The sequence below is a fragment of the Atractosteus spatula genome, chromosome 14 (assembly GCF_055471065.1).
Source record: "Atractosteus spatula isolate fAtrSpa1 chromosome 14, fAtrSpa1.hap1, whole genome shotgun sequence".
Taxonomy (NCBI): Eukaryota; Metazoa; Chordata; class Actinopteri; order Semionotiformes; family Lepisosteidae; genus Atractosteus; species Atractosteus spatula.
The window spans coordinates 10,765,395-10,837,483 of NC_142719.1; the positions used below are offsets into that span (position 1 = coordinate 10,765,395).

At 43.7% G+C, this 72,089-nt stretch overlaps 1 protein-coding gene across 3 annotated transcripts; it reads left to right on the forward strand.

Moving 5' to 3' along the window:
* The first annotated feature begins 6,935 nt into the window (after window positions 1–6,935).
* On the forward strand, window positions 6,936–58,403 carry msrab (methionine sulfoxide reductase Ab). Of its 3 annotated transcripts, XM_088932140.1 has the most exons (7): window positions 20,106–20,802; window positions 24,214–24,282; window positions 24,648–24,701; window positions 25,222–25,341; window positions 30,486–30,590; window positions 47,130–47,236; window positions 57,786–58,403. In XM_088932140.1, the coding sequence occupies exons 3-7, from the start codon at window positions 24,695–24,697 to the stop codon at window positions 57,960–57,962; spliced, it is 516 nt and encodes a 171-aa protein (XP_088788266.1). In that variant the 5' UTR covers window positions 20,106–20,802; window positions 24,214–24,282; window positions 24,648–24,694; the 3' UTR covers window positions 57,963–58,403. The 3 variants fall into 3 exon arrangements, with proteins under 3 accessions (XP_088788267.1, XP_088788266.1, XP_088788265.1); XM_088932141.1 differs by lacking the exons at window positions 20,106–20,802; window positions 24,648–24,701 and adding an exon at window positions 6,936–7,140; XM_088932139.1 differs by lacking the exon at window positions 24,648–24,701 and having other exon boundaries at window positions 20,302–20,802.
* Window positions 58,404–72,089: the final 13,686 nt, after the last annotated feature.

Below are 72,089 nucleotides of genomic sequence, written 5' to 3' on the forward strand. Positions count from 1 at the left end.
GTGAAACCCCATTTCCACCTTTGCTAACATCTCCGACAAACAGATCATTTTGTAGCTATGAAAAGGAAAATCGTGCTTGAAAAGCCCTGTAGCTGCAGACAGCTGGAGCACAAGCCCACCACAGTTGTGGTTCTCATTTCAAGTCCTGCAAGATGGCCTCTGTAGAACTCGGTCCCTCTTTGGCTAAACTGGTTCCTTTGATTCCCGATCTTAAAATTAAAGAAGTTGAGGTGGTGGCATTCTAAATATATATTAACAGGAAGTCCACACTTACAGAAATGCACCGACAGGTTCCGGTACCTGAGAAAACTTCTCTGACACCATCTGACCATCATTTGACATCTTTTTAAGGAGTGTCATGTCGCACGAAGCTGCACGAATGGGTTCTGGCTCTGGAATGCAGATTTATCGCATGTCTTTGTTTTTGTGAGGATGGCATTTTATGTGCATCACAGCTGCTCTTTGAAAGCTTGTTCGCTGAATTCTGAGCCATATTGCTCGCATTTAGAAAAATCCAAACTAAAACGATTGCTTTAGTGATGCCGTCCAGATTTTTTAATACTATGATGCTTGATTTAGATTGGCTTGGCTCCCAAAGTCCTAAATAATACAAATCTTCCACAGAGCCTGTGGAACCTGTGTTACTGTACATTCCAGTGGACACACAAGACCATTGAGTGTAAAGGTATTGTGATTCCCAGAAATCTTGAAATACTGTTACCAACAACTCCATCTGGGCTTATTTGAGATCCTGCATTCTTGTGTGCTTATTTACATTTTGAGCCTTGGTATCTAAGGATGTATAAATATCAAATTTTGCCAGTCTCTGCAGGAGCCTTTGCTAAATGGTCTGCAGCACATACCCGATTACATCAGTGGTCCTATTTCCCATATTTCTCCCTCCTACAGGCTATGGAAAGAGAAAGGAGTTTCATGTCACAAATAAGCAGTTCCTGCAAGAACCACAAGACTGGTGACAATGAAGCTGATGATGTATTCTTGCTTGTGTCTGAACAAGGTGCTACAGACAAAACATCTAGCTAAGGAATGTAAAATAGTTTATGAGAAAATACAGGGTTATTCATTTGCAGTGATGTTTACAGGCAAATTTCCTTGACAATGTATGGATGAAACTTTTAAAAAGGAGCTTCTACAGGTCTGTCCCAAGCCTAGAATTCCTGCTTTCCTGCAGTCTCTTGCATAGAAGGCTATATTAAGAATCTACTCAATACTTTAAATGCACCCTTCCGCCATATTAATTTATTTCTTGTTTTTAATAGGGAACGTGATGCAGATCAGTCAAATTTAAAGGACTACTGTTGCATCTTTGTCAGTCTAGTGCTGCAGAAGCACCTCCAGATTAAACAGGCCCAGATGTAATGTGAGCGATTTGCAATGGATTATTTCACAACAATCAGGTCTTTTGTCTATGGACAACCCTTGTGAGTACATCTGTTGCACAGAAAGGAGATGATTCTGGAGCAGGTGACAGTGAGGCATGTAATTCTAATCAGGAAATGCTGATAGCAGTACTAGGTAGTACTTTGGAAGCAGACTACCACTCAAATTAAAGCAGAGACAGTTTATTATTTTTGTTTTTCTAACACTATCAAAGTTAACAGACAACACTTTGCTTTTTCATTGCATTTTTCCTCACTTTATAAATAAAAGATGTCTACTATCAACACACAATCTCAGACACCTCTGGACACATCAACAAAACTGTAACGCACAGACTTGACTCTGCCCATTCACGCATGGGCATCTGGAGGTCACTTGCAGGACAAAATCCTTGCATAGTCCTCCTAGGACACTCCAGTCAAACACAGAGCTACTGATAACTATGAGGAAAAGCTATGGAAAAAATCATAAAGCTTTTAGTTTTTGCACGTGTCTTCTTTTGTGTTTCAGAAAAATACCCCTTCCTGGTTCTTCATCTGACACACAGTTGTGCCCAAAATACTCATCTAAGGGTATTTGTGCCTTAAGGCCTCTGAAAACTAAATGGCAGCTTAATGCCCCTCGATCAGAATTTACTATGGGAAGCACTTAAGCATTGCTAAGCTAGCCCTTTGCATCGCTACAAGCATTTCATTTCTAAAATATTTCTTTACCAAGAATGACAAAATCCAGGCTGCGGTCCGAGTCCACATCAACGAGGAAACAATGAAACTAATGATGGCCAGCAAATGCTACATTAATTAATTGATCTTTTTTCAAGAAGCCAAGCATTTCTGCGAGGACCTCCGAGACTTGTGCAGAAACAGAAAAAAAAAACCCTGCATCCTCCAGCCCAAACCTGGTCTTTTCTCCCACCCGAGTGAACAATTACACTCCACAATGCAGCGTTACGTTAACACATTATTCTCCCCCAGAACATCACAGCCTCTTTTGTATCCGAACTGCAGGAGCTGAACAATATCCCGAACAAGTTGTTTGGGGGGAGAAAAAGCAATCGTCTTATCAAATTAAATGCATTAAAAAAGCAGAAAGAAAACAAACCCGCACATAAAAAGAAAATCGGGTATTAGCCGCTCGGTAACACACTTCACATCACTTAAGGTGTTGTCAACATCAACAGACACCCTAATTGAGGTTCCTAGAAGAAAATGCTGCTCTGTTTCTCCCTACTTACACTCTTGTGGCTTTGTAATTACCTTGCATTTGCATTGCAAAGTCCCTCGAGCAGCCTTTGAGCTTCATTGTAGGTGATGAGGCTTCATTTTCCAGTGCAGACAAAGAAACAGGCAGAGGGAGAGGGAGGCAGGGAAGGAGACAGAGGAGAAGCAGCTCTGTAAGGTAACCTATTCACCCCCAGCCTTTAGCAGTCTGCTGTAAATACCTGCTTCTTCCCAGCATGCACGGACAGGGCGCTTAGCTCACACAGCCCCCGGTGCTCACAGGGACCCGGCGTCGGCCATCTATCAAAGCATCCTTTCCGTGTAGCGTGTCTGTCAGCCCTCCGATGGATCTGGCAGCGCAGTGTTTACAGGTCTGAGGATGGATGGTGACACTGAGGCATCGTCTCTGTAGGGGGACTGGGTGACAGTGCTTCAGAACCGAGAGGGGAGGAACTGAGGACGGCACAGGGGGCTCAGAACTCCTGAAGGCAGGGAACTCTTATCTAGGAACTGTGAAAGGGAACGATTTTTACACATATATATGGAACGAAGGTGGAGAGCTTGATGGGGGTTTCATTCCCACAAAGGTGCGTAACAAGGGTCAGGGTATACTGCTGATAGCACAGAAGCATATTCTGTGCCTTCTGTTTCCGTGACATTTACTTATATGCCATCTTATTAATTGCGACTTGTTAAATGATCTTTAGTACCGGCTTCTGGGGCCTTTATAGTACGTAGGTTTCCTTTGAGTGAACATGAGGTCACATTCCAAAATCATTGGCGACAACCTAGAGGAGCCAACATAATGATCTCCGATAAGAATGGTGTCTCACTCTGACTAGGGGAACAGGTTTTCTAAGTTGTAAGGCCAGTCATGAGCGAGCAGCTTCATTCCTGCAGTTTTCTTTTTGAAACAGTCATTTTTTTGGAGTATATGCTTCCATTAATAAATTCGCTTTGTCGTTTTAGAGTTTGCTTTCATTTTCTGATAACCGTAATAGCCGTCCCAAGTCTTCAGTAATCTTTTTAAAAATGGCAGTAGTTCCTTGAGGACGGACAGGAGTCAGGCGATCTGTTCCTTCTGTTATGGAATTGCTGCTCCGAGTCGGCTTGTGTTGGCCGGAGTGGAAAACGGCGGCCATCTTGGAACAGCCTGTCTTCACGATTGACCTTGCTGCTGAGACAAGGCCGCCTCAGGCCTGTGCTGGCTGGCACCCTTTTCTTGCAAGCGTAAAGCCCTCACGGTCGCAAAATCCTGCATATGTCACAACAGAAGACCAGCAAACAGTGCAGGCTGGGCTCGTAGAGGAAGCAAAGAGCATAACGGTACATTAACCAACAGTTTTTTGGACGCGTTTAGAAAGAAAACCTGTGTATTTGGGTGGGGATCACGGGTGGGGAGGAAGGCCCTTCTAAAAGTCCCAGATTTCCAGTGCAGCTGATGAATCAGATTTTGTACCTCCAAGGGACGTCCATGGGTCTCATTTAGTTGAGTGCTCTTGGCTCCCATTGTCTTTCTTGGTCACATTTAAAATTCTCTTTGCGGTCGTTTGACCTGAATCAGTGGTCCTTGCGCTGGCAATCCAGTCCCTGATCCAGTGATTAATTTCATTCAAGATTCGGGCCTGCCACAGTGGAATTCGCTGCCTTAATGACACCGCCTCTGCCCCACTCTTGAGCCCCCTGTGGAGAGGCATGATGCTTTTTTAATGGCCTGTGATTATTATGACTTGAAAATCAACCAAATTTACGGAAGGAATTTCTTGAGGATAACTAACCATGCAAACAATGAGTTTGGATGTCTTCTCTTCTGTGACACACTTACTATGAACAGATCGAGGTATTTTGTTGTTGTTTTTTTCATTTAAGATGGTTTGCATTAAGGCCTGAAATATAATCAAAAGTCATTCCTTTAAAAATAGAAGACGAACAGGCCAACCTGAGAATGTTTATGCGATCTGGGGTTAGAATGGAATATCGATTTTTATTTTCTTGAGGCTGATGTTGATTGTATCACAGAAGGAAATACACTTGGAAGAAAATAGGCCTATTTTTTGGACAAATTGTGTGCCAAAAAGGTCTAAAAACTGAATTAACTATAGCTCTATTAACAATGCCTCCAGCATGGTGCGTGTTGATAAGTGTATCTTTTATCGTAAACAGGAGAGAACATTTTCAGGTTCATTACATCATATGGGTAGAATAATGCCGTGATGAGGAGAACAGAAGGACAGCTTTTAAACAGAATAAATATAAATTAGTCAGGACATGAACTCACTTAGTATTTATGCTTGTTGTTGTCATCTGGGCAGTGTCAAACCCTGTAGAGCTTTGTTACCTGCATGTACACCCTACGCTAGCCCCTGCAATAACTGGATTTTGCTCTACTGATTAAAAATAGAGGATTTTAAGGTAGTATCACTATTACTATTCTATGTTTTGTTTGGAGAAGAAACAAAATGAGTGCAGAACATGAACCTGGGGAATGTACCATTTATTTCAGCTTCCCTGCTTTCTGTCACTGCTGCAAGGTCTCAGAAGACAGGTTAGGAGGGGCTCTTTCCTCACTGCACTGGAGTTCTTTCAGGACGGCCAGGGAAAACATCATATAAAACACCAGCACACACAGACACGGGATTTCGTATTCCTGATTGGTCATCAAACCCTCCATAAAGGACCTCCCGTCTGGTACCTGAACCTGTTAAAGTCTGAACCTGTTACAGGACTGTTAGGAGCTATTGTGCTGTGAGACTTAGTGGCAAGCCCCTTCCTTAATTCTAGAGCTGCACTGAGCTTTTCTGTTTTTTTTTTTCTGTGTGTACACTATGTGAGGTAGGAGATCTGTCTTCTGCATCTATTACACCACAACTGGAGGGGGCACACACACACTCGCGAGCACACATCTGATAACTGAAAGTACCTGACTGTACAGTAGAAATATAGATGTGATATAAACTTGTGTGTTCACCTGATGATTTGAATACCGCTGTATTCCCTCTAATTTCTTGCTTTACATGCCTCAACATTTCACTCATCTCGTACATAGCCTCCTTTGCACTTTAATTGTACGTCATTTTCTTCTAAATGAACAGTGAAACACAAACCAGAGGGCATGAGTAGAAGCTGTGTTGGAATGCATTTAAAACTGAGAACAGAAGGCACATCTTTATGCAAAGAGTTGTGGGAGCGTGGAACAAGCTACCCAGACATGCTGTTGAAAGAAGCCGATGCCCTGGCTTCTTTCTTGAAATTGCCAGATGCGATCCTCAAATCTATTCGTTTCTAACTGCCAAACACGTTAGCTGGGCTGCATGGCCTCTTGTTTGGAACATTTTAGATCCTTGCTCAACTTCAATGATGTTTTTCTTTCCACAATACTTGATCTTTCCTTTTTGCCTGTGCGCTCCTCCTCCCAATTTCACTTCCATTCCGCACAGCTGGAGCACAGTGAGCTGCGTCAGGCCAAGAGGACATTATGTGTGTTTTCTTTTTCTTTACTCCTAAGGATATAAGAAACGTTACAGATGAGAGGAGGGCCACACAGCCCGTCTTACTCATTTGTTTGCTAGTAGCTTATTGATCCCAGGAACATATCCAAACATTAGACCAGCAGTCTGGCTGGGCTGTTTGTTCAATACTCCTTCGGCTTTGTTGTGTATTTGTGTATTTAGATGTTTGTCTTCCCACTTCCAGAAGAGACAAAGAAAAGGAACTTTGACCTTGAGCTGTTAAAAAAAACACTTTTGAAGTGAAACTGTTTGGAAAGCAAACATGAAAAACATTATTGGACGCACACTGGTAATTTGTATGGAAATCCCAGCTATTACCACTCAATGTCAACTTGTCATATGTAGGCAAATGTGCTCACAGAACGACTTCTATAAAGAACAACCTATTGTATGCTGTATCTCCATCACTAGGGTTCCCACTGAAACTTGCAGTTCAGTCGCTTCTTTTGGTGGAACTATCGAGTTCTGTCAGAATGTGGGCAACACAAGTCCTTTCTAATACGCTGTAATGCACTGAATATAATTTCAGAGCGGAATTTCCTCTATTTCCATTTTCAGCGTATACAGAATGTTAAAGGACATTGCAAATACCCGTGGAAGACTTCGCTTTTCTCAAAATCGCTTTTAAGCGAACCATGTAACCGGACACCACACCAGTGCATTTTCACACACCCCACAACATGTCTTTAATGTTGCTATTTATTCTTCTCTTTTCTACAGCGAAGGGTGTCAAAGCAGAATGTAATACCAGCTAATTAACATTCAGATGCCGAACTTCCGGTAAAGTATGAATATTCATGTCGTCGGGGGTCCGCTGCTGCTCTTCCTCTCCGTTGCTGTAACTGGAGTGACGCTTCCGCCCGAGTCTCGCTGCCATGTTGCTGTGGTTCGGAGTCATCCCGCTATTAGCAGCGCCCCTCGCCCGCTGCCAGCTCGCAGACATGGCAGCGAAGACTCAGTTGCCCAGCAAAGAGCCCTAAAAGGCAGGCCAGACAAAATGGTTGTTTCAGGTAAACACGCTTTCGTAATACACACATCGGCTTTGATTTCCGTGCTACGCTGAGTTCCTGCCATCACGAAGTTCCCTTTCCCGGTTATAGCGACCAAGAGCCACATGCTGACACTGGATCAACGGTGCTAAGTTGCAAATGTTGTGGCTACAAAATGTTTTTTTTTTCTTTATCACAGTCACAATGAGAGCCCGCTACCCTGCGGTCGGCTGCTTCTTTTAGACCTATGCCACTTTTATTTAAACCGGTAATGTCCCCGTGTTGTTTGCTTGTTCGATTTGGGCACAATCGGCGATGATTTCCTTAGTACAAGACACACAAAGTGTTATTTTCTGCAACTGTTTCATCACAGTCCAAAATCTGTAATTAATACTATCACTCAGAACTGTTTGCACGCAAGAGTCTTGGGACGCCTCTGTGTTTGCTAGTTATGTAGCATATGCTTCCTGTGAGTCCTGGGTTCTGTGCCCGATGAGACTACAAGCCCTTGTTCTCTTGCCCAGGGTCTGCTCACGGTAGGTTGCCAATACCATGCAGCCCCGTAGCTCCGCAGCGTGGACAGCTGCCATAAACCGAGCGCTTGAAGTTACAAGTGCAGACAGAACTTGGAGACCACGCAACAGAAACAAAGTTATGCACTAACCCATTATGTGTAATAAATAAATCCTTTAGGAGAAGCACTGTACGTGTGCATTCTGATGGATTTTGGCACAACCCTAGATCTGACTAAATCCCATCAATGTTTTAAGCTCCTTCTTTTGAATCACATTAAATATAATTGAATCCAACACGAGTGCTGAGATAACACATGGAGTATACGAAGAATAGAATATGTCACAAGTGCTTGGAAGACACTACCTAGTTCTTCATATAAAGAATTCAAGTAATTTTTTAAATAGTTATTAGTAAACATTCTAGTGAGTTATACTTAAAATGTTCCAGTAAATTAACAAGCTAGAGGCTGGATACCCAATGTGCAACTTTCTAGACATCTCTTAACATGCGTTACTGGGTCCTATACTATACTGGACAGCGTTTCACAGCTAGTTCTTAAGCCCTTTAATACATTAGCAAATGAGCTTTTCAGCTGTGTATATTCACATTTTATTGTACTCAGTTTTAACAGGTTCCTCACCATAGATCAAAACAGACTCAGGGTTAAGACAAGACCACCGTTGTGTATTCTTTATGCTTCATGTGTTAAAAGCACGGCGTGCTCCATCCTTCCCGTGGAGGGTGAACAGTGTTTTCTTCCGCAGTCTGACTTGCATGCTAGGCCGTGTTAAGTTGCAGCTCACCTTGTGCTTTCCTGGAGCTGGCTAGCCCATATTTTAGTCACACACGAATGCCGTCAAGTAAGCGAAGAGAACTACCCTGAGCAGGGGGGCGTTTCATTCTTGTGCTCATAGTGCTGGGTCTCTTGACATGCTGTCCCCGTGTTAGTGAATTCATCATAGGGTAGGCTCCTTTGAGCATAAGCCATCATGGCCTTGGCAGTGCCACCTAGTGCCAGGGCCGTTTGCCAGTCATCTTGCCTGAAACACATAGGCAGAGAGACAGGATGCCCACAGGAAGGAAGCCCAAGGCCAGACAATGACACCCAGGGTGTCTGTTGTGGCTTCTCGGTGAGGAGTTTTGCAGTACCCTTAGGGTGGTCCAAAATGGCCGGGATTGCTCCAGCCTCTGACCGCCCAAACGCTACCAGTCCCCCCTTGTGGGCATTTTTTCTGCGGGGACGACTTTACTTCTCTGCCGAACTTCTCTGGGGGGCTGTGCTTTTCAGAGGCTCCAAAATGTTACAGGGGAAGAGCTGCTTCTGCCTCCATGCTTTGGCCTCGTTAAAAGGTCTCAGAGCTAATAAAACAATTATTGAGCTCTGCAACGCTCCGCTGTCCAAAAGCCCATCTGTGCGTTCCGCGCGTGATGATTCTGCCCTGTAATAAATTCCTAACAGTCTGTCAGAGCAGCCCTGGGAGTGCGTGGTGGACATCTGTCTCTGTCTTTGACTGGGAGGGAGGGAAGAGGGGTGGGGGAGGGGGGGAGGGAGAGGCTGTGGTCGTTTTGGCCATTGCTGTCATGAGCATGTCTTTTAATATGATTCTAAATAATAGATTACATTTGCGTCTTCCTAGTGTTGTGTTAAACTTGGCCTGAGTCTCTGTCGTGCTTCTTGCTGAGAGATGTGTGGTGGCATGCTGTGATCTGAGATCTGCAGTCGGAAGGCTTTAGCTTCAGTTGCGTCTTACCAAGAATTTGTTATGTGCTACAAAGTGCTCCCCATTGGTCACTCAGTGGAGCAGCAGTGACTCCATTTACTCCTCAGTAAATGTTCGCAGTGAATCCATTTTGCACTTTATGGTTGTTCTCTGGTGGATTTTATCGTATGTATGTGCAAAACTCACTTATGTAAAAGGAATTGACCCAGTGTTCCTAAATATACAGTGTCTGTCCATACGTACAGTCCCCTACAAAAGTATTGGCACCCTTGATAAAAATGAGCTAGAACTTCTGTATAAAATAAACAACACAGGTAACGAGCTGTGTTTTATGCACAGAAAACATTCTTGTATTCTAATGCTAAGAGAAAACAAAATTGTTAACAAGTAATAATTTTATTTTTCAAAAAACTGGTGTCATTGGCAACCCTTAAGATTCTTATAAATAAAATCCAACAAAGTTAAAGCTACATTGACATTAATTAACATTTATGTTCATCTCAGTCTTAAAGAACTATGTTCTCTCCATGGTTTCCTGTTCCCCTGGAGTGTAAAATTGAGGTAACACGCATGTGAGATCCCTTTGTCACCCATCACCATGGGGAAAGGCAAAGATCTCGTCAATGAAAAAAAAAAACGGTTGTTGACCTTCATAAATCAGGTAACAGTTACAAAAATAATAAAAACAAAAACGAAATATATCTCTTACCACATTTAGGCCAATAATTAAGAAGATTAAACCACTGCAACAGTGGTCAAGTTCCCTGGTAGAGGATACAAGTGTATTTTGCCCCCACGCACAAGGAGGAGGATGGTTCAGGAGGCAAAGGGAAACCTAGGGCCCACAGTTGGAAAATACACAGCTTAGTTGTATTTTAGGGTCACCGGTCTGCAGTTAGACACCACCTCCATGACAGTAGACTATGTGAATGGGGAGTCCGAAAAAAAAAACGTCATCGAGAGCAACCAACAAACATCAGTGTCTGGAGTTTGCTAAATGCCATTGGTGCTTGGATTGAAACTGGGTGCCGAAAGAAGGATTTACATCACGCAGAAAAGAACATCACACCTACGTGGAAAGTATGGTGCTGAATCTTTGATATTTTGGGGGTGTTCTGCTTCCACTGGTCCTGAGGCCTTTGTCAAGGTCACAGGCTTCATGGGCTCTTCCAAATACCAGGACATTTTAGTCAAAAACCTGGTTGCTTCTGCCAATAGGCTTAAACGTGGCTGCAGGTGGATCTTCCAGCAAGACAGTGACCCTAAAAACACATTACAACCCATAGAGAAATGATTAATTGACAGTAAAATCAAGATTTTGCAATGGCCACAGCAGTCTCCGGACTTGAACCCCATTGAAAACCTGTGGCTTGAATTCAAATTGAAGAGGGCAGTCCATCAGCTCAGCCCAAAGGATATCAAGGATTTGGAAAGAGTCTGTAGGGAGGAATGGCATAGGATCCCTCCCAATGTGTTCTCTAACCTCATAAACCATTATAGAAAAAGGCTCAATGCTGTTGTCCATACAAGAGGAGGCTGCACAAAGTGCTGAAAACAGGGGTACCAATAACTGAAACACTTTATTTTGAGAAATAAATTTGTAATTTGAGAAATGTGTGATTTTGGCTGCTTTCATTGAATCATTATCAAAGTCAAATTTATTCCACATGTTGGAAGATTACAACATAGCTCATTTCCTGTGTTCTTTATTTCATACAGGCTTTTTTGCTCATCTTTATCCAGGGTGCCAATAGTTTTTTGGGGGGTAAGGTAGACTTGTGATTCCATGACTCTTTCAAGAAAAGCACGGTTTAAGTGCTGAAATGAGTGTTAACTGAGGTGTAGACTGTACGTAATAATTAGCACGCGTTCTCTGCTTAATGAAAATTTGCTTCCACCTGACTGATCCGCAGACTGCCCTTTGAGTTTGAGAGGATCTGTCACTTTTTATTAATATGAAATTATGGTTCCAACAGGCTGCATTTCCTTAAACATGGATTTGCTTTATGTTCTCTTTCATTTTTCAAGCTGTGTACATTTGAATGGTGGAAGACGGCCTTTATTTCAAAGCAGTACAGATACAGGGTCCATTCATTAGTGTACATGACTCTTTTCTGTGCGTAACGAATCATGGAACTGCAAATCACCAAATCAAATGGTTAAGTTTCTGTAAACAAAGCTGTTACCAACTCCTTTGCTCTTCCATTTGAACTTTTAAGAATGAGGAGTCTTCACAGCAGAAGTGATCTGACTTCATTATAAGCTTTTGGGCACAACCCACGCTAAATATTGTAGTTAAAGCTACTCTTGATTAAATACCTGCACATTTTCAAAGTTAAAAGTGATGGAAAGAGTTATCCCGATTTTAGTGGAATTTAAATAAAGATATTTGGATTACGCCACAGGACTGGTGCCTTCAGGATAACAAAATAAGCAAATGACATCAGCAACTTCCTGCTTCTGGTAGTATTAGAACTTGTGCAGTCCATATATGTGCAATTAAAACCTGTCACCTGAAGGTGAGTAGTAAGCCTTATTAAATTCTGCCATTTGGAGGGACTCGGGGCAGGTGTGGTCTGGAAGGCTTGTCTCTGTCCTAAAGAACAGAACGCTATGATAGAGAAGGTATAACGATTTGTTCACTGCTCACTGTTCTCTGTCAGTGTAATCTATAAACGTGGAGCAGGAGATGGAGAAAACAGCAAGCTCATGGTTTGTATATCTAACATAGGTTTCACTGTTGGCCATAATCTCTATACAGCGATCCATTACATAGGGCTGTCATCTCTGTATACAGTCATCCATTACATAGCACTCTTATCTGTAAACTGTCATTCATTGCACAGGGCTGTCATTTCTGTATATACTGGTCCTTCTCTCATAGGACTGTCATCAGTGCATATAGTGGTCCATCTCATAGACATCTTTGTACTGTATACAGTGATCCATCTCATAGGACTGTCATGTCTGTATACGGTATATCTCATAGGTCTGTCATCCATATATGAAATGGTACAGTGAATAGGGTCATTATCTCTGTATACAGTGGTCTCTTCCCATTTCCCATAGTCTCTCTATACAATGGTGCATTGCACATCTAGCCCCAGTGGGACTAGAGTACAGGCTGAACTTTTAATAGAACCTACTTTTAGAAAAAAAATATCTGCTTGTTTTTTTCCAGCACTGCTCAGTCATTGTAGTAGAGCACACAATCTTAAAACCAGCACTGTGTGTTAAAAATAGAAAAAAAGTAGAATGGAAAATATTTCTGAGACCATTTCTTCAACATAATTAAAGAACTTAAACTAAAATAAGAAATGAAAGCTTTGCATTGCACAAATGAAAACTTTCTGTATCTGCTGAAGTAAAATAGGTCACCGGCTCACACTGATTTTTTTGCTGCAATTGTTGCCTTCAAATCAGCTTTCCAGAATTAACATGTGACTGTGTCTCTCCCTGATCAGGATAGAAAGTTGATCAGGGTGCGTTTAAATGGTGGATCACTGTAATGTTAAAATATGTCTTTGAGTCAGTCAGTCAAGTCACAGCATGAAGATAGGGTCATAGTGTACTACTAATGTTAAGAATTACTGTTTATAGAGTACATTACCAATTATAGAGTTTCATTTGTTTTTATTTTAGAATTTGTGTTTGTTATCTGACCTATCTCAGGAGACCTGCTGTGTCACTCTTCCTAAAGAGAAAGCTAAAATATTTCTGTTAAAAAGTCTTCAAATGCACATACACGTCACTGGAAAGGGGTGACCCCAAGGGGCTTTTCTTGTGCACCAGGGCAGCGGAACAGATTAGTTGAACCAGACCAGAGGGTCATGGGTTCAAATTAAGATAAGATCACTTCATTGGCCATATACAATTTCTTCTATTAGGAATTTGTCCTTTCACAGACCCCAACTTGCTCTCCATGAGACACACAGACAGGGAGAGAAGCTGGGGGTCAGAGCGCAGGGTCAGCCATTTATACAGCGCCCCTGGAGCAGCTGGGGGTTAAGGGCCTTGCTCAGGGGCCCAATGGAGTAGGATTCCTCTGCCAGCCATGGGGTATGAACCGGTAAGTTTCCAGCACCGGGCGCAGATCCTTAGCCACAGTGCCACCACACCAATTTCCAAGAAGGGTGCTGTTGGTGAAAGGCGCTTCACTCAGATTGCTTTAGTAAATGTCCCACTGTATAAAACGTACTCTCCTGGTAATGAGGGTCAATGAGAATTTGTTCTCAATTGACTTATCTAGTCTGTCGATGCACTGGAGTCCCATCCAGAGCAGGCCCTGCCTTGCACCTGTTGCTAGTGGGGATAGGCTCTGGGTCCCCTGCAGCCCTGGACTGGATAAAGCGATTAGGAAATGGATGGATGACTTATCTGGTGAAGTAAAGGATTAAATGAGAACTGTAAGCTTTTCTCATTTCACCTGCAGCGAGCATCTTTCAGGCCCAGCTACACTGAATTGAAGATAACCCTGATTCCCAGCTCAGGGGGCTCTGCATTAAAACACCCTAAAGGAAACATAGCTTAAAAACACTCTTGAGAAGACCGGGAGTGGAAGGACAGCAGAAAGGAAAAGCTGAGAGTGACAAATGCGTGTGAGAGTTTTTAAAAAGGGGGGGCGGTTTATTTGTGAATGCCTGAATGCTGGGACAGTGCAGCGCTCAATTGCAGATTGTGTGTCGGAATGCGATAAGGCACTCAGGTAAGGGACACCTGGAGGCTTGCTGAGGGTGGTGGTGGAGGGTTGGAGGAGACAGCGTCCACCAAGGCCGCATGCCTCCTGTGTGTGGTGTGTGAGCTGCACTATCTCATTGTCAGGCGCTTTGTTTCTGAGGGCGGCTGCTTGTTCAGAGAAGCAGGCGCAGTGCTGGGCCAGTGCTGCATTGGAATGAGGCTGCACTGTTTTAGGAGGAGCCAGCTCAGAGGACTCCATCTTGCTGACTGCAGCAGTTAAAATGGCAAGTGGGATGGAGGACGTGGGGGGGGGGGATCTCACCATGGCAACGGAGAAAGGTTGCTAGGATACTGTTTCTGATTCAGAGAATGGGAAAGATGCCCAGCAGTCTCTTTCCTTCCTAGCTCCTGCATAAACCAGCATTTGATCACATTGCATCTTGCAGTAAGAGCTTACTGCAGGGTTCAGCATTTAAAAGGGATTGGTAACTTATATAATATGCTTAAATATTTTAGAAAAACAACCCCCCAAGCAAGCAAACACCAGAAGGGATAAAGGGATAAAGCTTGGTTTGATGTGGAAGTTTCATCTGCTTGTTGGCACCCCTGCAGAAATGATCAGTACTTGTACTTGAAGTGTCCACCATTAACTAACATCCGTCAGTCAGATAGGGTGTGAGTAGGTGTTTGTTCTGTCTTTGTACAGAAGATAAAGAGTTAAAAGAGCATCTGTCAGTTTTGGAGGACCTTGTAATCTTGAATTGTTTGAATTTGCAATGTCAGTCGCTAAGGAGACATCCACAAAGAAGCTGCTCTCCTGGTAATGCTGACTCCTGGGTTCAAAATCGTAGGATATGTAGTTAAAAGAGTAGAATGTGTCTCAAAGAAAATTGTAATAAAAATGTAGGACGTATTGGTAAAACCTCATTTAAAATGTAGTGCTCAATTTTGGTAACCGCCTTACAGAGAGGGTATGGCAGCGCTGGAATCAACCCAGAAAAGTGTGACAAGATACAGGAATGTCCTACTTTGAGGACATTGAGGGGCATAAAGAAGTGAATCTAAAACAGAGGAGGTGACAAAGGGACTTGATTTCAGTAGTCGGATTCTTCAAAGGTGCTGACATCTCCAAACAACAACTGACTTCTTCACAACAGAAATCTGTGAACACGAGTAGAAATGATGTGGAATTGCATTTAAAACAGGAGAACAGGAGGCTCTTCTTTTCACAAAGTGTTGTGGTAGGGTGGAACATGCTAAACCCTGGACCATTTTGAACAATGTCTGGATGAGATCTTTGGATCAAATGACTACTAACCACCTCACGGACTATATGGGCCAAATGGCCTCCTCTTGTTTGTAAGTGTTCTGATGGACATAAGATTTCACCAAAGCTGATACTCAGAGGTCACGCCTTTGTAATGTCGCCTACATTTTCCTTTGTGCAAACAGTCTGTAAGTGGTTGTTCCCTACTGAGAGAAAGACATCTGTCTGTAAGTCTGGGGTGTGTAAATGTTTTTACAAGGATTGATTGAAGTAATTCAATTTAATTAAGACCACTGCTTAATTTAAACATTGGTCTTACTGTAGTCTCATACAAAAGCAACCATTGCTCCTGTCCATTTGGTCACTCTTAGAGCACGTGATCATTCATACCGTGCTCGACTGCAGTCCACTGAAGTGACATCACAGGCCGGCAGAGTTTGCCGGCAGCGGGTTGTAAAGTATCTTCTTATCTTGAGTATGTTAGGCTCGGCAGATGATGGTTCTGCCCCATTGTGATATTGATTCTTGTGATTGATTGTTTGAGGCTTGTGGAGCAGTGATGGAAATGCCACCGGCACAATCAGTGATGACATTCTGTCCTTCCCTTGTTCAGCAGCAAGTCGTCAGGAGCTTTGTGCTAAGGTGAGATGAATCAGTGTGTCACAGCAGCTGAAGAAGCAGCACTGCACCTGTCCATCTCACACTTACATCTCACTGTACACTTACTGTAACTCAAACAAGAAACATCACTATTCCCATTTTGTAACTATTAACATATTTGTGTGTGAGGTTTTGTTTTGCTGGTTTGGCAGAGATTTAATGACTTGAGATACTGATGATAAGCTCATAGCAGAAGGGGATATTTTGCCCTGTCAAGTTTCGTAGTGGATTTGTTTGTACATTTTGGGGGATCATCAGTGAGTATTTTTAGGGGTGCCCTCTGAGCTTTTTTGACATGAAGTGAAACTGAAACAATAACATGTTCCTGTTGAGGCAACCTCCATACTTGAAAATTCTGGTTCCATAGTTGGCTTGTATAAGGTGCACTAGTAATGAAGAAAGAACGTGCATCCTGGGTGCTACACAGCTTATTTGAACCACAAGATCCAGCAGCAGAATTAAGGCTTCTGATGGAGTCTCATGAAAACACTGTAAGCCTGCAGGTGCCCGGGAGAGCACAGGCAATGCTGATGCACAACAAGGAGAGGAAATGTTGACAAATTCAAATCCTTTATCAATGATCAGAGATTTGGGTCAGTTACCCCTGCACTATAAGGCTCATCCTGCTAGCTGACGGAAGACTTGTAGTGACTTAACCATATGAGAGCACTTTCTCAGTTTTAATACAGGTCTCATAGACTGTGGTGGAAACATTCCTCTCCAAGATTCCCAATACCTCTCCCTCTTTGAAATCTAGTCCTAGGATTTGTCCATTGCTTGCCTTGTGCATCAAGTACTGTAAGATGCGTCAGAGATGTCTGTTCCAGGTCCTGACTAGACGCTCTTGACACCAGATGATGTAATAGTAAGGCTGCAGCCTTGGAAGTCTGGCACCAAATGATGAAAAGACACAAGCAACAGCAAAAACAACCGCATCAAAAACGTCATTAAAACAGGGCTGGGCAATTTTAACTGCCTATTAACATTGGCTTCCATGCCAAAAACCGCTCATCTGAAAGATGGGTTGTGGCAAGTGCACTATATAATTTTTTGTTTTTATGATGCACCTCCATAAAATAGGTTGCAAATTAATAATCTGTCAATTTTCACAAATACGTAGGACTAAGAGGCTTCTTATGATACTGCTTGTTAACCCACAGTTCAGCTTAACTTTAAAGCTTGATGGTGCATATTATTATAGCAAGTACACTTAATGTAACTCAAACAAGAAACATCAGTACTCCCATGTTGTAACTAGTCATGTATTTGTATGTGAGGTTTTGTTTTGCAGGTTTGGCAGAGATTTGATTGAGTTACTGATTATAATCTCATAGCAAAAGGGGATATTTTGCCCTGTCAAGTGTCATAGTGGATTTGGTGCGTCTTTGAGTGGGATGTCTGCAATTCCCTGTATGTTGTTAATGCAGAAATGCAGCTTTGTATCTGGGCCCCATCTGTTTCACTTTTATACAAAAGGGTGACCCATAAAAGACTAAACAGTGGGGCGTTTTTCCCAGTTTCTGTAACATTTACTAAACTAAGGGTGGTCATGATAGTCCATTGCAGGGTTACAGGTGAGTGAGAGGGGGCCATTGAACTGATCAACAGAGCTCATCTGTGTCTTGTAAGAAGCCAGGGTATCAGTTTCAACAATATGGCTGGTAGCTTGTAGCTTGTTCCATACTCCCACAACCTTTTGTATAAAAAAGTACCTTCTGTTCAAGGTCTTAGAGTGCCTTTCAAAAGTATTTAGTCCCTTACACACTTTTTACATTTTGTTGCTTTAAAACCTGTAATCACGACACTTTGAAGTAGGAATTAATAATACATGACCTACTCCACACAATCAATGCAACACTAACAGAAGTCAACAGATGATTTGAAAGAAAAATGGAAAAGTCATGAAGTGTCCAAACCCTTTGCTGTGCTACCTCAGTCAGGAAGTGAATTGCAAAGAGAGATTCAACCATAAAGAGGAAGGAGCTTTCAAAACAACTCAAAGCTATAGAAAGGCACAGCTCAAGAGAAGAGTGTAAAACAAATTTGAAAGAAATCAAATATAACATCACTTTATTAACCCTTTACAATTTCTTGCATTAGGAATGATCTTTTCGCATACCCCAGCTTACTCTCCATGAGACACACAGACAGGGAGAGAGCCTGGGGTCAGAGCGCAGGGTCTGCCATTGTACGGCGCCCCTGGAGCAGTTGGGGTTAAGGGCCTTGCTCAGGGGCCCAACGGAGTAGGATTCCTCTGCCGGCTGCAGGTTTTGAACCGGCAACCTTCCAGCCACAGGCGCAGATCCTTAGCCACAGAGCCACCGCTCCGCTCCTTGTGCCTGATGAGGCTGGTCATGAAGGAGTGGAAGGTGTATCACACACTGCCTAGATCATGGTGTCCCTCCAAGTAGAACAACAAGACAAGGAGAAGAGAGGTTAGAGATGCTACAGTGAGGCCAGTGGCAACTTCTAAAGAGCTCCACAGTTCAGTTGCTGGGAGAAAATGTCTATGAGTCAACAACAACTTGGTCACCATTCAGGGATGGCCTGTGTGGCTGACTGGCAAACCCATCTCAGATCCTGCATAGAGTTTGCAAGAGAACATTTATGGGATACTGCAAACATGTAGCAAAAGGTGTTCTGCTCAGACAAGACAAGACAAGACCTTTTGGCCTAAATGCCCGGAGTTACATGTGGTACCGACCCAACACAGCACCAGAGTATTACTCAGTATTACTCATTGCTCTGTGTTTCCTTTAACACTGTGGAGAACTACATCTATCCCAGTGTTTTTTTTAAACAAACAACTTGAGTTAATACCTTTTTCTGAAAAATTTCAATTCTGAAAAAAAAAGATATTTCTTTATGCTCTCATCATAATAAAATATAGCAGGGTAAATGTGTAACAGTGGTTGAGGGGCAATATTTCTTGTGACTCACTTTACGATAAACAAGTCCAAGTCATAAAGTCTGTGTGAAGAGTCTCATTAGTACTGTATGCTGTTCTTTGTGTGAAGATTTACAATCTCACCATGAATCAAGACTTTGTACCTTGACTTGCTGATCATGCATAACAGCAGCTCACCATGGGATTGCCTGAAGAATTGTGTGACATAGCTTTAGTTCCCCAACTCTCTTCTTTGGAAACGAGTTGTGCAAAATCCTTATTGTAGCTGTGTGGGTTAAAATAGCCCTGTTAGCAGGGCACAAGGTATTATGTGAAGAAACACCTACAGACCCTCCCAGGAAGTTGCTTCTCTGCGTTGATAAAATAATCGCCGGATTAGCAATCCGGTGAAGCCAAAAGGCAGTCTGCTCCAGCCACTCTCTCCTCCTTGTCGATTTCTCTTTTAGGAGTGTCACACACGCTCCGGCTCTGGCGGCCGATCTGTTTAGCATGACTTTGGAACAGAAAGCCTTTTTGTTCCAAAAGTTGGGGTTGTTTCATTCACGTGCAGATTTCTCTTGTGTGCTTCAGCTGTGTTGCAGTGGGGTAATCTGAAGACGGCACATAAGGTTGAGAGTTTGTGTCCTACCATGAACAGTGCCCACATTTTTGGTTCATTCATGTAAAAAAAAAACTTTACAGTTCTAGGGCAGCCCTCACACCAGCACAAGCTTCCTTGCAGACACTTACAACACAACCAGTATTCCGAGGCACGTGTGCGGAAACACATTTTTGTTCTTTTTGCGGGTTGTTTTGCCCGAGCAGAGCCGACTTCGCCAGCGTGACTCCTCAGTGTGGCAACAGGTTGTCTCCGCAAGAGCAGGCTGCCCCGGTGGACTATCTTGAATCAGACTGAACAAATCGAGCAAAATAAAGAAACTGGCAGCAGCCGTTGTTTGTGAGAAGATTACAGATCAGGTTTCTGTACTCTGCGCTCATTAGCTCCTCTGCAGCAGTGCTCCTGCGTTGTCTCAATGCCAAACAGTCAAGAAAATAGACACAATTTTCCTTCTCACCCCTCTCTTGCTAACACCTACCTCTTACCTCCTACCTCAAACATCACCTTCCTCACCCCACTCTCCTCTCTCCCACCCCCCCCCAACCCCCCACCCTTCCCCAAAATGATCGGTATCCCATGATGCTGTGCTGTCACTGTGGGGTGGGTGCCATATAAGAAAGCAAGCCTCCATTTCTGCCCAGAGCCAGGCTGTTACTAAAGGCAGGAAGGGGAGATTCCTGTTTGAGAAAGGAGACGGACAGGGACCCTGGCTTTTCTTGGATGCGGTTCCACTTGTCCTGGATTTCGGCAGTGGTAGTGGTGGGGAGAGGGGAGGGAGGGGGGTGTTGGGAGAGCGCGTGGGCAGTGGTGGGAGGGTCGCACAAAGACGGTGCCAGGCTGGAACGAGAGTCGTCCGAGGAAGAGATAAAAGAGAAGGATCCCGTAGGGTGGGGGTGGTGCAGGGGGCAGCGGGGATGTGCTGGCTGGTGTTGGTTTGTGGTTGGTGGTGGTGGATGGGTTGGGTTATAGAAATTCCGGAAAGGTGAACAAAAAAAAAAAAATGGATGATGCCACTTGGCTGTCTCGCTGTCCCTGGGAAGATGTCCGGTGGATGTTTGTCGCTGGGAAACAAACAACAACAACAACTACAAAAAAAAAAAGATGCTGTTGTCCTGCCTCTCAAGTTTGAAAAGAAAAGGCTTCTCGTTCTCGCTGTCTTTCTCTGTCTCTCTCTCTCTCTCTCACTCCCTCTGTTTTATTCTTCTTGTTCTCCCCTGTTGTTTGCTGTTTGGCACTGTATTGACTGGCAAGGGAACAGTTGAGCACTGAATAGACCAAAGACTGGCACAGGCTGGAGGGCTGCCAAGGCTGACTGGGAGAGATGCCGGCTGCAGAGGTTGGTATGCTGGTGGTGGAGAGCCGACTATGAGCTGAAGTACTGAAGGAGGAGAGGCAGGGGAAGTGTGTGTGTGTGCCGTGGTGGTGGGTAGGTGGGTGTGTTACTGGGAGAATGCAGCAATAACAGACAGCTTGGCAGACATTGGGGGCATTTTTTCGTGTGACATTGGATCCGTTTTGCGTTTCAGGAAAGAGCAAGCTGGAAACCACCATTTTTCAGAAGGTTCTTTGGCTAGTTATTGCTTTTATCATCTGTTGCATGTTGCCTCTGCTCCCAGCAAACGTTCCTGTTCTTTGTTTTTCATGGCTGAAGTCAGCAGATTGTCTGCCATCTTTTCTAGCTCGGGAAAGAAAAAAGTGCAGACACATTTGTTGCCAGTTTTTCCATGCGCAAACTGGCAAGCTTTACCTTGCATTCAAGTGGCAATGTGCCAGCATATTTTAATCTACAGTATTTATTATTTTCCCTGGCTCTTTTTCAACATGCAGTTTTTGGTAAATGGTTTTTCAGTTAAATTTCTTTAATAAATGGGAATCAAAGGACTAGTATTGACCAGCATGATTTCTTTCTAACAGCTGAGCAGTTTACATCCTTAAATTTTGTCTTTTTGCATCCTTGATATGCTGTGCTTTCATTCAATACAATGCATGCATTATCAGCAGTGTTATTGACAGAGCAGCCTAAACAAATACCTTTCGTTAAGTGAATGACTTTTCCCTTAATATTCCAAAGAAATTGTAGCCTTTTCTGCACTTGACTGAACACCAGGCATGACAGTATTTTTTGAGATGGGATGGTTTAAGCTGTTTTGTAATTACAAGCTGTAGTTAATGAATATGTCTTATTATAGCACATTTTTATGTAAGGGATTGAGTGTTGCCTTTGATCAGTCAGTTTATCTGGAATTGTGAAACAGCGTAAAAGGCAAGTCTGCAGGTTGGTAACTCCAGTTTTTACAGCATGGCCAAACCATTTAATTACAGGCTTAGTAGAATTAATAGATCAGGCTGCTGATTAATTAATACCTCATACTTGAAGAAGTTTTATTTTATGCCTTGTCTTGCAAATTTAACATTTGCTCTCTTTATGTCATTTATCATGCCTGCTTGCTATATTTTTTCAGCAAAATATATAACATGCTGTATGTATATATTAAATTTGTGAAGACAGTCCTCTTCTGAAAAGTAGTTGTGTGGTTTGCAAGTGGTTACAGCAGCTTCTCAGAGGCTCATCATTCCTTATCTCTCTGTGCTTGGTTGTCGCTGTACATGATGACACTTTTCAAGTGGTGTTTGATTGTAAACGTCTGTCACAGTAAACTTCCTTTTGGAGGCTGCTGTTTTAGTTAAATGAACTTAAACGAACTCAAGAGACGAGTTTCAGCCTCGAGTTCCAGCACGGCGAAAATGAGTCTCCAGATCAAACACTGGGGATGTTGGGGTAGTGACACTGTTCAAATGGCTCTGCTCAGAGTGCAGCCCGGCCCTCTCCATCCACAGCTGCCTGAGCTGTGTCTGCTTTTAGCCCAGCTGGGACTAGGATCCTCCAGCCCTACAGAGAGCTGCTCGCAGGGGGTAGAGGGGACTGAGTCAGCCAGGGAGACGTGAAAACGTGACTCCTGTCACCTGCTGGTATCGGTGAACCTGCGGTGATCTCGGCAAGCACTGCAGCACAGCTCAGCTCTTTCTTGAGCTCACTGTGTGCAAGGGCAAACAGAGAAAGGCACACTCTGTACTTCTTCCTCTGGGTTTGGGTTAGCGATTCCAAAGGGTCAGAGGGTGTGAAACAGAAGAATATTTGACCGTCTCACTTTTTTTTTTACAAAAATGGTCTCATCTCTGCTTCCCTTCCCCCCAAAAAACAATATCCTTACTTGAAAAAAAGGAAGTTTTGATGTTGTGCTCTAGAGTTAAATAATTAACTTACGACTTCCTCTTTTTTAATCAATTATTCGTAAGCTGCAGTTCAACATGTTCTGAAAGCCTTTAGAGTGTCTTTTCTTTCATTTCTGCTTCCTTTTTGGATTTTATATACCCTGGTGATTTCACAACTGTTGCATGCTCCAGAGTGCAGTTTTGATTGTCTTTTACATGGGCCAATGTGTTTGTCTTTAGAGCGCCATCCCCAGCAGTATTCCTGCTGTGCATCATGCCAGCTGGGGGTGATCATGCTTTAATTCAAATTGAGGGATTCAAGGGTCAGCCTCCTGTCCAGCAACACTGACCTGGCGGTTTGTCTCTGTTTGGCCTCCTCATACTGAGACAAGTGAAAGGTGGGGGGTGGATACTGATTTTTTTTTCTATTGCTTCATTTAATATAAAAAAAGCAAGTGCACCTCAAGAGATTAACATCTAAACAAAAACAAATCGCTTCCGTCAAGTTATTTGGATTCGCGGGGATCATTCGAGTTTATCCCTTAACATCTCCGCAAATGCAAAATACTGTTTTATGTGGTTCGTGCCATGATGGGTAAAACAATAGCAAAGTCTGAGATTTCAGCACAGAGTGGATTATTTTAATCCCAGTGCACATCTGTGATTGTGTTTGGCTTGATTTAAGATATTCCAGTTTAATAGGGCTGGTTGTGATCACACTGCCCCCAGTCCACTGTTTCCGGCTTGTGTTTTTAGAGATTCTACAAATTAAGAGCAGGAGGAGGCAGGGGGCTGAGTACCCCATCGTAGCCCAGGCCCAGTGCCCACAGTGTGTACCAGGCAGGGAGGGCAGTGATCTCTGTGGGATAGACTGGAGAAGAAGAGAGCATGGATGATTTGTCATTTCTCTCCAGATAGTGGTGGAAGGTGTTGGTATTGGTACAGCGCAAGAGAGGTTAAAGCAAAGTAATGATCTTAGCATGAATCACACAAAGCACTTGTTTTGATTCTGCTTAATCAGAGCCCCTGTCGAGGCTGAGCTAATCTTTCATTTTTATTCACCTGATGGGGGGCCCGGTGACCCTCTGTGTGCCCCCAGCCCTCCTATACGGCACTGGGGTCCTGGATGAAATTGTGCACCTGTCTGCATGGAGTTTGCATGTTCTCCCTGTGTTCGTGTGGGTTTCTTCTGAGTACTTTGGTTTCCTCCCACATTCCAAAGACATCCTGGTAGATTATTTGGCCTCTGTAAATTGTCCCTGGTGCAAGTGTGTGTTTGTGCCTGTGTTTGTGTCTGTGTGTGCCCGTCCAGGGTGTGTCCTGCCTTGTGCCCGTTGCTTGCTGGAATAGGCTCCAGCTCCCCCTGGCTGGATGAAGCAGTAAGAATTTCAGCTTCTTCAGTGCAGGGCATTCCCTTAAGCTCTGGAATGTATCCAATTGCTCTTCTCTGGTCTGATTCCAACCTTTTTTTACCTCATCCCAACTTCTATAATACTTTATAGTTCTTTATTTGTCTTTGCTTTTCTTCTCACAGAAAAGCACGCAGTGAGTGGCCACCCCACTGTTGAGCCGTTTCCTGACGGGATGGAGCTGGTCATGTTCGGTAAGACAGACAAGATCAGACACTGAGAGCACTTCCCAGCGCCTGCAGTTTGCTTTCCCTTTTGCACGGGGAGCTTTTGCCTGCAGCTTGTCTCGAGAGCAGGCTCAAGTGGGTCTGTTAACTCCGTTTAGATTGCTTTTGTTTTCAGGGCACGATCAATGTGGGCTGATTGCATTAGCTGTTATTAAAGAGCCTTCATCGTTGGAAGCATAAAGAGAGGATTAACAAGGAAAACCTGCAGTACACTAACACGAAAGGAGGAGGTTTTATTCTTCTCTTGAAAGAATACAGAGATCAACTAAAATGGAGTAAAAATAGAGTAAGGGAGATGATGAGATACATGTTCTTGATTGTTTTTTATGCAGCCATGAGATGTTAGGATTCTCCCTGTCTCCACTGTGCCAGTGTAAGGATGAGAAGTAAGTAAGAGCTAAGTATCTCTAGCAGGGAACATGTCCCTCGTGGTCATATCATTTTCATAATATTGTGACATGCCAGAAGGTTGGGGAGTCATAACAAGCAATCTTTTAATATGTGGATCCCAGGAAAACTGAAATCTTAGCCGTAAGGTACCAGGTAATGCTTTTTATTTACAGTGTGAGCTGATTACTGGCTTCAAAACATTCAACCCTCACACAGACTCACAGTTCCACCTAGCGTTTTGTCCACAGAGGGTCCTCTGTTCTTCTGCTCTTACTTCTCACTTCATTCTACTTTTGTTATCTCTTTTGCCTCTTTTCTCCTGGAAGCCTCAGTTTCATTGTTTTTTAAAAGCCAGTGTGAAATGTCTTCACATCTTCTCCCAACCAGTTAGGTGACTGATAGCGGTAGGGCATCACCCCTCTCCACAGCTTTCTGGGTAATGTAGTTTAGGCTAGAGCCACCATCTTGCCTGAGCCTGCCATCACCTCTTGCCTGAGATGAGGTTCTGTGTTGCAGGTATGGGCTGTTTCTGGGGTGCTGAACGGAGGTTTTGGAGGACGTCAGGTGTATTCTCCACCCAGGTCGGATATTCTGGAGGAATCACGCCCAACCCCACCTACGAGGAGGTGTGCACAGGTATGCTTGAACCACCATCTCAACCTGCTGCAGACTTCCACTGTAGTATCTCCAGCATTCATTTCTTCATGCAAAGGCTTGTGGATGAATATGTCATCATCATTAAAAGTCCCTGTGCACAGCCCTCAGTATAGAAAAAGAATACAGTTTACGACAATTATATATGCAATGTGCAGTTAGCAATGTGCACTTTTCACCATTTAACAACCTGTGGTGTTGTTGTTACATAGTGGCTACCTTTCTGCTTGATTATCTAGAGAGGAAAAAAACTCACCAGCCCTTGGAAAGTGTTGTTCAACATGTCATTGAAATCCTTCGGTTGCTTCTCATTGCTGTGTTAATTGACATATGCAGATCTAAGCTTCTGAAAATGAACTGTTAATACAGTATCTAAATTCCAACTGGCAAAAGACACTTTTCTTATTACTGTGGTTGCTGTAAAAGTAGAATATGGCCTGGCTGCCTGAGAAACTATTCAGAAGTTTGAATAGGCTCCTGGTTGTTGTTTTACCTGATACCTCATGAGCTACAGCAGATTAAAGCAGTGTTTTTTTGGGGGGGAATAGAAATCTCCTTAAAATAACAGACACTTGAATTCCTTACAAGTTCTATTAAAAGTAGTAGCAGAATGTGTCTGACATGGTTGAAGAGAAAACTGACTTCAGAATTGAGTAACTGAAATGTTGGCCTGTTTCTGAACACCTGTGTATGTCTCCTCTATACAGAAAAAACATCTTTCTCCCAGTGGCCACCCAGTGTTACCTCAGCTCAACCACAGGTGTTGTCCCTTTAAGAGTGATCAGTATTTCAGAGGATAACAAGCTGGGGTTTTTCATGCATTTATTCATGATGATTGTCATGCTCCTGTTGCTAGGCAACTAGGTGCCGTAAGAAGGGAAGTATCCTGCCTTCATTGCGACAGGTGCCATGCTAGGCATGTAAGAGACAAAATAACTGAGCGTCTCTTGTCTCAAAGCTACTTATGTTATACTTTATGAGGATGCAGTGCAGAGAATATAAAATCACATTTCACTAATGTTTCAGGATTTGAGGTTTAGTTTGACAAAAAACCCTGAAAGATTATAATTCATTGTAATTAAATAAGACGAAAAAATCACCACAAAAATTTGCTGGTTATTGTGTTCAGCGATCATAGACTACTACACTAGGTCTTTCCTTTGTTTTATACTGTACAGCTCTGTGCTCCTCCACACTGCAGAGCTCTGTGCTCAAATGTACTGCAGAGCTCGTGCTGATTTTTAACTTTATAATGCTCTTGCATTGCTCCATAAATTTTAGGATTGTTCTAATACTGTATTAGAACTCGTTTTTGTCTTCATGCTAGAACAATTATATGGCCAACTACTGAAAGTTTTGTTTTATTCATTTTAAAATAACAGTTAATATGGGTGGATCTATTTTTTAGTACAAGTAGTAGCCTTTAGGCTTTCTTCATGTGTCAAGAGAAAGCAATGTTAATTATGAGGAGCACAGCAGTGGGTCAAGTTCGATTTGATCTGTAAATGTGATGGATGAGCTGCTACAGCACTTCGTATTGGCCGTTCCTGTACAGTTCACCTTGAGGAGCGAACGGGTTCTGGAAATTTCTGAGTCACAGAATTGCTAAATCGTCAGAGTTTGTGAGGGGAACCTGCACCTCGGTGTCAGTAATACCTCAGACTTTGCGGCTGCCTCCCTCGCTTTTCAACACAATTCTCCTGCATCACAGTTAGCCCCCCCTCTTCCTGTCCCGTCCATGTGACCTACTTCCAGAAAGCCGGCACAACGGAAAGCTGTGCTGTGCCTCCCTGAGGCCTCCTCCTCAGCTCACGCTTAATTGCAGATTTGAATAATCTAGGAGCCGCAGTAGTCAGAGCTCAGTTTCTGAGGAGGTATAATATTTGTATCAATGTTTTTAATTGCAGGCGCTAATCTGTTAGCATGCAGGGAGAGAGAGAGCGAGAGCAGGCTTTTCCGGGGTTTTTTTTATCTGTCAAAGGGTTTAGAGGGCCGCTGAGAGTACCGGGGCGTGATGGCTGGGATAATCCATCTGTTTGAAACACTGCTGTGTGCACATGGTTCGAAAGATCCGCTGTGCAGGCCTGTCGGGGAAAAATTGGGTGTCTGTTTTGCTTTGGCCTCGCGCATCACCCTGCTCTCTTTTTAATTTCCTCCTGCGAGTACGCTGTAGCACAAGTTTTAAAAATACTAAGTATGATGTGCATGCGTAGAAAAGAAAAACATTAAGCATGGCAGATGCAGCAGAAATTACAAAGCTGACTGGGAGATTCACCATAGCTGTTATTAAGCCCCAAGTGAGTTGGCATTTTTGAGATTGTGAGATTTCAGTCTTTGCTGAGATTCTTTTAGGTGTTGTGTAGTGATGAAGCTCATTGCCCATGACTAGGAGAGCTATAATCAGTAACTAAAATGAAAACGATACAAATCTTTGACTGATTTTTACGCCGTAGAGTATCATAGTGCATCACGCACAATATGATTGGTGTAAGGAGGATAGGGAATATGTAGTCTGGATTTTGAGAGCTGAACTGCACAGTGAAATCTTGCTATTCTACTAAAACTGCCATTGACTTTGACACCTGTTTTGAATAGTACAGAACAATTGCGTCTTAAGCAACATTTTTTGTGATCGATTCTCTCTTTTATTGTGTACCGTCTTTGTTTTATTCTCTTTGGAATTCAATTTTCTGTTTTCTCAAGCACTTTGAGACGATTGCTATTAAAGGCAGTATCAAAAATGAAGTTTATAATTAAGGGGGCAGTCATGTAACTTTAGGAATTATCGGAGGATAACCAGGCAGAGGAAAACCCTGGTTCTTTTCTTAAAAGATCCACCTCACGCTGGTTTTGCTGCAGTCTTTTGAAAGGAGGGTGTTTGTGGGTGCACCCAAAGACAGATTGCAACCTGTTGACTCTCTCTCTCTTCATGAGCAGATTGTCATCATGGGTGTTTTCTCGTTAAAATCTGAGTCTCTCATCCATCCCAAAAAAATACCCACTTAGTCTTCCTAAAACCTTTGTTTTGTCTGAATGTGAATGATGGGAGTCTCCAGACAAGTAGCCTTTTGGGTACAGGACAGTAACGGTCCTTGTTTGTGACTCTTTTATGTCCATAATGACAGACGGTGACTAACTCTCTTCCAAAAAGTGACCGGTTGTGGATTATCCCTTCATTGCTGCGTTTGCACTTAATCTTAATGGTGTTAATCTGTTAATCCCAAAAGGGGATGAAGAGGAATATCAATGTCTGATGTAAAACTTGTCCTCAATGGGGTTTTAAAATTCTGCAGGGCATGTCTGCTCCAATCTGTCTGCACTTTCTAGCTTGATATATGGGATATACAGTACGTGTGCCTTGTGTTTGGAACTGATAGACTGCAGAAATACTATCCATTTGGAAACGCTGTTTCTTAATTTAAAATAAATAATTGATTGTAGTTATTTGGTGGCCTCCATTGGGAATGGACAGATCTGAATTATTTCGTTTCTTGAGTAGTAGAGAGGTGACGCAATTAGTGCTTCTGGTAGAAGTTATTTTTCCAGATTATTCGCTTGTTTTTCACTCGGCGAGCCTGAGCATCGGAGCTGTGCTTCGAGTCAGTCAGGCGATGTCAGTACTTCAGGATGAAACCAGTGAACGCTGCTCTGTGGGCTCAGTCTGTTTTCTAAATAGGCATCTTTACTGGTGTGGCTTCTTGGGGCACAATTGAAGTTTTTAAATGGGAACAAATCTCCGATCTGTAATTTGTCTTTGCAACATCACTAGTTGAGAGATGTTATTTCAGATTGTCAAACAATAGAAGAGCACAAAGCTGAGAATAGGTCTTGATTTAATAATTATTAGCAGATCCTGAAATTTGCTACACTTTTTGAGATTGTAAAACCCCTGACGGAATCCAGTAAAAAAAAAAGTGGTTTAAATTTTTATTTTGTCAGGGAGAGCAGCAGAGGATTGCTCACAAGTCAGTATCTGGCTCTTTGAAGCAGTGTGATGGAAGCAGCAGGAGGCCTTCCTGGTGTATGTCTGAGAGCTTACTCTGTAGGTGTGGGTGTGTGTACAGTGTGTTTGTGTGGGAGTGTGTGTCGGCATGTGTGAGTGTTGCCCTGCTGACCTTGTGCAGGCTCTTCCCTGAGCATGCCCGTGGGCAGCTTGTCAGAACACAGGGGTCCTTTCAGCCCTAAGCAAGGAGGCTGCCCCCCACAGTGCCTGTTTGCTTTTGGCACTCCTCTCCCTCTAGAAACAGCAGATCTGCTCCCATTCAACCCTAAGGTATTTTAAATATTACTCTTTTGCTTTTTTTCTGCTTAGGTTACAAAGAAGTATGGGCAAATAAGCAAAGGTTGATAAAGGATGACAGCAGAGATAGATCTACTTAGATGATACCCATATGAAATCTTTCATTAGTGAATTTACCATAGGATTATTACACTTTTATCATGTGTGGGTTTGCCTTAGTTTTGCAGTGGTTTCTGAGTGTTTAAACGTGTACTTTACAACACTCTGTAAAGCTACATAGATCATTTGAATTTGCCATGTTGTGCACAGCAGCATTGCCAAGTCCCAAGTGTCCTAAAGCACAGTGATTTCCTCGTTAAACATGTCAGAATCATAGGAAACCACAGAGCAGACACAAAGTGCCTCAGTTATAGCTGATTAACAGTTGGCAATCTCAAAACTAGAAGCACATAAAAAATATGAACTGGCTATTCCACATTCAGAAAAATAACCTACACAAACTAATGTCTCTAGAATTGCCCACGGGTGCAGACGTGCTGAAAGGGTGGAGTGGTGGCTCTGTGGCTAAGGATCCGCGCCTGTGGCTGGAAGGTTGCCGGTTCGTATCCCGCGGCCGGCTGAGGAATCCTACTCCGTTGGGCCCCTGAGCAAGGCCCTTAACCCCAACTGCTTCAGGGGTGCTGTACAATGGCTGACCCTGCGCTCTGACCCTAAGCTTCTCTCCCTGCCTCTGTGCGTCTCGTGGAGAGCAAGTTGGTGTATGTGAAAAGTTGAATTCCTAATGCAAGAAATTGTATGTGGCCAATAAAGTGATCTTATCTTATCTTAAATGCGGTTCGGGGCATTCTGAGGAAAGGGGCTTTACTTTCTGTCTGCTGTTTGGCAGGGCTGACGGGGCACACTGAGGTGGTGCGCGTGGTGTATGATCCACAGGCTGTCAGCTTCGAGGACCTGCTGAAGATCTTCTGGGAGAGCCACAACCCCACAGAAGGTAGGACTGTGCCAGCTTCCCCTTGCTACGCCATCCCGATACTCTACATTTCCTCAACTTTCCCATAGTTCCCTGGACGGGCGTTTGATTCCTCATACCTGTCTTAGTGTGATTTCTGTGTGGTGTACAGCACTTTATTCTGGGTTTTACCATGGCATGCCGATGTAGTGTACTGCAATAGAACGTTTCAGGTTGAACTGCACCTCAGGCAGTGACCAGGCTAGCATGTTATCTACCAAGAAGTTCTGAGACACTGGGGGCATGCAGGATAGATTGCCATTCCTATTCAGAACAGTGAGAAATACATAGAAAATTAAATTCCTGCTGGAGTGCTGTATGTTGACTGGACCTTGAAGTGATCAACAGAAACTGGGAAGAGTTAATCAAAAGTGTGCTATGTCAGTAGCAGAACAGAGTACAGTTAACTACAGTGTTTTCTTATACGTGACACATTCACTCTACTGTGACCGAGCTGCGTATTTCGCTGATCCGCCAGTGACAGAAGAAAAAACGATTAAATATTGAATTACTCTCGCATCTTCCATTCATGTTTGTGTAGCTTTGCATGCAGAAGATCAAGGTGGAAAAAAATGGGTTTGTCTGGATAATTTAAAGGAACTGATCCCAGCTTTGAATTGAAAATGGCTAGGAGTTGACAGAAACGTGATGTGCATTTTAAGAACGCAACTGAAATGAAATATTTCTGTTTGGAAAAGATATAAACTCCCCAGAAACATACATAATACATATTTCTTATTGTACATTTTTAAAAAAGCATAGAGAAATTGGCAGATTAAACACCAGTAAAATAAAGTGAAAGGTTGTAGATAGTGCAGGTCTTCAGTTTCACACTGCTTGGCTTCTGCCCTATTCCGTTTTTGAAATGGTTAAGGCTACGGTGTGAATCGATGCAGAAAAAAGCTTTGATTTGTCTCGACAGCCGTGGATTTCCAAGACCCTTATATATATTTATGTTTCAACAGCGAGGCCTGATTCAGCTAGGGCAAGGCCTGTGTGTGAGGGTAGCTGCAGTCTGGCAGGAGCAGAGAAAGGATTAAGCAGCCAGGTGAAATAGAGAGGCTTGTGCCTGCTGACGCACCAGGCAGAGCAAGGCCACCTGCGGGGGCTGTGCCTCCTCTCCCGCTCTTCTGAGGAGGTGATGTAATGGCATAAAAATTCCATGAGGCTGCCAGCCACTCTGCGCACCCACACAGCACAGACCGGGAGAGTTTGATCAAAGATTCATGAAGCCTGACCCTAGTATCTGCCGATAGGAGCTCTTTGGAACGACGCCGTCTTCGGAACGATGTGCAGAGACTGTGTTGCACACTGCCCCCTGCTGATAAGAGTGAAGCATTTATTTGTTTTGTTTTTTTACTCCCAAGTTTTTTCGTAATCGGCAACACTGCACTGCAGGCTGCCCAGTTGTTGTGTCTTTTGGGCTCATTTCAAATGGATGGGCGTCAGGGAAGGTTCAGAAAACATTCCTCCTGCAGTTCTCTACTTGCAGAGAAACTCCTCTTGAAGTCTGTCGAGGGACTGCATGAGCTCCGGCAGTGCAAAGCTTTATCGTCAGTCTCCCACAAGTCAGTGAGGGGAATTTGGGAAGAATGAAAAAGGTATACAGGTGAAATTAATTTGTATACATACAATGATTTCCAGAGGTAGGATGTAAGACATGGGCACAGAGGCACAGTGGTTAGCATTGATTCAATTTCTGAGGTGCTGTCTGTGTGGAGTTTGTATGTTCTTCCCTTGTTCGCATGGGTTTCCTCCAGGTACTCCGGTTTTCCTCCCACGGTCTAAGGAAATGCCGGAAGGTTAATTGGCTTCTGTAAAAAACTGGCCCTGCTGTGAGCACGTGTATTTGTGTTCCCATGACCCAGAATTGGATGAAGCTATCTCCTGTGTCACGGTTAAGATGGCCAATTCACGCCCTAAAGAGTGACGTGATAGGAGACGGAAGACAGAAGATGTCTCCCTTCTCCTCAAGTCACAGCAAGGAGTGCAACACCCAGGTCCAGCAGCAAACTCCCTGCTCCCTGCTCCGCACCTCACAGGGGGCTGCTTCCTTCGAACCTGACCACCCCCCATCACTCTAGTGGCCAGCACCCCTCCATCCACCACTGCGGAATATTCTGGAAACGAAGAGTCAAATAAAGAAGCGAACGGGTGACTCGAGGAAAAAGAGTCTCGTCCTTTTACTGCCCCTTTTACTGTCTTAGTGTGCAATGCAGTTACTCTAGTCTAGGCACACATGCGGAAACTCCTCCCCTGCGCCCCAGTGGACTCTGGGATCTTGTTGTGTCCGGGGGGTAGAATATTCTCCTTCCTTTCCTCTCTCCCTGCTTCAGCCCACAGCCTACGTTCCTCCATCGCAGGTCCCCAGACCCTGCGCCCTGCCCCCACCTCCCGGCATCTCTCCTCCTCATCCGCAGTGTGCTTCAGAAGCGGAATTAGCAACCCCCCCCAGGCGGGCTGCTCGTCCCGTCCGACGCTCTCCTTTTCATCTGGAACTCGCGCTCCCTGCTGCACGGGATGCCGCTGTCCAGGCGTGTTCAGCCACGCAGGCCTGGCGGCCCACACCCCCGGGATCCCAGAAGGCAGTGTGTGTATGCTTGCGTCCTCCCCCTGACCGGTCAAGCTAGCAGCCATGTTTCTGGCCAGGATGCCTCCTTCGCTGTCAGTAAGAATGCAGAAAAAAGCTCGGTGACATAGCAGATTTTCCTTTACTTCTGTTGGATGAAAGTGAAAAGTTCTTTTGGCTCTTTATTTAAAAGCAGTTATATTGCCAGCATAACACCTTCACTAGGGATACATGTACTGTATAGAGCTGTCATAATCATTTATGGCTGTTGTTGAAAAAGACATACAGCAGTAGGGACATAATGTATGGTTTTGATCATCTTGATCTTTTATGTTTTTTTGGAAAAAATACTTATAATAAAATTATTGCAGTTGTCTAGTGCTTATTATTGTAAAGGAACCTGAAGTTAGGACCACACAGGAAGGTTCCCACACCTATCTGGGGGATACCCAGCAGCTATACTGCACCAGCAGCTCCACTGCACAGGAGATGAGGTGAAAGGTAACACATTGCGTAGAATTAACAGGGAGCTTTAGGTAAGCTGGATTGTACAAATCTGGAGCTGTACTTAGCCAGAGCATCGGGGTTAAACTCCCCTGTTCTTAAGAACAGCTATAGAATCTTTTAAGACCACCATTTTCAAGACTTTGGTTAACATGTCGTCTGAAGAAAGACACCTCCTGCTGGTGGTTTTATCCTGTTACTGGTCCACCAGAAACAGCCTGCTTTTCCTCTGAGGCCTCCAGTCTCAGTGTTGGTCAGGCTCAGGCCTGCTCTTTCTTAGACTGGGAGGCTTGCCGAGATCAAGCTGCAGGACAAGTTAAACAGTTACTGTACATTTTCAACATTAAAAGACTCCGATGTCTCTTTTTATTTCCTTGGAATTTGGAACTGCCAGATGCTAATCAGCGGTGACATCCATGCTTGCAAAGGTTGATCGAGGGCCACGCAGACGTTTTTGTCAGGGTTGCACTGTGCTTTACAGGAAACCGGGCATCAGTTGAAAGAGTGGTGCAGTTCTTCAACACAGACTCACAGGGCACCTGCTCCCAGTGGCAAGAGAAAAGTACTGAGAACCAAGGCAAGGGTTACTGAGTGCTGTCATCTGGGAACCTCTGGCTCAAGCTGTGTGTGGAGTCCAGAGTCCAGCCTGCACTGTGAATGAGCTCCTTTCCTAATTGAGCCACTCAGGATATACCACAGGTTTTCGTGTCACAGATGAAACATGCGCGGGTGTCTGATTCTGCAGCAGCTCTGCATTCTCTAGTAGTATGGGGATCCACAGCTGTGCCAGATCCTGTCACTTTGTCAGGTTCTGTCACATTGTCATGTTCTGCAGCTGTGACAGCTTCTGTAGGGGTGTAAGATCCTGTAGGTGTGCTGGCTTCTGTAGTTTCAGATTCTGCACCTGTGTCAGATTTTGAAGCTGCATTGGGTTCTGTCTGCCTTTATCTAACACAGCTTTCCACATCCCTGATGTGGTTCTCTTCATAAGACCCTAACAAGGGAAAAGTGTTACGGACCTTTTTATTGTGAACAGTTAAAAAAATATATCTTTTAATTAAAAAAATAAATGTAATCATGTTCCACGGCAAAAGGTTGATAGTAGAGTAAACTTTTTAGACCCTTTACATATTTGTGGTGTCCTAGAAATCTGCAAGTTCAAGGGTGCAAAACTGAAACTATGTAGAGTCTGATGCGTATGTAGGGAATGCATGAACAAAAATGTATTGGTTACATTCTGTATCACTGTCAAATTGCATGGTATTGTCACTTATCCCATAGTTGTACTGTTTATACCTTATAAACATAAGAAAAAATAAGGTTCCCAGCATATCTGTCACCATAGTGTGCCCTTGAAATTTATTCCATGCAGTAAAAATTCACTGTGTTCAGAATGGGTTTTACTTATATTGAGTGGTTAGTATTGTTCCCTCGCAGTCCAGGGGCCCTGTGTTTGGGCTCTGGGGTGCTGTCTGTGTGGAGTTTGCATGTTTTCCATGGGCTCACACAGGCTTCACAGTCCAAAGACATGCTGGAAGGTTAATTGGCTTGTGTAAACTTGGCCTTGGTGTGAGTGTGTGCGTGACTGTGTTTGTGTATGCGATGGACTGTCGTCTTGTCCAGGATGTATCCCGCCTTGCTCCTGTTGCTCACCAAGATAGGCTCTGGCTGCTCTGTGGCCCTGTATTAGATTAATCAATTAAAAGATGGATGGATGAAGTCTCACCCTGTGTCCAGCATGGCCCCTAAGTTTTGTTCTGTGCAGTTGAAAAATCACTGGCATTAACTTTATTTAGCCCCTTAACATCTCGAAGATATTCAAATCTCCCATTAGACTGAAACGATTAAGTTCCTTCACTCTGTCTTCATAAACCACACAGTCATATATTTATTTGTTGGTTTTTTTTCCAGAATCGCCAGGATCATTTACAGTTCTCTGAAAAAGTATTCTCCCCCTTTCAGATTTTCAGAGTTGAGAGAGTTTTTACATATTTTGCCACTGAGTGTTATCTGAGCCTGTGGGTGATATGTAAAGGGAGTTCGAGTGAATAAATAACACCAAGGTTTGGTGTTTGTTTCATTTTTTCATAAACTAAATCATCCCTGTGTGAAGCTCTGATAACATTCAGTGGTGAAAATTTTCATGGAACTGCATAACTGAATAGCTGGTACTTTAGTTTTTACCAGCATTGCCTTGATGAGCAATATTGCTTTGTATCTTGAACGGAGGGGAGGGTCTCAGGCTGGCCATTGTGTCTTTATTACACTTAATTTCCTACCACGGTCGCACCCCAGCAAACTTTTCAGGGTTTTATGACCCAGGCTGGTGTTTGTTTGTGTTCCTCGAAGAATGACCTTGACAGTCTCCTCCTTTTCTCCCTGGTCCCAAGAAAGCCTCATTATAATGTGTCACTTCAGATGAGCGGCAGTTGTGACAAATTTAATTTATGTAAATTAATGGCGGCGCGGGCGAAGAGAGCCTGACAGTTGCTCAGAGGCAGCGACAGATTTGTACACGTAGGACTCGGTGGCGGTGATTAGGGAGGCCCCCAGTGACAGGAATATTAATTACCTCTGATGACACAAACAGCCATTAATGTCTTTTTGCACCTTTAAACGAGCGCGTTTGTGGCTCAACAGCAATTAAAAGCCGGCGGAGCTGTGCGGCAACGGATGGCCCTGTTGCCGCGGCCTTTTTTTTTATTGTTGTTGTTGTTGTTGTTGTTGTTGATGTTGTTGTTATCGGTCTACGTGTGTAAATTTTTCCCCTTTTGTGGGATGGAAAAAACACTTCACCCCAGCCCTCTGTGACACGTGCTTCCCTCTGAGGCCTCAGGGCATGTGAGGCCTGGGCCACCACACAGGGCTGCTCATTTGTACAGCAGCTTTATTATTTACTCCAAGTCCCCTTCAGCCCTGAGTCTGAACCAAACTGAAAGATAAGGGCACATTACCACTGTCGGTGCTCCTGAAGGCACTCCGGCAGATACTAGGGCTTTTTGTTGTATTTTCCTCAGGCACGTGTCCTTGGCAAATCAGGACTGTTTTGCAGTCAGTGAAGATCCTTCATTTAACAAAACTCTTAATAAATCGACCATCTTTTCAGCTGGACTGCAGCCACACAGTTTCTGATTCTGCATTCACTGAGAATTAAGTAGAGTCTAATGAACACTGTGCTCCTAATCCAGTGCCTAGTTTAGAGTTTTCTAACTTTGAAAATGTCCAGGTCATAACTCTGAATTAGACTTTCTGTTGTAGGTCATGCCTCATCCTGCTCAACTGGCTATGTGGGTCTCTCCAACCTTGCATATTTCCCTTGATTGGGAATGTTATTCAAGTTTTTCAGGTAAAGGAAAAGTTGGATTTGCACTCCATGGATCTATTAAAAATGAAGACAGTGAATGGCAGCATTTTGTCTGTCCCAGTGCAGTCTAGTCTTCCATTTATGCTTTGAATCTTGTGCTGCTTCTTTCAGTTGGTGTGTATCCTCCTGCTCTGTAGGTGCACAGATAATAACACAGGGGTTCCTGTGGATAGAGTTTGTGGAATCTTTCTGCGCTGTCTTTTAGACCCGTGTGTTCTGGGTGCTGACACTGCAGCGATTAATCATTGCTAATGTCTCTACACTTCATTTTGTCTCCTGTTCTTTGTGAACATACTTACTTGACAAGTGGATCTGAACCCCTACAGACCCCTTCAGCCCCTAGTTTTGGACCAGAAATCTGGCCTCGTCAGAGTGTATTTGGAAAAGGTCATTTTCCAGAGCAGTCATGTTGTTCCCAGTTATTCATGTTCACATGTATCTTTGATGTCCTATGTCTTGGATTTCAAGCCTTTTATTACCTACTAAATCATTCTATTTCTCAAGCCTATATCCTATTTTATTATAGTAACAACTTCTGCAGACAAAAATAGTTTGTTTTCTAGATGCTTATGATGCACTGTTCAGAATTAGGGTGATGCGTGTGTTCTGTAGGTCACAGCAAAATGCTTCCGCGGCTTCTGCATCAGTCTCTTACATAACACAGCTTTATAAATAGCTTACAACAGGCCTCTGCATCTCAGCTAGGCATCACGCAAGTCCATTCCAGGATCTGAGCTTCAGGTCAGGCATGCGCACAAAGAAGGGAAGTAGCACAGTGCATCTGTAATTAGGTTGTGGAATTTTCCCTTGTGTGTGATGTTCTCTCCTAAATACAGGGCTTCATTCTCAAGCTTACGGTTTTGATTCTAGGACTGTTCCTGCAGATATCTCAGCTTTATTAAGGCCGTACTTTCAAGATAAGAAAGATACAGTTAGGGAAATTTGCCTTTTAGAAGTTCATGAGATTGACCTTTGAAACACCAGGTTTTAGAAGTGTAGTTTGTAGAGATTGGTGTACTTAATGTCTAAAATGTACAGGAGGTCTTCCTGCAGATGTGGTTTTGTATCTTGGGAAGTTTAGCTTCAGGACTGTTGCATTGCAGCGTAGATGTTTGCAAGAACTTTTTTCCTTCTTAGGCGGCTCGTTCAGAAACGCTGACAGCGCGGGAGTCTGTCTGGGGTCATGAAAACGGAGAAGCGAAAAGCTGGATTGTGAAATCAATTTGGGAAATGGCAGAGAGAGAATTTAGAAGGAGATTTTGAAAAGCAAAGACACAGTAGTTGAGTTTTTTTTTTGTGCAAGATTTAATCTGTGGTTGCTGTAAGAATGGAGAAGGGTTTGGGGCTACTTAAGATATGAAGCCTTACTGTACAGTGAATAGAAACACATTTGTCTGTGAGTGCATTCAGAATAGAATCACGTAGCTGTGCACATCTGAGCCCGTCTTGTTTCAGGCAAATCTGATCAGTAGTTATGGAACGGGTACTTCTGGAACTCTTTGACATTGTTGAAGGCTGCTGTTAAAGAGGTGTAATCCTTAGCTTGACGTGCTAACGGGATAAGAGCTTTGCTGCCAAAGATGCTGGCATCATTGACTAGAAACATGTCATGGAATGGTGAGAAGTGAGCAACATTAAGCATAATTAAAACAGGATAAAATATCCACTAACAGCCAGCTGCTTTTACACTGCTTTTTCCTCAGTCTTGTGTGTACCCTTCAGCACATGAGACATGATGTTTCATATTGTTTAGATGAATTTACTTAGGGTGGCATGGTGGCGCAGTCATTTGCAATTACTGTTGCGCAGCACTGGAAGCCTGGGTTCAATTCCAGAGGTGTTGTCTTTGTGGAGTTTGCATGTTCTCCCTATGTTCGTGAGGGTTTCTTCTGGGTGCTCTGGTTTCCTCCCACAGCCCAAAGACATATTGGTAGGTTCAATGGCTTGTAGGAAGATTGGCCCTGGTGTGAGGATGTGCGTGTTTGTGTTTGTGGGTATCGAGGGTGCAAGCCTGGCACCCATTGCTTGCTGGGATAGGCTTCAGCTCCCCGGTGACCATGTACTGAATAAAGTCATTCGAAAATAGATGGAAAGATATTTTAGCTGTGAATGTCGTTCCCACGACAGCTGTTAATACTGATTCCAGACCTTTATCTCTCGTTCTTATGCATCTTTGTGAATTCAAAGTTAACTTTAAACTGCACAGCAAGACACTGGTTTGTGTAAAATGTTGTACAGGAGGCCTGCTTGCAGGAGGAGACATCCTCTCCATGATATTCCCTCATTGTGCGGACCAACACCCATCGGTTTTAAATCAAAGTCAGCTGGTATTCTGTGAAATTACCCCGTGATAGTTAATTGTGTTCCCCCAAATAGCGAAGAAACAGAGAGATCAAAACTTGCTAGTAACAAATCTCCATAACTGAAACCTGCAGTATCCTTCAGCAGTATCGTTCTGCTTCAGTATCCTTCTTCTTATCCTTCTGCTAACATCACAGGATCATTAATAAAAAGGTCCTGTTGGCGTCCGTTTGTTTGCGGTGGGACTTATGTCATTGAATTAAACTCGGTCAAGGTGAAATAAACCTGGCTATCATTTGGCAGCTTCAAAGAATTCAAATTTACCATGAATCAAACGTCCACAAGGCGAGAGGAAGGCTCACCAGCTTGTGACAGTTTTGCTATGCGTGACCCTCTTAACCGCTCGTCGAGAAGGGACATAAAGAAAAAAACCACATGGGCGCAGACCAAATGCCTTTGTGCCCTTGACATGTTTTAAAGTGTTGTTTTTAAAACCCCCCTTTAAAAGACACTGCCCAGTAAAAGGACTGTCTCGTGGCCAGTTCACCCATTTTTAAGAAACCAGAATGTATTCGAGATTCAACTGGGTCACAAATCTGTTGATTTCCATATCTCATCTACAGCACCCTCCCTCCGCCTGTTTCCTCTTTGCTGTTTCAAAGCATCCAGTCTCTCCTTTAATCTGATTAAATTCTTCCCATTTCAACTCTTTTCTGTGTTCAGCTGAGAACCCCCCCCCCCCCCCCTTTTTTCCGTTCGGTGCTTTTTGGGGGGAGTGAACCTGGAGTTTCTGAGAGCAGAAGACGAGAGCAGGAGAAAACGAGAAGCAGGAGCAAAAGCCGAAAAGACCGAGAAACAGGCTAGACGGAGCCATCAGGAGCAAGAGCAGCCTTCAGCGATTGTCACTGCCGATCAGCGTCCTCTCCTTCCCCAAGGCCCGATCCCTCAGAGAATATCTGTTTGGGAAACATGGGCAGGATTAGTGCATTTCCCTGAACTCTTACATAATGTTGGAGAGGAGATTGCAGTGGGTGATGGGGGCTGGGGGCTTACAATGAGGGGAGGACAGTAAAAATGTGGGACCAAACTGTCCTGCTTGTGTCCTCTGCTACTCTCATGGGTGGGCAGATCTGGCGTCTTGGGACAGCTGCTCCATCTCTTCCTACCCCTCCCCTCCCTAAACTCCCCCACCTCCCAGAAGGTTTCCTGTGCTGCAGAAATCTTCACATCCTGATACAGCAGCTCTCTCCAGGGGTCTAGTTTTCTCCGGTCCAGTCTCCAGCGCTTTTATACATCTTTTATATGTCAAGAAAAATATATTTGGTTTCCTTCCTCATAGGTAATTCCTCCCCTACCCAGTAAGGCAATGCAGAAGGATTATTTTGGATGGGAGAGCTGTGGAGATGGGGGGTAGTCCAGATTGTTTACTAGGACAACGTGATATTGCCGGCAGAATACTTTACCACTTTACCACTCGGTTGTCTGTTCAGTGCAGAAGTCTAAATATTATGCTAAGGGAAAACATGAGCACCCTGTGTCCTTCCAGGACCACAGTTGTCCACTAGCAACTTTAATGAATAAGTTGATTGCTGAATCTTGTGTTTTTATAAAATGGTGGCTGAGGGTGACCTAGGAAACCCTGATAGATTGTGGTTTTACGGGACCAGGATTGGTGTAGTTCTGTACTACTTTAGTAAAGTATTAAGGTGGTGTAGATTAATGTGACATCTGAACTGCACCCTTCCCAGTGCTGAAGGAAACATGAATTTGAGGACTGCTTGTTCTTGTGCTTGTTCTAAAGGAAGCAGTAGTAACCTAGTTTGAATATGGAAAGGAGATCTATAAATTGTGCACTCCCATTCCTATTTGCACGATAGCTTTGACTACTTTAGTCTACAATTTCCACTCGAGCAGAAATGGATTCCAGAATAATGGAAGCTAGTTGTTTTAGCACCTTGAGGTTTTCTTACCAGATGCTGTCCAGTTCAACATCTAGTTCCTGCCATTCATTCTGTGGAATTCTAATCTTGAACCTCCATGTCCTCCAACAAATGGACAATATGGGGAATGCATTTAAAACCAGAAATATTGAGGCAATGTGGAACAACCTACTTAGCCATGTTGAAGATGCCGATACCCTAGGTGCTTTCAAGAAACAGCTGGAGAAAATCCTCAGGTCAATCCATGCTACCTAACAGGATACATGGGCCTCCTCTCGCTTGTAGCCTTTCATATGTTCTCATGTTCTGTCCTTCAGATGAGTCTGCGAACTGCAGTCAGGCTGCTGGCGATTCTGCTGGAGCAGTTGTTGATGTTGGAGTTTGCCCTCTGGTCTCTTCGAGTCGCTGAGGATAAAAGGGTCTGCTAGATGACTTGGAAAATCAGAATGAACCATCCGCCTTTATGCTTCTCCCAAGTCATTTTTGATAACTCCAAATGAAAAACTGCTTAGGCATTAAAAAGAATAAATCAAGCACTCAGCCAACCTGCTAATTGTAAGTGACATGCCCAGATCCTGGTGGCGTTTTTTTCATCAGGGAGAACATTGTGGTACAGTAGGGTTTGTAATGTCTTTTTGGAAGGCAGGTTTAAGTTTTGATTTAATTCAGTAATGAATCAGAAAGAAGCCCATTTTTGTTTTTTGCGGAGGAGCGTGTGTTGAACTCCAGGCGGGCTGTCTAGAAAATGCACTGGGAACAAACAGCTGTTCACCGTAAGGTCCTTGCCTGAGTGCTGTGAGATCTGGGTTGGGCTTAACGTGACCAGTGTGTCCTTGACTTGCTGAACAGCAGCACGGCTCCTGTGAGCCTGCTGCGCTGTCAGTGATTGTTGTCTCACTCCTCCATCTGATATTGACTGTCATTAAGGCTCTGTGGTCTTGGGGAGGAGAGCTCTGATGGTACAGTTTGGAGGATGGTGTGTGCAATGTTCATCCCTCTCGTGCTGCGTGAATTGGAATGGTATGAAAAGAATAATACTTGATGCAAATGAGAAAACCTAGTATATACAAATGTCATATTTTTAAATGTCAAAGGTCTTATTTCCCCTGTGGCATAGTATTGGCCTCTTTATACTGCTGCTGCCAGTTTGGCTGTTGAGAGTGTTCAGTAAACTTGTAATACACCTCATTGGTATAAAAGGACATAGCGAAATGACAATAACGTGGTTATTGATGGTATGAAATAACATAGCGAATAAGCTTTGCATCAGATACCATACTCTAGTCTGCTACTATGTGCTCTAGAAACATGTTATCTTTCACTGCACTGAAGAAGACATGTGTAGAAGGCCTTTTTTGCTTTGGAAATGTCTTGGTTGTTGGAAAGGCAGAAATATACCGTGGTAAACTTTCAGAGGAGTTGGCTGCAGTCTCTGAGTTGTGACTGTGTCCAGTCGATGGCTCCTTCTTCAGGGCTTTTTTGATGACTGTATTGCAGTGTTAGGTCCTCAACACTGGACAGAGGCTTCGCAAGGCTAAGATATGTAAATATTCATGAAGGCCCAGATGTCTGAGTGTAATGTGTTGTGGGTTTAGATAGCACATCTCACCAGCAGTACCATGCAGTACAAGTTGCAGTCTGCAGATTGTGTGCCATGAACATACTGTACGGTCTTAAATGTGTTTACGATTGCTAGGTTTTAAGATCGGTTACTTAATTCCTCTGCTTTCCCCTTGATCAAACTCCTGTGGTAACAGTGGCAGCAAAAAGGTGGACCCTGCACCAAATCAATTTGCACTTTATCGTCTAAATGGAGGTACTGTGCATTAAAATTTAATTTGACAGTGCAGGGCTTTCGGTTTTTCCTTTCGTCGTAGTGCGTTATTCTAAAATTGTGTTCTATTTCTTATTCAGCCTTTTTTCCATTTTTCGGCCTTTGCAGTTTTAGATCATAGTGCAGTTTTTCAAACGGGGCTGAATGTGTTTGCAGCTGTCTGAAAGCGTTTCAAGCAGGCTGTATTAAAGGCCTTATATCAGAACACCGTGTTCAGGTTTGACCCTTTAGGGCCCTTTTGTTTTCGTATCCAAAAAGTGCTCATCCATCCATCCATCCATTTTCTAAGCCACGTTATCCAATTCAGTGTCTCGAAGGAGCTGGAGCCTAATCCCAGCAAGCAGTGAGTGCAAAGTAGGACATGCCCTGGATGTGACTCCTGTCCATCACAGGACACACTCACAGACACGGATGCAGACACTCACACCAGAGCCAGTTTTCCCAGAAGCCAATTAACCAACCAGTGTGTCTTTGGACTGTGGGAGGAAACAGAAGCACACAGAGGAGAACATACATACTCCATGCAGACAACACTCCAGGAATTGAACTCGGGGACAGATACATTTTATGAGGTTTTTGAGTGGCACCTTTGGCTCTCTGGGGTGCTTACCACTGTACTTCCATGCTGCCTGAGTAGTACGCATATATTCTAAAAATGTTCCCTTTGATAAACAAAAAGCTCCAAAAAGTTTTCGTTCTTAAAAATATTTACAGGCAGTGGGACGTAGACGTTCCCACAGGTTTCTCTCTGCACCTGTTGTTCGTGGGATGAATGGTATGACATTAAATAATTGTTTTATATGAGTTGCTTATATATTGTTTTCCTGCATACATAAAATTATCACTTTTAGAGCTTTTGAAGTATGAGGAGAGAAATAAGTTCACAAAAATGGAAATAATGACACAAGTTTAGTGCAGTATTTTACAGATGTGGTGAAACTCTAAAACAGTAAGCAGTTCTTTTTTATCTATGCAAAGGAAAACATTGCACAGTTTACACCTTCGGTGTGGCTGAGGAATATTTTTTTGCATTTTTCATTTCCCAGTTTTACCTGCACCTCACTCTCTTTCCACTTTCTCTGAGAAGTTTAAAGGATGGTGTCAAAATCACCTTTCCCTTCAGCGAGATTTCTGGAATGCAATTTAATTTTAAGGAAAAAAAAACATAATTTGATTTTATTCGTGCCTGGGACTCTGATCTCCACTGTATATCAAAGGATATTTGTTAAATTTGTCTGCAAATATATATATTTTTAAGAATTTCTAACTTTATATTTCATACAGAAACATGTTTGATACTGTAGGTATGGAGTTGCACTGTGCAACAGCTGAATCCTAACCTTCATAAAATAACCTGGTTTTGTTTTAGGAAATACACAAATTCCCCCCCAAGCTTTTGTTAATACCAGTGTTTTTTGAGTACGTAGGGACATCATTTGAAGATGTGAATTTAGATTACAGTAAAAGCTAGAAAAAAGCAACATTGTTTTGAACCCACCCTGCAAAAAGTCCAAAATATAAACCTTTAATAGAAAAAAACTCTATAGAAATCTAGTTATGGAATAGTTCGGTTCTGTGGTGGTTAGTGGTGTCCTGCTTCTGATTCCAGACTGGGGCACCTCCTGTGTGGAGTTTGCATGTTCTCTTGGGGTGCTAGTGAGATTAATTGACGTCTTTGAATTGTGCCTGATGGCTTGTGTGTATACGCTATATACAATACAATATACATGTGTGTGTGCTCCAGGGAGTGGTCATTCTTCACACTTTTTGCTTAAAGTATTAGCTTGGTGCATTTGCTTTTTGGGAAATAATGGATGGATGGTTTTCTAGTTATTTTCAGTAAACACTGGAACTCCAGTCCACAAAGCCCTTAGTCCAAACCAGGTTTTACAGGCCTATTTAAATCATCGGCCCCTTAAAAGATGGGAACAACACTTGAGCAGTAAATAGGTGAACGTTGAATGAAGAGCTACAGACTCACAGGTTCTATAGAACGTCAGCCTGAAAAGTAGGATGTTACCATGAAATGATTAGATCAGAAAAAATATTACTGTAGTACTCAAATTTGTCATGTTTTTTTCTAGACCTGTAGATGGCTGGACTGTCATAATTTATGGAATTATATACTGATAACTTCACTTTACCTTCATATTTCACTTTCTTGCTGTTATACCTAAAACAGTACTTTTATTAGTGACAGCGCACTCCTAGACCATTAGGCAAGAGCAGGTTAAAGTGCTGCCCCTCCCCCCTTGGTGGGGGGGGCTGGCACTTATGAATAATTAATGAAGAGTTGGGTGGTGCTCGTTAATAATTCATGGCCCCTCTGATGGCGCAGCAGGATGAAGTATTTGAAAAGGGGTCTTTCCCCTTTGAAGATGGGCAGCACAGCACAGAAGAGGGAGAGATTTATGTGAGGAGAAGGGGTGAAAATGTCTCTGAGGAAAGCTTGTGACGTTTTGTATCGTGTGTCATAATGGTTACTGGATGGTTGTTGTGATGTCTTATGGGAGTCTTGCCCTTTCTGTCACTCTCTACCAAATTTCAAATCACCAGTTCTCTTAATGAATTACTCTGCTGTTGTTTATGACTTGACTTTGCTGCTACAGACTCAAGAGACCTGCACACCTCCTTAGACACACTCATCAGTCAGAACAGGTCCTCTTGGTCACCTGTGACCGGGGCTCAGACCCACAACATCATGACCACAGGGCTCAGTCTGCTCTTTGAGCAGCCTGCTGCGTCACTGGGAGCCTCCTTCCTCCTGCACTTTCGTTTGAAACGTTTTACCTTGTGATTCGTGCGGCGCTGTCATGCTGATTGTTAGATGGCGCTGTCACGTGTTTGACAGAAAGGTAGTGATGTCACATCTTTGTTAGGAAGATGTTGATGTCACATGTTTGATTCAAAGCCAGTGATGTCACCCACTCGGAGCGAGTCATTGAAGCTCCATTTCAAATTTCTTTGAATGGTATCTGATGCAAAGCATTGCTTTGAAAGCCCTCTTCTCCTAAATTCAATGAAGTCATGAATCAGCGGGTATTAGTTCTAGAGCATGGTTGTATTCTCTTACATAAGTACGGAAGGGTCTTTCGCTTCTCATTCCTGCCCTAACAGTTTTGTTGGATCACTCCGATTAAAACATCCCTAGGGTTATCATGAACTGCCAGTCTCAGTCTGCACGAGACCTCATGTGTACCAGATCACGACTTGCACATTTTGAAGAGGCCTGACATCTGTGTAACTTAGATGAGCAACAGCCAGCACAGTTCAGAAACGTAGCCATGCTGGGTTTCACCAGTCTTTCTCCGACCTTGATCGCAGCGAACCTAGTCTCTTCCTCCCCCCAGCCAGGTCACGCGAGGTCAGTGTCCCAGGCAGTTTTGTTGACAATTTGCAGCAAAGGTGAATGGACTCCAGACACCGCAGGGACAGTTCGTCGGGGACAATGACAAGCATCTGCTGCCCCCGATGAATGAGATCTTTGTGGCTGTCAGTCGTTTGATGGATGTAATTGAAGATGGCCATCAGGCTCTGCACAGAATGGGATTAGCCTTGAGCCCCATCTGGGGTGGGTGTTTTAAAGCACAAAGTGTGTTTGCTGTAGGTGCTTTCGCACTAGACAACACAGGTTTAGATCTGTACAGAATAGAGGAGTTTAGGTATCTCCAGAAAGAGAGTAATAAATAGACTGTAATGCAAACACATTATGTTGTTTTATGTGCACGATGAAGTGGCCTGGCTGAGAAAATCAGCAGTGGTCAGTAGGAGTGTTGAGGAATAGCTGCTCCTGAGAAGTCCCACTCCGGAGCAGTCCTGGGGTGTCCCCGTAGCTGGTTCCCTCACCAGGCTGAGAAGAGCAGGTGGAAGATGGAAGGAGTGAGAGCCACCACTGGGAACACAGGAGAGGTGCGAGTGTGGTGCCAGCTGGTGCCCAGCTAGGCCGGGGCTCTGCTGTCCTGCAGAGCGCCAGGCCCTGACCCCTGCGCTGTGTGTGTTCTCCATGCAGGAATGCGGCAGGGGAATGACGTTGGCACTCAGTACCGCTCCGCCATCTGCACTTACACCCCCCAGCAGATGCAGGAGGCGCTGCGGACCAAAGAAGCCTATCAACGGGTAAGGGCTTTCACTTTAAATTATAGGCTCCCTGAAACCAAGGTGAAGGGGGCTCAACTTAGGTAGTCTCTGTCTGGGTACACCTTTACCAAGCAGGCCTCAGTGTGGCCTGTTAAGCTTTCTTGACCTCACAGGACTGTGAGCCCTGACCAACACGTTTTTGGTCTTTGCTTATTGAGGTGAGGTATTTCAGTCATTTGTGGTTATTTGCACATTTCGTGTTTTTTAAAGAATTTGCTCAGAAGTCTCGGGGACTTTTTGTGTACACAGTGCTCCAGCCCCTGCAAAACTGACAGGCACTGAGGGAAGTAGCTCATTTTTCCTCTTGCTCCTTCAGCCAAATCTTGACAATCTGTCCACTTCAGATTCATACAGAGCACATAAATGACCGATCCATCTCACAGCCGCGCCAGTGCGTATAGCTGCTTATTCAAAGACAGCAGGACACTGATAGAAAAGGATAAGTGAACCCACTTTTGCAGGCTGCGCCTATAGATTACTGCACTTATATTTCTGTTGTTTAACTCCCTCCTGACAAAGACGATGGGGTAATAGGATTCTGAGTCTTAGATTGCCATGGAAACTGGCTGCGTGTGGGGTCACAGGTCAGGGGGCAGGTGCAGGCTGTCCGGTTGCCATGGCAATTAGCGTCACGCCCCAGCCTTGGCCTTGGCGAGGGGTCACAGGGTCAGGCTGGGAGCCAGCTGGAGTGAGAGCCGCAATCAGAGCATGTAATAAAACCGACAGACTGTGAACCTCTGCCAGGTTGATAACACTGCTGCCTTCACTGCTTGCCCAGCACTTCCCGAGCTGCTAGAAGTGCTGACTAAGTCCCTGCCTTATATATACAGCAGCACAAACCTCCGTGATTAGTTCCCAAATTAGATTTTTCTATTGCACTATGATAATTAGGAGGGAAGTAACTGTACACTGTAGTTACCGCATAAAAGCTCTAACAATAGTCATGCTGGACTCTATTACCTGAGATAATCTTCATTTGCAAAGATCAGGTGTTTCAGGCTAGATACCATTTATTACCAAACACAAAAGACCAATCGAGTAAAACTGGATTCTTTTGAACATGGGTTTTAATTATTTTCTCTAATTTACTTTACGGCACTGGGGGGCAAAATGCACTTTGCACAGTTGTGCAGTCAAGGAAGACTAATAAAAAAAACTTTCCAGGAGATTCTGGTTTTTGTTTTTCTCCTGCTTTTTATATTCTTACACAGTGACGAACCTGAAGAAGAGGCCAGGTGGACCTTATTGTACTGGTTGTTAGTGGCTTATTGCTCTGACAGTGTCATCCCTCCACTCTGTGCACTGAAGGATGCTTATTTTGGAAAACCTGTACTTAGAATCTCTGTAACAGCCTGTAACTGGATTGTCTTGGGCAGGAACCCCATGCCAAGAACCTGAAAGAGCCAAAAAAAAAAAGGCAAACACCTTTTTAATGGCAGCCATATTGATAAAACAGCCAGCAGTAGTTGTGAATAATGCCGAAGCTTCCAAATGACGAAAATCTGACTTCATGCTGAAACACAAGGTCCCCACAGTGAATACTAGGGTCTAAAAGAAGATATATTCAACTTTAAAGAACCAGTAGTGAGAGGTGACTGGTAACAATGACACAGATACATCATAACAGTTTGCAGCATGCTGTTTCTGTTTGTTTGGTAGATTGCTTATTGAACATTTTACTGTATACAGTAAATATACTGTATAATACATCTTGCACTACTTGGATTTATAACTTAATCTCTTGCATTATTAGTGGCTTTCTGTAGGTTGTTTTTACTTAAGTAATGAGTTTATTAATGTTTGATTTTAGTTTTATTAATTTATTAGAATTTTCTCATACCATTAATTTCACATTAGGTATCAGATTAGGTTAAGTAATATTTTGTGTAGTGTTTTGTATTTCAAGTAGGGAGCTGCGTCAGCATGCGTAGGCTGCAAAGGAACAAGTAAAGATTTATTCCCTGCTGAAAAGAGAAGAAAAGAAACACACACTGTTTCAGCTGTGGAGCCTTCTTAGGGTGAAGAACATTGTGTTAAGTATTTGCCCTGTTTGAGAATCAGCACTGCTTCATTGAACTCTTTCAGCAATACAAAGCCTTACCAGCTTTTCAATGTATGTTTCTTAGATGGGGGCCAAAATCAGTGCTCGGTTATCGTGAGGAAACAGAGGAATAACGAATATTATTAGTGTACCGATGTCGAGTGTGAGCACAGTCTCGGACAGCCACAGCTTCTCAACTGGGGTGGGAGTTGTTTCTTGCATTGCCCTGTCTAAGCACCCTTTGTCAGACAGGGATTCTAGAACCCCATTCACAGTGGTCCTGGTTTTTACTGAAGTCTCCCGGCTCTCAGACAGGGATTCTAGAACACCATTCACAGTGGTCCTGGTTTTTACTGAAGTCTCCCAGCTCTCAGACAGGGATTCTAGAACCCCATTCACAGTGGTCCTGGTTTTTACTGAAGTCTCCCAGCTCTCAGACAGGGATTCTAGAACCCCATTCACAATTGCCTTCATTTTTACTGTACTTAAATTTCCTACGTCTCAATCAGATCTAGAACACAATTCTCCAGACCCCTCACTTTTCCTGTGGCATCTGCAGTCCTCAGGCTGATTCAGAGCCTCAGCGTATCAGACAGCACAGGCACAGGCCACCAAGGAGAGTCTGCCAGAACCGTTGAGGTGTATACTGACCTGACTTGACAAAAACCCTCTGCTGACTTACAGGAATATGCATCAAACCTCTACGGCGCAGCTGGCCCTTCTTCCTGAACAAGTTATCTAGGGTTCTGGGCAAATCAAAACAAAAAAATGTTTTTTCATTGAGAAGTCCCTCATTGCAGTTTTGGATGCAACCTGTGTCCTACTAAAAATAATCAGGCTCATGAGGAGAAACAATATCCTGCAGGTTTTTGTGAAATTAGCTACTACTTGTTCCATCATAAGAATTTTATTTGTATAGTGCTTTTCATCTGAAAGAATCTCAAAGAACATATAGGAGGGGGCCTACGTGACACACAGCAGCCATTCTGCATCAGTAGCCCCATTGTAGAACAGTCAGGTGGAGAAGTAAGAAACTACATCATCAGCTGATTTAAAGGGGAGCTTTAGAAAGGCCAGACTGCACAAGTCCACAGTGAAATTTAACCAGAGCGCCAGAGTTAACATCCCTGCGCTTATAATCAGTGCTATGGAATCTTTAATGACCATAGTTAAACACCTTGTCTAAAGGAGAACACCTACAGCCCTGGCAACAATGCTGGGTCATTGCTTTAGAAATTCTGATCCAGAAGAAGGAGCGCCCCCTACTGGCCTACTGGTCCACCAACACCACTTACTGCAGCATGTTGATTTTCTCTAGGCTCCCATCCTAGTGTTGACCAGGCCCAGCTTTGGTAAGCATTTGGGTTCAACCAAATCAGGTTGGAAGGTGGTAACACCTCTGTCATCTGACCAGAAATGAAAAAAAAAGTTATGTTCAAAATCTTGATCATTCTAACATTCTTTGGTCTGTGTTAGATTGGTACATGTACATTGAAGAAAAAACTCTCCTGGTTTGTTTTGCCTACCATTTTCCTACTATCTGTATTTCAGCAGCATGAACAGCATATTCATGTCCATCCATCCGTTTTCTAAACACTTCTTCTAGTTCAGGGTACAGGGGACCAGAGCCTATCCCAGCAAGCAACAAGAGCAAGGCAGGATACACCCCGGACAGGACAACCGTTCATCGAAGGGCACACACACACACACACACACACACACACACACACACACACACACAGAGCCAGTTTCCCAAGTTTCCCAAGAAGCCAATTAACCTACTAGTTCATCGTTAGACTGTTGGAGGAAACCCAGGTGAGCATAGAGAATCAAAAACCAGGGCCCCAAGGCAGCAATACTCACCACCACACCACCATGCCACCCTCTGCGCATTCATGTATACATGAATATGAATTATCTTTATCTGCTTCTTTTCTTTAGAAAGTAGAGCTGTCTAGACTTCTAATTCCACATTGTTTATGGAACATATATATATACGCACAGCACAATTAGACAGTTCTGGTTTCTAGCACTTGAAACTGCCAGAGCTAATTAATAGTTGCATTCCCATAATTCCTAGCAACTTTTTTACGACCCCACCATCCTGAAAGATGTTCCTTTCTGGAAGTGCCACTGCTGGGAAGTGCGCTATCATTCTAATGGTTTCTGAGTTGTAAATACTTATTAAAGATCAAGCCTTTATCTTTGTCAAGCTGCCTCCAAAGACAAAGAGTCAGGGACAGAGTCATATTCCTGCTTCCCTTGTAGGAAAACTGCTTTTCTTTCTCTGGTAAAGGCCAAGCCTCTGCATAACAGCTCACCAGAAAGAAAAACACTATGATACTTTGCGCAGAGCTGTCAATTTCTTAACTTTAACAAAGCACTGAATTAAAAGCGGTTTTGAAGAAAGCTAAATATGATAATAAGGAAATTTCTAGAACATCAAAGGGTTTGAGTCTTTTTTTAATGCGGTGGAATGAACTGAGCCGCAGTTTCTCCAGAGGGGTGGAGACTGGGGAGGGAGGGGGAGTGGGGGTTTGGGGGGAGAGGAGGGGAGGGGTGGTGGTGTGTGGAACAATGGCTTATCAGCAAGCAGAGTTAATTCTCCTTCTGTGGGGCTGGCAGTGTGTGCTGGCTGATAAGGCCGTTCTGCTTAATTAGCCAGGCAAAAGAAAGGAAGAAGACGAGGTCTCCAGAAAGACCCCGAGCACCAGAAACATAGCTCCACTCTCCAAATGCGGAGAGAGGGAGATTAGACTACCCCATCCCCGGCCACCATTCAAAAGGCAGCGTCTTTTGCAAACCGGGCTGGGCATGTAAAAAAAGAAAAATGAGCCTTCAGCATTTCTTTAAAGCTGCCAGTTCATTAAACCCCAGCCCGTGGCGAGACAGGAAGCCAGCCTTTGTAAGCAGGGGAAGACAGCGATGAGGAGAGGGCTTGCTGGCAGACCGTCTCCACGTGACATTCTCTGTGAGGCTGAAGCAAGAGCTGGAGAGGCACTGTGCTCCTGTTCCAACATCCCTAAATCGACCTCTCCCCACCCTGCGCCCAGTCACACCAGCACCCGGCAGGACCGCACCCCTTTCACAATGTAGGCACCCTCCTGACTGATCTCCACATCGGATGCGGTCAACTTAAAGGAAAAATATAGGACCGGGCTTTTTTCTTTTGATGTGGTCAGACACGCACATTTTAAAACACAAAAAAAGAAGACATTTGCTTTTCCTCTGTCATTGGTATACACTGCTGGTTGGAATAATTCCACTCACATGACATTTAGCACTGTTGTTCTGGTTTCATTTTTTTTTCTAGTTGTAACTTTTCCTCCGTAGTCATTGGACGAATGTCGCTGGGGCTGTACAGGATGTTAGAAATCTCCGCAAGGGCCTAGCCGATGTTAACGTGGAATAATTTAGCACTGTGACCGAGGAACAGATGCTGCTTTCTTTTTTGTAAAGATGGCTCTGCCTGGGACTTCTCAGCAGATCCCGCACGTTCCTCGATAATTTAATTCTCGTGCAGGAATTATTAGTTCAGATTGAGGCCATAAGGATCATTCCAGAGACCTGATCGAAGAAAAAGCTCTCATGAGAACAGTTTTCTCCCATTTTGCTTTATTAGTGTTAGGAAACAAACAATCCTAAAAAAAAAAAACCCTTTGTATGGAGAATGCCTCTTGCATATTGCTTCTTCAGAACAGCACAGTGAAGGTCAGCTTCATTTAATGGGCAAATGAGAGACCAGTCAAGAGGGTGACCTGACCCAAGAGAGAGCCAGGTGTCTAGGAGGAGAACTGTGGAACTGTCAGGGGTGTGTTTGTCGCTAGTGTGGTGTCACAGGTCTCGCAGAGTAAGAGACTGTTATGGCAACATCCCTTCCCAGGTTTCCAAAATTGGGTGTGTTTTTGTGTTTGCAGGTGTTGAAGCCTGTCCAGCCTGTGCAGATCAGGCACTTTTAGGGGCAGTTAAGAGACAGCAGCTCGAACCCGAGGCCTGATGGCACACGCCAGATTCACCTGTAGCCTTCATGCCTTCAGGATAGGGCTGTGCATCACTACTCCCTCTCACCACATGTTCTGGGTTCTCATTTTTTTAAAGTATAAGTTTGCTCAGTTATCAATTTCAGATCCTTAACGTTTCCCAAAATTAAAATGTAAGAGTTTGACATGAAAGATCTAGCAGTTTTAGAGATTGAATTAATCTCAAATCAATCAAGACATCAATTAAGTAATAGGCAGCTCACATAGAACTGAGGTTTGGAAGCATGCCACTCTTATTTAAGGAGAATTATCATTTTGTTAAAATTATATCTATATAGGATTAGAGAATAATTATTCCTTATTTCTTCTGTGGTTGGAGAACAGACCAACAGAAAGCTACAATAAATTAAAATAGTTCACATTAAATCAACATAATGTTTAAGTTCTTCAGTGCATTATTGACAGCTCACTTAGAATACTGTGACTAAAGTTGATCAAAACAGCACAAACAAGATAGTTATCCTTCAAATAATTCAAAAAAGAACAATGAGCTTCATGCCTTACTCTTAGAATTTTCAGTGACTGATTCAAGGAGCCACATCTTTCTCGTTTTGGAATAGAGCAGATTACAACCAGGCTTGATCAAAGCACTTAAAACTTCTGAGATGCGTGGACATAGTGAACATGGAAGAGTGCCGGCATTTAATAAAGAGGGAAGAAGGCCGAATGGACAAAAAGTCTTTACACAAAGTGTTGCGGGTGTGTGAAACAAGCTCAATGTGAAAGATGAGTCCCTGATATCCTACCAGAAAAGGATGGATGATGTTCTAGGACCAATAAACAACCAGCAGACAAATTGGCATGATTGGTTTCCAGTTTTCTTGTGCTGTAATGCGCATGCAGCTTATTTACTGTGGATGAGACTAGAAAAGGAGCCTCATTATGTGTTTTTTTTCTAAAACTCCTGGAAGTGATGACATGGCAATATGCCGCACTCCTGCCACAAAGACCTGGGGTCCCGGGTTTGATTCCAGGTTCATTCTGGGTACCTGTCTGTGTGGAGCTTGCATGCTCTCATGTGTGTTTCAATATTCACCGAATGCTCTGGTTTTCTTCTACTGGCCCAAATAGCCTCTTCACACGTGTAACTTCACACGTGTTTAAAATGTTTCTCTAGTTTCTTTCTGGAGGACACGTGATGTAAAAAAAAAAATCCAGGGCAGATGAAACTCTCAGTACATACACTTCCTGACAAATTTGTGAGATTTCACAGAGATGCTCAGAATTGGTCCCGACACCAGCTAAACTCTTTTAATTCTTTGAAATCATGTTCTCTCTCCCCTGTGAAAAATACTTCTGTAAGCTCTCATTTCCTTTGGCTTTTAAAATAGTTCTTTTTTAACCAGGAAAAAAAAACTTTTCTGCGTTGTTTTTAAACTTCTGAGACATTGCTTTAAAGCTGTCAAAAAAGGGTATTTGAAGTGGAATAGAAATACAGTCCACCAGGAGGATAAACATCAGAAAGTGTAAGCTCAGTGGCTTTTCAGCTCTGAAGGTGTATCTGACCATGTCTTGTCACAGAGCATCACTGTTTGGATGCTTCTGATTTGTCCTTGTTTGACCAGAACTGATATATCAAGTCCTGGCCCAGAGTAGAGTGTACTTTTGAAGTAAGACTTTTGGCAAAGCACAAAGTAGGTCATGAAAACTGGATAGCCTGGTTGTTTAAGAATGTCCCTAAACTGAAGACCTCCTGGATTTTTTCAGGTTTTCTGCCATCTAGGTTTTAAGTATGGAATTAAACTAATTATTCAGGGGACCAAGCCAGTTGAGGTGTTTTTGCAAGCCAAAGGCTTGACTCTCAGCGACTCTCAGCTCACGGTCCCCACTACTTGGTCAGGGGTCCCCAAGGTCCAGTGTATAAAATCCACTTCCCCAGTCACTGGGTCTACTCTAACAGCTTTTGCAATGATGCATTGTCCTGTGTGCTCTGCTTTTAAAACAGCAACAATATTGCAATTATTTTGATTTTACATTTCAATCAGGTCTTATAGAGGGTGATTTTCTGGAAAGGAGAACCCCCCCCCCCAGCCAAAACCCCCTATTTAGAAAGATGGTCCAAGAGTTTGTGTCCTCTCTGGCCTCAAAGGCTGCCGCTAAACTCAGCGCGCGCAGGAAGGCAGGGGAGTTCTCATGTGCGTGCACAAGACGCCCTGTGATTTAGCTCCACATCTCAGAAGCTTAACAGGGCTGAGCCCTGTTGGTTGCTAAATGCGAGAGTTGTAAGAAAAATTAAGTCATGGTGCAGAAGGTGGAATTGGCTGCTCAGTAGGTGGCGTTCTTTCCCTTCTGTCTCAGCAAATTAAAAACCGGTGCCGCCACTGGGAGGCTGTGCTGTAGGAGACGGCATTCTTTTGCTATTCAACTCCTTACTAGTTTCAGTGAATGAAGATCCCTGTCCGTCTTGAGAGAATAGTAGACCTCATAGGTAAATTCCACCTATGACTTAGTAAATTAGCTGAGCTTTATTCCCCCTCAATTGGCTATATACTTCCTTACTTCTCTGAATCCACTGTACAGTGGGGCTGCTGGTGCCCAGTGATGAATGGCTGCTGAGCATCACCTAGGTGGGGGCTGCACCTCAGTGGTGGATGAAGTGGGATCTCTGCTTGATATGAAGCACTAAGGGATCCATCCATCCAGTCATTCATTTTCTAAACCCCCATGTCCTGTAAAACCCCTTTGAACCAGAGGAAAGGCTGCCCTCCAGTTCGGAAATGATTTTGATCAAATCACTGCAGTTATAGCTTTGAATGGCTGTGAGGATTGTTCCTGGGTGCAAATTGTATTCAGCATGTTTTTCCTTTGAGGCAAGAGGGATGCTGTTGTGGCGTTTGAGGTTGTCTGCAGTGTTGTAGGACTTCAAATACTCTGGCGCCTTCATGTGGCCAGCTGGTGGAACGACATGTGTATTTCAATCCCATTTACCAGATGTTAGGCTCACAACGTAGTGCTTGAAAGATTTTGTCAGGATTGAAAACCTAAGATGAAACTAGCAGACTTAAGCATTTTTTTGGTGCTTGTGTAAAATTTAATTATTCTTTTTTTTTATAGGCACAAATATCACACAGAAGGGAATGGGGATACAGTCAGATTTCATCCACCACGCTTCTGTACTTCCACTTCTGTCCTTAGAAAAAGGACTGATGTTATTTGCGATCAATGTCGTAACTGAACCTACGTGGGTTGTCTGCATAGATTCAAGGAAGGATGTCAGGATATTAAACTGCAAGACCAAATGTGACATTATCTGTTCTGCAACGCTATGTCAGAATGCAAAAGTTAAGCAAGAATATCCTAGCTGTACTTTAAAACTCAGGTGCATCAATTAACTGGGATCAAGTCTTTTTATTGTGCCAGAGGAGCACACGGCTTTGTGATGGGAAGTTAGAACGACCCAGAATCTGTAATGTGATGGTAATATAACAGTGAAGAAATGCCTTGTAGCAGAAATGCTTTTGTTTCTATAGCACCTAAAGGGGATATAAGTTTAGTTGTTTTGTTATTTTTCTGATGTGCTTTGAAAACTGACCGAGGGCTGCAGGAGAATATTCTCAGAATCACTAACCCCATTTGCAGTAAATATTCAGGACCAGACTGCCTCTTTTCCTCAGAAGGTAGCTCCCCCGAGTCCCAGTATTGAAAAGAAAGCCTCCCTTATTTGGGCAGAAGCCTGTTATTTCCCTATTCCTTACTTCTGTACTGTTTCCCTGAAGGGTGTAAAATAATAATAATAATACATTGCTGTAATTTCTTACACTTATATGGCACTTTTCTGGACACTCCACTCAAAGCACTTTACAGGTAATGGGGACTCCCCTCCACCACCACCAATGTGCAGCCCCACCTGGATGATGCAACGGCAGCCATAGTGCGCCAGAATGCTCACCACCCATCAGCCATCAGTGGGGAGGAGAGCAGAGTAATTACGCCAATTCATAGATGGGGATTATTAGGAGGCCATGATTGGTAAGGGGCAATGGGAAATTTGGCCAGGATGCTGGGGTTACACCCCTACTCTTTTCAAGAAACGCCCTGGGATTTTTAATGATCACAGAGAGTCATGACCTCGGTTTTACATCTCATCCGAAGGACGGCGCCTGTTTACAGTATAGTGTCCCCGTCACTATACTGGGGCATTAGGACCCACATGGACCACAGGGTGAGCACCCCCTGCAAAATCCGAAGTGCTTGATGCCAGCTAAACGCAATTCTGTCTGTGTGGAAGGCGTGCTGTGGGAGTTTATCCAGCTCCAAATGTTCGTTCGTTTTCTTTTCCTTGAAGCAGGCGGGTGGCTCGTATGCGATGTGTTTCTAAGATCAGTCCCCCTTGCGGATTTTCTGTTTCAGGGCGTGTGCTCTACTTGACTCAGTGTTGGGTCTGTTGGCATGTCCTGTGTCCTGCAAGTCAGGTCATCGCCGCTGACCCGTTCCTTTCTCTTGACAGGTGTTGTCTCAGAGGGGCTTTGGGCTGATCACCACAGAGATCCGGGAGGCTCTGGAGTTCTACTATGCGGAGGGCTATCACCAGGAGTACCTGCACAAGGTCCCGGGGGGCTACTGTGGCCTGAAAGGCACAGGGGTGAGCTGCCCCACCACGATCAGCAGCAGGGATGAGCTGTGAAGAACAGACACATCCTGGCTGTGAAACCAGCCTGACCGGTCGCACCAGCTGCCATCCTGTTCCCCCTTCTTGGCTGATGTTCTAGAATGTGTACGGATGTTCCATTTTCCTCATGATGTCTGGGAGAATCCCCATGTCCCATGGCCCCATGTGGTCACTGTACTCTGGGTCAGTGTCTGCACATCTTTTGTGACCAATTGACTTCCTAACTTTGAGCAAACTCTGCAGCAATGCTGTCAACAGGCAGCAAGAGGTCTTCCAGTTTACTGTCTGTAGGGGTGCTCCTCAAGGATGCCTGCGTCTCCCACTGTGGTTTTCATCTTGAGTTATACTCCCTCAAGATGTCTGTCAATCTAGAATTTCTACTTTTTTACTACTACTCTCTGTGGAAGGCCTGGCTTTGCTACACAAATAAATCTTCTCTTCCTTTTTTTTACCTTCACTGGCTGTCTAGAATAATCCTAGCATTCTTGAATCTTACAGATCCCCTTCAAGAAATTCCAGTCCCAGGGACTTCAGGATTCATATTATTCTAGTGTTTCCCTTAGCTATGGCAGACAGCATGTTGACCTCTTTAATGATGCATTAATTAACAACTTGGTGTTTGGCAGAGTGGCTCATGGAGTCCCAGAAGTCATGGAATTCGCACTCTCCTATTTCTGTAATCACAAACTCACAGGTAATTCAGCTCTCTCTGCTTCGCTTTGGAGGGATCAGAGAGATTCTCTTCCTTGCAGATGTGTTTAATGTGGCTGGCCTGCGCTCATTCCTGAGCTCACACTCTCAGTACAATCTCCCTGCCTCTTTGTTCTGTTTATAACCACGTCTCCTTTCTGCAGTGTGACGTTCCCTGTGGATTAAGCTTGTCTGCACACACACAGTGATCCATCTTTCCGACTTGCATAATAAAGGGTTTGCTTCCTCTTAGATATTATACAGCACGTTGCATACAATCTTCTAACGACAGTCACTATGAGGAACAGGGACTTGAATAATACAGAAGAAAGAATTTTCTAGGAGAGCATTTGGGCTAACTTCAATCAGGCTGCGAAAAACCCTAATTGGCAACAGAACCACAAATATTTTTTTCCAGTAAGTATACTTCAGCCTGTGCAGAGGCCATCATATGAAACATGTTTGAAGTCCCTTGTGAACACTAGAGGGCGCTGTGTGGTTTCAGAATGTTCCAGTGTGGTTTTTCCTATTCTAAACCAGGATGTTCTTTGTTGTCACCAAGTACTCTGGCCAAAGAGGGTTCTGATCTCAGTACGGTCCTGGCAGTCTGGACTCACTGCAGATAAAGAGCTTGCCTCACCTTTTAGAGGTGTTGAGTCATAATCGCACAGATGGCAGCTTTACTCCATCGCTCCTGGGCCAGACTCATTCTCCACACGTCTGTCCCTGACAGATCGGTTCCTCTCCCGTCTCGATGTCATTTAGATTGAGCTTTGTGCTGCTCGATTCTGTGGTCCTGCTGGGGGTCAGTGGAGGCAGAGCTGCCACCAAGATCAAGATCAGATCCTGGCTGCAGGCCCCTCCTAGCAGAGCTGTCTGAGTCTTGTTTAGAGGCTGGAGAGGGGTGTTAGTGTTCTAATATCCTCCTAATTTGTTCTAATTTGTGTTCTGTTTCTGAAAACTGAAAACAAAATCTGGTTCACAACAAGAGTGCATGTTACTGAGTAACTTTTTATAACTAACTTTAAAATGATAAATTCTCATATTGACTTTTCTTATGTCATGAGTTCCAGATTATATAAAGAGAAGTTCAGATTGTATTATCATTATTATTATTATTATTATTATTATTATTATTATTATTATTATTTTATTTTAAGGGGGAGTGGTTAGGGATTTGAACTTATGTGGAAGGTTGCAGTTTCAATTCCCAGGTGAACTCGAGCAGCACAGTTGGAGTCCTGACTTGAATCTTATTGAGAATCTTTGGAATGGTTTCAAGACTGCCATCCAAAAACAATCCCCAACCATCCTGAGACAGTCTGAGCCAACCTGCCAAGATAAATGGGCAAAAATGACACTAAGCCAATGTGCAAAGTAGAGACTTACTCAAAAGTAATTTCTGTCAAACAATTCCTGTCATTCCTGTCATCCACCAAATGATGAGTTTGTACTTCGCGTTTTGAATCAAAAATGAATTTAAAAACATCTTTAACATTTTATAAAATTGGACAGTCTCGGAGGGGTCGAAATACTTTTTCAAGACACTCTGGGTTAGGCTGAAGCTTTTATTGCAAGTAGCAGAGACTAAGGTTTAAACTGTAGCTCAATAATGACATCAGGCACTTGGTTCTGCTTCTTATTCAATAGACAGATAACTGCTTATACTTAGGTAGCGCTTTTCTGGACACTCCACTCGAAATGCTTTACTGGTAATGGGGAATCTCCTCCACCACCACCAATGTGCAGCATCACCTGGATGATACTGACAGCTATAGTGCTCCAGTACGCTCTGCACACATCAGCTATCGGTGGGGTGGAGAATGAAGTAATGAAGCCAGTTCATAGATGGGGATTATTTGTAGGCCATGATTGATAAGGGCCAATGGGTAATTTGGCCAGGATGCTGGGGTTACACCCCTACTCTTCTCGAGAAACACCCTGGGATTTTTAATGATCACAGAGAGTCAGGACCTCAGTTTTACGTCTCATGTGAAGGACGGTGCCTTTTTACAGTATGATGTCCCCATCACTATACTGAGGCATTAGGATCCACACAGACTGCAGGGTGAGCACCCTCTGCTGGCCCCACTAACACCTCTACCAGCAGCAAACTTAGTTTTTCCCAGGAGGTCTCCCATCCAGGTACTGGCCAGGCTCACACCTGCTGAGCTTCAGTGGGCTGCCAGTTGTGAGTTGCAGGGTGATATGGCTGCTGGCTGAAAGACTCTCAGATCCATAAGGAGGTTCAGTAGCAGCCATGACATTAACAGGGATGTGCTGCTAATGAGTCCTTTACCTTAATTGTAACCACCACTACTGTATATCCAAAAACAACAATGTAACAGAAATGGCTAATCACCTGTGGGTCTGTGAGTGTGCTGATCAGGGTTTTTGGACTTCCCTGAACAGGGTTCCAAGAAACCAGTCTCTGGGATGGGGTTTACTCAGTGTTACCAGAGTTTATGCGTGTTGTACCAGAACAAAGATTGGCTTTCTGGAGAGGCCCCTCCTTATGAATGTTCTGGGATGTTAAGTGCATGTTTTAAGGCAGAACTCCCCTTTCCTGGAGGAGTGCAGCCCTGGAAGTCAGGTCAAAGCTGTGGCTGGAAAGCACGCAACAGTCTCTTGAGCGCTGCTTCAGTGTCTCATGTCCGTCGCTATTCAGTTTCAGTAAATTAGGTTTTTTTAGCTATGCAATGTTTCAGTTGATGTTGATGTTCAGACAGCATAGTATGTTTCAGGGCTTCTTTTCTCTCTTCCTTGTCTACTTTAGTGAGAAATCAGGCAATCCCTAGATCTTGATCTTATTTCTACAAGGAGCTCATGAAATTCAGTTGAACCAAGCCTGCGGTATGGCACAGGGTTACTGGGAAGTTGTGCTGCTGCTGCTGCTGCTGCTGTGCCTGGTGTGTGCTCAGCCCTGAAATAATCACATTCAATAACTCTCATCTGAAGTGTATGCCCAACACCACTAGGTGGCAGGCTGATCCTTTTTCTTCAAACTCATGAGTGTTTGACATTCTTTTACACAGGTTTAAACTTCTAAACGTGTAGGTTTGCTCTTTTCCTGATGTTTATCTTTTGCCAGGGATTTAGATGAAGACTTTTCTGCTGGTTAATTGAGTCTCAGTCTGGGGGGCTAGAGTGCTTATCTACTTAAAATTTGTAAGCTTTCAGATTATCAGCAGTTCTTCTCTATATTTGGTTTTAATCCTATAATGGCAATTTGCTTTTATCAGCAGAGAGTGATGTTACATTTTAGTCTTTGGGTGTTCATTGATAATACAAAAGAGAGCTGTCAGACTGAGTGCTTGGGATTGGACAGGAATATGTAACTTGCTGCCCTGTGGTTTGTAATGCAGGAAAACAGAATGTAACACAGTGCCACTTTGTTCTGCTACTGACGTTACACCTGTTTAACTAGAAGAGAACTCCACCCAACTCCCTTTGATTGCTATCACGGCCTGTTTATTTGTAGTAGGATTTTAGAGTTGTGTCGAATGGCCGTTTCTCACTTGTAGCCTTTCATGTGATCTTATGCCTGAAACGATATCAAGATGAAAAACACTTGATTATCACTAAAAATGGAGTGGGTAGATTGGCTTGAACTTTATTGATTTACTTGAGAATACAAATGAGGAATCAGCCAGGTTCAAGGATCATTTTCACATTAAGTGGTGTGCAGTAGTGCGCTGTTTCCCAACACATGCCTTTTTCTACAGACGACTCCTTTACATTTAAAGCATTCTGGAAAGGGAAGAAATATGGCCTTCTCCCCGGCTGTGGTTTGTAAAACCTAGCATTGAACATTACATTGAAAAGTGTGACCTGCTGCTCAATCCCCTAACTGAGCAGATGTAGCCGTAAAGTAGGTTCAGGTCTCTTGATATTCCCAGGAAACCTTTATTCCAAAATAATGATTGAAGGCCATGCTGCATCATGAAACCTTCAGATTGGCCTTCGTGGAGCCAATGCAGACCATAGGAAAAGGACAAAGCATTCTACCAGATTTTGCGCTGCAAGATGTTTTAATTGGGCTCCTAAGACACTTAGTGGCACATTTATAAACCATTGCTGCATGGTGGCACAGCGGTTAGCATTGCTGCTTCACAACACTGGGGCCTGGATTCAATTCCAGGGGTGCTGTCTGTGTGGAGTTTGCATGTTCTCTCTGTGTTTGCTTGGGTTTCCCCTCCCTTCCTCTAGTTTCCTCTTACAGTCCAAACGTACACTGGTAGGTTAATTGGCTTCTGGAAAAAAACTGGCCCTGCTGTGAGTCTGTGAGTGTCTATATCAATGTATCTGCCCTGTGATGGACTGGTATCCTGTCTAGGGTGTATCCTGCCTTGCATCTGTTACTTGCTGGATTGGACGGCTCCCCTGTGACCCAGCATTGGATAAAGAGGTTAGAAAATGGATGGATTGATAAAAAAATTCACAAATGGGACTTAGATTAAATTGTTTTACGATTTTGATGGAATATAAAAATGCACATAGCCCCTGACATGTATCTGTTAATTTTTCCACTTTTTTATTAGGTTTACTGTAAAAGCAGTGTGAAAACCACACACTGACTTTAAGGTGATCTCCACAGTCTACAGCTGCACCACCAGGTGGTGCTGTGTATTTTGGCATAAGGAATCATTAATCTGTTGTCAAGCCACTTATTCTCAGTAGGGACCACAGGTGTCTGAAACCTGCCCCAGAAGCACAGGATGTAAGGTGGGGTCATATCCTGGACATGCTAATCCATCACTGGGCACACAAGCACTCAAACATACAAGGGACAGCCCAGCCAGAATGTCTTTGGAACATGGAAGGAAACCAAAGAATCCAATGAAAGCCCACTCAGGCCTGGGGAAAACATGCAACCTCCACACAGAAGATGCCCCTGTTCTGAATTAAACCCAGGACCCAGTAGCTGTGAGGCTGTAAGAAATCAGAGCTAAAAAATCTGAACATTCATCCACCTTACAAAACCGTCAGCCATGCTGATGTCACATGTAGGGAAAAATAAAAAGAGATTAACTTCTCATCTGCTGTCTGTACTGTGTTAATGCCATACGTTACTCATAATGTAATTTATATGATTGAAACCTTCGCACACTGGCCCAAAAAAATGGAATTTGATTGAGAATCCCAGATGTTATGGATCTCTGTACAATGCATGACACATCCCATTCAAGCCATTCCAGCTGTTCACAGAAGCTGCTCACATCGCAAAACTTTATTTAATGGGAGCCCCTCATATTCTGGCCTGTGAGTCCAGTGCATCCTGAGGACTTCCATGTATTTTAGTTTGCATTCCAATGCACTGAAATGTGTGCTGAAAATTAGGCAGCCTTGAAGCTGGAGTCCTGCAGGTTTACTGTTATCTTTCAATTGGCAACTGATCATGACGATTTAAAGCAACTGATTTCACTTTTGATCCAAATTAATAGTCTGTTTAAGTAAAGGGGGATCCGATTTGCAATGAAACCCAAAGGCCCCTCAGATCCTAGTATCAGAACCAGCGTTCCCATCCTTGCCTGAACAGACTGCACGGTTCTTGAGATTTGAAACTATGAATGAAATCTGTAACGTGCCTCGAATTCTGGATTTAATCAACCTGCAGGAATGAAACTCGGAAGACACAAGGTCAAGAACGAGGAAGCTGTGGAATACGGGAGTCCCTGTTCTTAGCTGAGTGCTACGTGAACATGTTCTTGTAAACAAGTGAAAAAGGACCAAAGTCGATCGTTCCGGCAAAAGTGAATCTGAAATGGGCTACAGTTTAAAAAGCTAGAGCTAGGAACGTTTAAGTGTTTACATCATTTGAATATAACTTAATACAAGATAACATCTTAAATGTGTCAGCCTATATTTGTCAGTATCTCTCCTTGTGTTTGTCTAATTGGCCTTATCTTTCAAGATCCAGGTGACAGTGGACTCACCTGAGTAAACGAGCAACAGTCACTTCTAACATGCAGCCAGATACTCCTACAGTGCAAGTTGTACTAAAGTAAAAGACATTTCAGCTTATCTAATAGTAACTAAGCAATACCTGGGTGAAAAATAAGATCCGATACATCTTTCTCATGTCCGGTTAGCAGAGAAAGAGATAAATATCTTGGCAGAATATCCTGTCTCCTCATGTGCAGTTTGCAGATCTTAATTTCACTCTGAAACTAACGAGTGAAATGTCCTGTATTTCAGCAAGCAGAGTAAGGGCCATGAGCTGATGTGGAATTCACTTCTTCTTCTGCACTCTAACCTCTTTGGGAAAATTTAACTGTCTATAAAAAAGGCATTTCAAGATCACCTTTTCTGCAGGTAGGTGAGGACAGCCATAGAAATGGACATTTTGATGGGGGCGGCCTGTGTTGACAGGGCTTCTGGCTGTCTAAATGAGCCTGGTCCCTGCGTGCTCTCTCTGTCTCCTCTCGGGTGTCACACAGCAGGGCTGGGATCTCGCACGCATGATTCATCGCTCACTTCCTGGTGCCGGGAGTTCAGAACTCAAGTGAAACCTCAGAAAACTGAAATCTAGAAAAAGCTCTTGCGACCGCAGCAGACTGATCTCACTCGCCCTACTTCTGAGACCTTTGTGTGTCACTCACTTCCTGACACCTGTGTGTAGGTGTGGGCCGCACTGCAGGTGTGGGGGGTTATTTTTATATTCTCAGATATATTTTCACAATCCATTATATATTTACACCTTTATAAATGTCTGCGGTGGTGCACCTTAGTACATGTACAATGAAGTGTTGCAAAGCTAGAGAAATGAATGGTGAGAGAATGGTAAGGCCCAGACACAAACCGAGGACAACTGTGGCAAAGCAAAGTGGACAGATTCTGTAAACGCTGTGGAACCAGGGGGATAAGGCGAGGTTACTGTGCGTGTTTGCTGCCTGTTAACTTGCAGAAGAGTTCGCCTATATTTCTAATCATGCGCTCAGTTACTGAAATATGAGCGCCTCTAATAGCTGAGCATTTGTATTTGTGAAAGATTCACCATAAACGTTCATTGACCGTCTGTTTATCCTACAAAATGGTAAATATTTTCGGGGTCTGAGGCACAATTCATATTGGGTAACATTGTTGAGGGGTCCTGTGTAATAGGGGAGCTGACAGGCTGTGAAGACAAGAGTGAAGAAGACAGAAAGTGAAACGTTTGTTACACTTAGCCTAAAAGTGAGACGGGCCTCTCAAGTCATTTGTGCGAAGTATCAGGTGAGATGGTGGAGGATCTGCTCTGCTCCAAAACAGCTAAATACCAAAAAAGGCAGTTTCTTTCAACAGCCAATTGTGTCTTGAACGGATTTCACAGCCGTTACCCAGAGATAATGAACTTACCATAAGCTCCGTTGAGGCATAACTATCATCAAATAGATACCCGTACAGGCAAAGTACAGAATTAAAACCTGATTTTCACAACTTTCTATGTAAGCTTTTCTTTAAGGGCAAAATGTTGTTATTTAATTAATCAACTACTTTAACACTGATATGGCAATGAGATGAATAGTACCGCGTCTCTACGACAGGCACAGGCAGACAGAGGACAGACAAAGCAGAAGCTGCGCTGTGCAGGCAGACAGGGGACAGACAAAGCAGGGGCTGCGCTGTGCAGGCAGACAGGGGACAGACAAAGCAGGGGCTGCGCTGTGCAGGCAGACAGGGGATGGACAAGACAGCGTAGGTCATGCACAGCCGAACTGGTCTGGAAAACCGTGAAGCTTCCCAATCCCGCTGGTCCGGTCTGTTGCTGTGAAGGTGAAGAGGGAAAGGGGCAAACAGGGATCCAGCTGGCTTTGAGGTCCTGGCTTAGAAAAAAGAAGACAGGATGAATCCATCAGAATAATCTTCTTCAGTCAGCTGGTAAGTGCCCAGAGAACTTCTCACGAAACATAGGAAGCTCAACGACAGAGTACCTGACCGTGGATAGATCAGGATTTAAGCCTGCCATAACCTGGTGCTAATGAGATAATTATGTTAAGTGGGGGCAGGTGGCTGGGACAGCCACCCTAAACAACTTCTCACAGCACCAGGTGTTGTCTGACTCCACATACGGTCTCCCCCCAAAATTGTGATTTAGTGGTTATAGTGATACGATCTCCCCCATAAATGGTGATACCGTCCAATCTCATCTCAGAACGTCCTCTCTTGTGGTTTGAACACCAACTTTTCACTTGACCAGCCTTTTTTTTTGGTGACGCAACAGGACAGTCTACACGCATTGCGGGTGAGTTTGTGTGCCCTCTGTTGTGCGCTGGCTGTGTTGTGTTGTTGTTAAAGGGTGCTCATTTTAACTTAAGATGGCAGGACTCCAGGATTTGTGGCTCTGAAGGTTGTTCTCAGTGTTGTGGTGGCAATCTGAGGGAGCAGGCAAGCGCCTGAAGTTGTGGACAACATTTGTGAAATCGAGCGAAGGCAGCTAGTGTAAACGAGCCAAGTCATGAACCAGGCCTCAGCCTAATGTCCAGGTGCAGACCTCTCTCTCTCTCTGCACCCATCTGAGACTCTGGATGAAGACACTGAGTTATTTTTGCACTTCCTGCCTCTTTCTCTCTGCCTCTCTCACTCACACAGGTGCAGCCGCAGGCAGTCAGCCAGAGATCACACGTGTGACTGCAATAGCTCAGTGGAGAAGCTACCCAGGGAGGCCAGGGGAGGGCCTGGGAGGGGCTGGCCATGATTTCATAGGGCAGAGGTCAAATGCCAAGAAGGGGAGGTTGTAAACACAAGGCTGAGATCATGCAGTTCAACTTCCACCCACACCAGCCTTACACAGTCTAGCGCTGGGACAACAGGGGCGTCTTTGAGTCGTTGCTCAAACCAGGGGCCCGTTGATTTCACAACTCGAGCTGTCTGTCTGACCTTTGCAAAAAAAAAAACATGCTGGTGTTTATTCTCCAAAAGAGAGCAAATTGCAGTCCAGCCCTGTGAAATCAAAGTGGAAGAATTGAAATGTATAGAGAAGCATGGTAACAGATGAAAGGAGTCATGGAAAAATACAGAGCATCAAAGATGACGAATACTTCAAGCCTACGAGACATGCACTGATATAGCAAAGATTTGCGTAAACTTTTACAAGGCGGAAGGGGGTTTCTAAAAATCTTTTCTGCAGCAGAAACCTACAGTGCTTATTTACTGGCTAAATTATGCCTTAGGGATATTTTATAGGCCTTGAAATCCTGCAAAACAATAGTTCAAATTTACCATGGTAAGCAATCATGCCTGCTAAAAATTGTTCACTCTACTGTGTGTATCTTTAGGTAATGACATGCCTCGGTCCCTTTTATCTTTTCCAGTTCCATGTGTCCAATTCAAGATTTCCATTTTACAAACTGTCACACAGTCATTGTCTGCTGTTCCAACCTTCTCTTTAACAGCTGTCTTCCATTCGAAAACACGGTTCAATAGAGTGAAGTCCAACAGAGGACGTCTTTGTTTTCTCTCTCCGCAAACACAGAAACAAAATGACAAAGGGCCGTAGAACACAAAAACACAATCCAGCTGGTCATGGATTGAGTGAAAATTAGATTTGCCCCTTAGAAACGAACATCTCTTTGGAAAATTAAGACCACATCCCTAGCCACTAACGGACACTCCTTTGAGCTGAGCTGGTTATAATATAGAAAACTGCATTAGAAAGACCTCATTTAAAATATCATGTTCAGTTGTGGATATTCCTTTTCCTTCTCTGGAACTGCTTCAAAAAGGGCAATCAGATTAATTCCTTTGTTTAAATAAATTATATTCACAGACACTTAAAAGGAACTGAATCATTCTGGTCTTGGGCAGAGAAGATCGTGAGGAGTCTTGCCATACTGGAGGCAGTTCTTTACACAAAGAGTGGCTGGTGTGTGGATCAAGCTAACCAAGCTAGCCATCCATGATGTTTAAAGTGAAAAACTTGGGATACTTCAAAGGAATGTCAGCAAGAGATCCTAGGACCTAGTACCTATGAGCTGTTGAAATCGTGAGACCGGCTGAATAGTCTCGCTTGTAAAATGACTTGAGTAAAAACTCAAAAAGCTTCAGAAAGAAAATGAATGAAACACCTCTCCTGATCAGCTTACTCTCATAGTTCTCATTTCAGAATGTTTCCAAAAAACTTCGAACGTTACAAGTAATGTGACAAGAGATGTTGTAATTACTTTATAAACACTGCAGTTTCAAACAATCTGACTCAATACAGACTGCAGTTTCTCTTGCAGGTGACTGAATGAGTATGAGGGCTTTCTGTCAGAATACTCATACTTGCAAGAATCAGAGGCCCCTGATTAGGGCTATAATCTGGTTTGTGCTGCAAGGCTTTTTACTGGAGCTCCCAGGAGTCATGCATTTTAAGATGTATACATATATGGAACATGAATGCAGAGTGGAAAAGTATAAGAACATGTGATACTTATCCTGAGACAACATGGTAAGAATACTCAAGTGTGGTTCGAAAAGTTTGTAGTTTACTATACAGGGCTGTACTATAGGCTGTGTAGTACAGATAGGTTTGATCCATGTTTATGCTTTGTCTTTTTGCTGGCTGTTCCAAATAAGAAAGTACTTGAAAGTTTCAGGGAAGCAGGTACAATAAGGGTCCATATCCCTTATTGACCACCTCACTTCATCAGTCCCCCGTCTTCTTCCCCATGTGGATGCAGTAAATCGAGCAGTCAGCTCGCTCTGTGACTCTCCAGACAGCTGTGAAAAACACCGGAGCCGAGCAGCTCTCGCAGTGTGGGTGCCTGTCACCACTGCGTGGGCGTGCTGCTGTCTATTAGCTTGGTGAGAGCTGGGGGGCAGCGAGCACATCTCTGCAAGCGAGTGCAACAATCCGCCCGCAGAGATGTGTGATCATCTTCAGAACCCCCCTCCCCCCCACCCCCACCCCAAAAAACCCCGGAGCCCTGTGGAAGCACACAGCCCTGCCATCTTATTCCCAGCTGCAGAGCTACGCCCTGCCCTGCCATGACAATGAGCACTGCACGAAGGTGTTTTGTTATCTGAGAGCTGTCTGTCTATTGATGTGGCTCTTTAATTTTCTGCACAGCCGTTTCTGAGTGTCTTTTCTCCGAGTGTCTTAAGGGCTGATGGAAGCCTCTTAACCCTTCGAGGCCCTGGCTGAGTTTTCTGACATCACCGATTTTTTTTTTCCTTTCGGTTGTCATAAGCTTACAGGCTCCAATCAAATAGAAATGCACTTGCACAGAGCCTTCAATCTGTCTTCAGCTGTGCAGCTCGGTTGTGTCATTATGGACAAAGGAAACCAGTGCGCACTTAAGGTTGTAAAACGGTTCCTGGCTTTTGACACTCAGCATTGCAGCTATTAAAGTAAATGCCAGATTGGTGACCTGTAGAACACAGTAGTCACCAATGTCCAATAACCTCTTGCCCTGGACGTGCGATGGAAGAACACTAGCAGGTTATTCTATCGTCAGCTCTTCAACATCCGGCTGAAATTGGGATGCCATCCCTAGTTTTGCCCTAACTCTGATCAGCTCTGTCTTTAGCTTTTCAGGCTAGTGAACGTGAGTGTCCGTGAAACAAAAGAGCCTGCCATTGATTTGCTTAAGACAAGATATGATTTTCCCAAATATATTTTTCTTCTTGTTGTTGTTTGCTCAGCTGACAGCTGCAAGTGGTTAGGCTCTCTTCTATGCCTTTCTCTCACTCTGTTTTTTTTTTAATTTTAATTATTCCCTCATAAAGACACAATGCAGCAGGTTATTAAGTGTGTGTGTGTCTGTGTATGAGTGGATAGAAGGGACCCATTTTCTTTGGGCCCAGCTGTACACTAATCAAAGCTCCATCTGTAGACAATGGGCCTGTCTGGCTGCCAGCAGACAGAGAATGTAGGCCTGGCGTTACCTCCCATACTGCTCTGTCCTCTGGGCAGGGCCTTGGCGTCTCTCCTCTAGGCTGATCCCAGGCTACACATCCAGGAATCACCATGTGTTTTGTGTTGTCTAGCACAGTTGTATGGTGCCAATGCCTCCAAAGCTTTTACACAGTCAAGTTACCAAAGGATGGGCTAAGCAACAGGGAAATTAAGAAAATTACTAAAAGCAAACACAATCTGCATTCAAGCTGAGAGACATAGATTAATGGCACTTCATTACATAATTTGGGGAATTCTGTAGCCAACTGAATTGCATGCTATTTTTTTTCTGATTATGCATGGTATGAATTTGATGCGATATTTGAAGTGGCATCACTGACAAGCGTAATTATTTCTTAATGTCCTTCTTCACGGGTGGCTTAGAATATCTGATTGGTACGTGCTTACTAATAAATAGAGTGTGTGCAGTACTGCAGGAGAGAAACACAAAGGCTACATGTAAGGCGTTTCCATGTTGGAGATGCCCGACGGCTGTGGTACCTCAGGGTCACAAAGTCAATGTCAACAATGTGTCGCAGAAAAAGCAGCCTCCGTATTGTTTGAGCCCAAAGTAAAAGTAAAAGCACTGGAACTTGTTTATATTTGCACTCCTCCCCTCTCCTGTTGTAGGACAGGGGAGGAGTGTAGGAAAAAGATGTTTCCTTTTTCCACATGTCAGTTATTGTGGAATGATTTGATTTTTCACAAGTGTACAAAGCTATTTTTGCAAGCTTATTTTTGGTACAAATGTATCCCGGACCATGTATTCTCTGTTGTACGCTGTTTGATTATTAAAACTATCTGTGCTTTTAGTTCTAATTTATTTCTGATATTAGCAATGTTGTTATCCTCTGTTTGCTTAGAATAATGAATTAGTAGCTATTTTTCTTGCCATCCAATGTAATCTACCACAGTCCTGGGTTGATATCACAAAGCTTCTAGAGCAAATAGCAAGCTAACAATTTAAGTGTCGGTTCCATTTATTACGTACCAGTGGATGTCTCTCAGGACAATCTACAGTAATGATCTGACATCCACAGAAAGGAACATAGTGTTTCTGTGGAAGCAGAATCATGTGATAAGGCCAATGGCAACAATTGCATCTTCAGTTTGAATTAGAACAAAGAACATTTTAACAATATTTGTATTTTGGTAGAATGCAGTGAGTTTTGCTCTTTAAAACTCCAGCTTGAGGCACTGATACACAACTGACAGACTGCTGCTGGGCTAGGGTTCACGTGTGCCATCCAGGGCTCTCTCAGCTCTCTGACCAGCAGTGGCTGCTGGGACTTTCAGTGATGTCAGTGACAGAGGCATCAGTCCCCTCCAGTCGGCTCGAACTCTCCTGTCAGGAGCTGTGGGACTCTGCAGCGAGTCCAGAGCAGAAGAATGCCTCAGCACGTGGGGACTTCTTCACGATCTTGATTACTTGCTCATGTTATTGATTATTTGGGATGATCTGAGGTTCTGAACAATGTTATTTTGCGTTGCTTACTGATTTTTAGAAACTGAACAGAATGGCAGCCTTAAACGTTGAGCCAAAAAAAAAGAACTCAGAAGCAATTCTACTGTTCTATACTAAATTACATGCA

Coding starts and splice junctions, on each gene's coding strand:
- msrab (XM_088932141.1), top strand. Junction 30,591..47,129: donor GAGCCACAACCCCACAGAAG/GTAGGACTGTGC, acceptor TTCTCCATGCAG/GAATGCGGCAGGGGAATGAC. Junction 47,237..57,785: donor CCAAAGAAGCCTATCAACGG/GTAAGGGCTTTC, acceptor TTCTCTTGACAG/GTGTTGTCTCAGAGGGGCTT.